Source organism: Manacus vitellinus, unplaced genomic scaffold, assembly GCF_001715985.3.
Source record: "Manacus vitellinus isolate BGI_N305 unplaced genomic scaffold, ASM171598v3 scaffold_4_pilon, whole genome shotgun sequence".
Classification (NCBI taxonomy): Eukaryota; Metazoa; Chordata; class Aves; order Passeriformes; family Pipridae; genus Manacus; species Manacus vitellinus.
Genome location: NW_021940604.1, coordinates 35,159,920 through 35,224,449, shown reverse-complemented (window position 1 = coordinate 35,224,449; position 64,530 = coordinate 35,159,920). Strand labels below are relative to the sequence as shown.

At 40.3% G+C, this 64,530-nt stretch overlaps 1 protein-coding gene across 1 annotated transcript; it reads left to right on the top strand.

Annotated features, from left to right (window-relative positions):
• Window positions 1–4,074: 4,074 nt before the first annotated feature.
• TTK (TTK protein kinase) lies at window positions 4,075–46,709 on the top strand. Its single transcript, XM_029962859.1, has 24 exons — window positions 4,075–4,094; window positions 4,447–4,538; window positions 5,815–5,893; window positions 18,778–18,922; window positions 19,158–19,383; window positions 24,089–24,195; window positions 27,827–27,970; window positions 29,392–29,497; window positions 29,621–29,696; window positions 29,778–29,878; window positions 30,382–30,481; window positions 31,194–31,317; window positions 34,060–34,223; window positions 34,322–34,458; window positions 35,967–36,093; window positions 37,210–37,302; window positions 39,060–39,217; window positions 39,308–39,459; window positions 40,667–40,791; window positions 41,109–41,189; window positions 43,122–43,298; window positions 43,861–43,951; window positions 44,167–44,264; window positions 44,742–46,709. Exons 4-24 carry the CDS (start codon window positions 18,778–18,780, stop codon window positions 44,829–44,831), a joined length of 2,622 nt encoding a protein of 873 aa, XP_029818719.1. The 5' UTR covers window positions 4,075–4,094; window positions 4,447–4,538; window positions 5,815–5,893; the 3' UTR covers window positions 44,832–46,709.
• The last annotated feature ends 17,821 nt before the right edge of the window (window positions 46,710–64,530 follow it).

Sequence of the window (64,530 nt, the reverse complement as noted above, 5' to 3'; positions counted from 1 at the left end):
TCCTGTCACTCCAGAAATAGAAACAGTCTCGGTACTCTTATGCTCCGAAGGCATTAAAGTACACTGGGCTCCAGTATCTATCAAGGCCTGGTATCTCTGAGGATCCGATGTGCCAGGCCATCGAACCCACACAGCCCAGTAAACTTGGTTATCTTCTTCATCCCTTTCCTTCTCCTGGCAGAAGGCAGGGCCCCTCTATTGGTCTTGATCAGAGCATTCGTCGTCAGAGTCTGACTTTGACTTAGACTTTTTGCCGTTGTTGAAGTGGACCTCCATCTCCTTGTGCCTCGACGATCGCAGTTTCTCTTCTAAGAAGTCTCCATCTACTACATAGACAACTTTCTTGTCAGTGTCCTTTCGCTTCAGCTCCCTCACTCTGGCTTCAAGCTTAGAAGTGGGTTCACCATCCCACTTCTTCATGTTTTCTCCTTTACTACGAAGGTATGCCCATAGTTGGTTACGTGACCGACACTTAGAGTTCTCTTTCCTTCGACGTGTGAATGATAGGGATTGTGAGCAAGATCGAGACCAGGATTGAGGTCTAGGCTGAGGTCGTCTTTGTCGATCCCGCCGTGATCTTCCCATTGGCCTTTCTTGGTAATCTCTATACCTTCTGTCCTCTCTGTCTCTAAGGTCATCTTCATATCTGGAATATTCATAATCTCTCTCCATTCTTTCCCTATCGTAGGTGCGTCGGTACAGGGGATCGAAGGAGTCTTCCATATTTTCCTCTATGGTTCTTATCCAAGCACACATGGTGTCCACGCTTGGTTCCTCCATCTTTGGATTATATACGGGTATCAAGCAGGAAATATATGGTTTAGGGGCACCTTGAATTACCTTTTTCCACATTGGTTGCGTGCAGGGAACATTCTCAGGAACTTGGATGTCATAATAATCTGGATCAGAATAGATGATCTCCAGCATGGCCAATTCCCGTAGGTATTGGATGCCTTCTTCCGCAGTCCTCCACCTTCTTGAAGAACTCTTCAGGGACTCCTTAAATGGGTATTTCATTCTCACCACGTGGAGGATTCGGTGCCAAAGACTGGACGCCATTTTCTCCCTTCCCATTTCTTGCTCTATCACAGGGTCTCGAGCAATGGATCCCAATTGTCGTGCTTCATCACCTTCAGTTATATGACTATCAGCTCCCTTGTCCCAGCATCGCACCAGCCAGGTGAGGACTTCTTCACCAGGCAAGCGCATATAATCTCTCCGTAAATCTCAAAGCTCTCTTGTGGTCAGTGATTGTGTAATTTCACTTTCTCGCATTATTTCTTGTCCATCTCTCCCACGTAGAATCTTTTCCACCTCTCTCTTCACTCTTCCGCTCCTACGTGGGCCTGCTCCCACCTCCTCCCTATATCTCTCACGTGGAGGTGGGGACTGGGCATGCCATGGGGATAAGCTTCTATATCGTTCATGGCGTGGCGATGGACTTCTACGCCATTCACACCGTGGAGTTGGACTTCTACGCTGTTCATACCGTGGGGATGGACTCCTACGCCGTTCGCGATACCCAGCGGGTGGAGGTAGTGAGTAATCTTTTGTGTGCTGAGATAAGGGCCTCCTCCTCCAATCATTCACACCTCCAGGAGAAGGTTGGGTCTGGAGGGGTAGGAATAATTCTCCCTCCGATTGAGGGGGATACTTTGGCTCCTTCTTTGCATCTTTTGTAACACTGAATGTGTAGTCAGGATATAAATCATCAAGCGACAATATACCACCGACCGTTTGTACTGTTACTTTCTTTTCTCTTGATACTGCTCTATATTCCTTTGGGTGTGCCCCTAGTTCTTTTGGACGTGCTCCTTCCCGTGTAACCGTTTCTTCCTCTCTGGCACCTGCTTCTTCTCCTCCAATCGCTCCTTCCTCAGTCACAGCCACTTCTTCCTCTCTCGCCGTCGCGCCTTCATCTCTTGCTGTTGCTCCTTCTCCCATTGCTGCCGCTCCTTCGTCCATTGCGTCTTGTGTGGATTGGATAGGTTCTTCTGTTCCTTTTTCTTCTTCTTCTTCTCTTTCTTCTGTGCGTTCTGGTTGCGGAGATGGGTCCGTAAGTTCCTTGATCTCCCTTACCCACGTCTTCTTCTTCTTAATAGGGGCAANTACTAATTTTTTTTAAATCGATGGTGTTTTCTCTTAGCATTGGGTGGTTTTGTTTTCCTTTTAAGAAAATCCTTATTTAGGACTTGCAAACAAAATCAAAGATAGACTATATACTTGTGTAGGTTTTTTTTTTTAAAGCCTGAGTAGATGCTTCAGAAACACCACGATTCTGTGTATTTTGGGAAATAGTTGCTGAATTAAGGAGAGGCTTCTTGTAGTGGTTGCAGTAGAAGTGAGTTATCAACGCTATCTAGGTGGGGAGCTAATTAATACCTTGTAGAATCCAGTCTTGGGATCAGGGTGGTATGTGGGATCATGGTATATATGTGGTATGAGGGAAGTTGAAGTTGGAGAGGATTTGGAGGGCTTTTCTGCTCATTTGAAGTCATGTTTTGGTGACTGCTTATGGAAGAATTTAGCTTGTCTCTTTCTTATAACCAGTTTTTAACATCTGTCTGAAGCAAGGAAAAGTTGAAGGATTTCTTTCATATGCTTACCATTTTAATTTGCTCTTTAGAATTTAGCCTAAAAGCTTGTATGGTTTAACAAGGTCTTCTGCTTTCGTGGCTCCCATGGGTTTTTTAAAGACATTCAGCAGTGTAAAGACTGCTCCTTCACATCATTAATAAATACTAGCTTCTGATGTAATATCCACAGAACACTATTTGATAACTGGATGGATGCTGTGTGTTTCTGGAGATGGTTGTATGTTGTTCTAGCATGTTCCCATTCTTGCTTTGAACCAAGGTGATAAGATCCTGGAGGCAGGAACTTCTAAACACTGAAATGTCCATATAATAGACCCTGATGTTCAGGAAGGGTCCTTGATAATACTGTAGTGTATTTATGTGATGTTGTTGTAACTGCACTTGGAGATAGTTCTGCTTCCTGTAACAGACAGGATTTCCTGTACTACATGCAGGAATATGTACCTTTGCTTAAGTGATGAGCACTAGTAAATGATTACTGGAATATGCAAACAGAATAATGGAAATACTGTAGAAAAAGGTGGCCACGGTGAGTTTTCTCTTGTTTGTTTGTGATAGGAAGGGAAGGATAGTGGGGGGGGGAGAGGGTGTCAGAAAACATATGCATGGCTAAAGTTCCTGATTTTGAGGAAAAGGTGTCATTTCACCTCCTCTACATAGAGGACTTAAGTCCTTGAAGTTCTTCATCATGTAGTATCTTGACAATAGTAGATGTTTTAATCAGGCCATATGAACAAAGCTAAAGAAATACTTAAGGTAATGGTGTAGCTACAATGCTGTGAACATATAAAGAAAATATAAGTAATAGGATAATGTTAATTTCTTTTACTAGGCTGATCAGTTCACTTGGAGGATAAAAGCCAGGTAAATAAACTCTTGGACACTTGGTTAAAATTCTTACTGCCCTCTATACTTCCTTGGATAGACAAATGCAAAATATCAGTGGATTCCAGGGGTAAGAACAGTGTACCTTTTTGTTCAATAACTAAAAAGTGTTTTTGTACTTTCTTAAAATTTGCATTTGGTGAGAAACTGCATCTGGCTTCATTTGGAAACTGAGCAAATAGTGAAACTGTTTCAAGACTGGATGCTATTACTTCTTTTTTTTACTCAATAAATATTTTTGAGTGTGTTACACATGAAATCATATGACTAACCCGTACTGCCACTTCATCCATTTGCAATGTATATGGCTTTTTAGTATGTCCTTTGGCTCCTTGTTTACTGGGTCTGTGTGAGGGGTTGAAACTACTACACTGTATTTAGAGGTAGTTCTGTATCTTCCTGATCTTTACATACATATTCTCCATTTCTTGGTTCCCTGTCCCTAACTTTGTCTCTGGATCTTGGGTGTGCTGCAGTGTAGTTGTTGCAGTTGGAAGCTCAGTTCCTGTTGAGTGTGTGTGTAACAACCTGTGGCTGTTTTTAGGTCTTTGCTGTCTTTCAGATTTTGAACACACAGCCCAGTGAAATTGATGGCAAATGCTTTCTTTAAAGGTAGTTGTGCAACAGATTAAGAAAAAAAGGAAACTGAATACTTGCTTGTGGTTGAACTTTGGCATGAGTAGAAAGACTACTGGCAAATCATGACAATACACAGGCAAATATGCCATTAGTGTATTTTTTTAATCTCCAAACATCATAACAAGCTGATACATTTAGAAGTGCTTGCCCTCATTCACAAAGTAATCTTCAAGCTTTTTTGTTCTGTTTTTATTGCTATATAGGAATATTTTTACTGATTTAATGAAAACTCTGTTTCTGGGATGTCATAAGCATGAGGCAAGATTACAGGGTGTACTGATTCATTTACTTTTCAATGTCTAACTATTCAATTTCTGAAACACAGGCACTTCTTCAGGATTGGAGAGCTGCCTTTCTTGGGTCTCATGGGATCATCTGAGGTAGTCTGACCCTCATCCACCTTACCTTTTTGACAAGGTGTCATGGTTTGAGATAGCCCCGAAATCCAATTCCCTAGCTCTATTCCCCCTCCCACATCTCAACCTAATGTGAGATGGGTTTTTCCAGACAAAAAGTGGGGGAAAGGGAATATATTACAATGACTGTACAAATAAATACCATATCCCATAATACACACAATCACAACTATCTCTACCATGACATATGTATTTACAATGGATCAGATCTCTTCTCTCCTCCAAATAAAAGTCCAGGAGGGAAAGAAGGACAGATCCCTTCCAGTCCTTAAGCAGCAGCATCTTCTAAGGCAGCGATCTGTCTGTCCTCTCCACATGCAGCAGCTGATAGCTGGATTTCTGCCAGCACTCATGAGGGAGGTATCCAAGCTCCCTCGGCCCCCTTGACACAGGCAAAGGGGTCTTCCGTGGGCTTCGTAACCCCAGACAAGGTCGTTTCACCACGTCATATCACAAAGACACAAGAGGGGGGTCTTCGTGACGGTCTGGTATCTCCAGGAGATTCAAACTTGCAGGGCCTCTGTGCCCTGTCTCTCAGGCTGCCACCGTGGCAGCAGTGCGAGGGTGGGGGGAGCCAAGGTCAACTCCCCCTGCATTCCATCTGGCCATCCCGGTCCAGCTCCAGGATGTCTTTTGAGCTTCTTAGCTCCTCTCTCTCTCTCTCTCTCCGGTGCTGCATGTCTAAAACTCTTCTCCTTAATAGGAGTCCATCTCCCTCTTCTCCAAGAGGGTCTCCAAGGGAGTTTTGGGGAATCTGGTATCAGTCTTACCCCCAGAACTCTGTCTCTCAGCTGCTGGCTCTCTTTCTCCTCGGCTCTCCTTCCAGGAGTCTTCTCTGTGGTGCTGCATGTTGTTCCTGCTGCTCCTCTGGTTCAGGTTCTTATCTGTCCTGGCTCTTAGCCAGTCTCTGGACGCTGCATCTCTGCTTTCTGCTCTGTCTCCACTGCCCAGGGTGGAGAGAAACATCTCCCAACAAACTACAAACACTTAGCCCAGTCTAACACTGTTCCAAGTCTCTGCAGTCCCCCCATCTGGGGCTGGGGGGGGGCCCAGAGGGCCCAAGGGGCTCAGAGCCCCTACCTCGTGGCTCTACAACATGGCCACCTCTCCAACAACCAAACTACAACTCATCTCTTCTGGTGAGCTTGTGATATGTTTACATTTTTGCAGGAGTGCCCATTGGACAGAACTTCAAAACTTCCAGGGGTTTCCACCCCTTGGGGTCTACCACTTTTCTTAGCCTCTGGGGGAAAACAAAGTCCAAACCACTACACAAGGCATATCCATTCTTCAGGAAAGATTTTCTCCATAGTAGTGCACATTGAACCTTGAGCAGTTAAGCAGCACACTGGAAATGTAAGTTTGATGCATACTGTTGCGACTTTAAATCAAATTTATGCGGAAATTTATTTTTCTTTTTGTCTACTGTATTTGGCAAGCTATAACTGCAGGAATAATGAACCTTTGACATTGGTGAGTGTGCAAGTTTCGAGCTGGCTTCCCACCAAACCCCCGAAACTCGACAACAGGGACCTGCTTCCCAGAGAGGGAAGAGAAAAGAAAACGACCCAAACAGCCAAAGCTATAGCAAAAATATATACATATATATATTTTACATATGAGACAGATACACACAACGAGAATACCACACACCACAATTCCAGAAATCCCAAACAGCTCCCCAAAAAGGGAAGAGGGGGAGGGAGAAGGGAGAAGGACAAAAAGGGGCAAAGACCGAGCAAGTCAACCAGCCAACTGAAGGCAAACTAGCAAAAATCTCACCACTTCCCTTCGAACAGGCAGGATGGCTGGACACGGCCCAGCGCTCTCCCGTCACGCGTGGCAGATAACAGCAGTCACTGTAGGCCTCAGCTCCAGATAAGCCAGACCGAGACAGGGACCCACCGTTCTCGAACCTCGCCGGAAAGGAAGAGAGCGAGATCCCTCCCGCTGGCTTTATTTATACCTCAAGTTACGTAAAGGAATAGCATGGAATACTTCCGTGATCACTTTTCTAGTTCCTTCCTGGTTATAAGCTGGTCTCCAGGAAGGCCTAGAGTGAAACCATCACATTCTCCACCCCTTATTCCATACTATTTCTTTACATAACACCTATGTCTCACGTTCGCCTACATCCCGCGCATATGTATACACATATGCATATATATATAGTTCTTGTTGGTCTCTCGGCACAGTTGTCTCGTCGTTGGAAAATCAATACCAATGTCAGTTCAGTCCAGATCTTTGGTCTCCTCAGTCACAATTACAGTTCTGATTTATGGCTGTTTCATCACTGGACTGTCTCATCACTGGATACCAGCATCAGCTTAGTTCAGGTCTCTCTCTCTCTCATCTGGTGACTGGCTTCCTGTAAAAACACAACTCAGGACATACAATTAGTTTTTCCCCAAGGCTAAATTTCCTTGAGGCACACACTGGATGACTCCATCCTTCCTCATTATCCACCACGTATTTCCTGGCCCTTGAGCAAAGACAATCCCACGAATGGGTTTGTCTTGGCCTGAGGCAGGGGTAACCCAAACAGCTTTCCCTAGCATTCCCCTCAAATGGATTGCTGGAACTTTATCTCCATCAACAATGTGAAGGGATTCTGCTTGTGCGGGGCCAGCTCGATTGACAGAACCCCTGGTGTTAACTAGCCAGGTAGCCTTGGCTAAGTTCTTGTCCCAGTTTTTATAAGTCCCCTCACCTAGTGACTTTAGAGTTGTCTTCAATAATCCGTTATATCTCTCAACCTTCCCAGCAGCTGGTGCATGATAAGGAATGTGGTACACCCATTCGATACCATGTTCTCTCGCCCAAGTGGTGACTAATTCATTTTTGAAATGAGTCCCATTGTCCGACTCAATACGTTCTGGGGTCCCGTGTCTCCACAGGACTTGCTTTTCAAGGCCCAGAATGGTATTCCGGGCCGTTGCGTGGGGCACTGAAAAAGTCTCTAACCATCCTGTTGCTGCTTCCACCATGGTAAGTACATAGCACTTACCTTGACGGGGTCTGTGGCAGTTTGATATAATCAACCTGCCATGCCTCTCCATACTTATACTTATCCCACCGTCCACCATACCGCAGGGGCTTCAGTCTTTTCACCTGCTTAATAGCGGCACAAGTCTCACAATCATGGATAACTTCAGAAATGATATCCATGGTTAAATCCACCCCTCGGTCTTGTGCCCATCTGTGGGTGGCATCTCGGCCCTGATGACCACAAGCATCATGGGCCCATCGAGCCAGAAACAGCTCTCCCTTCTGCTGCCAGTCTAGGTCTACTTGTGACACTCCTATCTGTGCAGCTCGGTCCGCTTCTCTGTTGTTATTGTGTTCTTCATTAACTCGCTTCTTGGACACATGGGCATCTACATGGTGGACTCTCACATTCAGACTCTTCACTCTGGCAGCAATGTCCTGCCACAAGTCAGCAGCCCAGATGGGTTTTCCTCCACACCTCCAGTTCATCTTCTTTCATTGGTCTAACCATCCCCATAGGGCATTGGCTATCATCCACGAGTCTGTGTAGAGGTAGAGTCTTGGCCATCCTTCTCGTTCGGCAATGTCCAGGACCAATTGGACGGCTTTGAGTTCTGCAAATTGACTCGACTCGCCTTGACCCTTGGTGGCTTCTGCCACTCATCGGGTGGGATTCCAAAGGCTGCTTTCCACTTCCGGTTCCTTCCTACAATACGGCAAGAACCATCAGTGAAAAGGGCATATCGCCTTTCTTCATCTGGCAGCTGATCAAATGGCGGAGCTTCTTCAGCTCGGCTCATTGGCTCTTCTTCTGCCAGACTGAAGTTCCCACCTTCAGGCCAATTGGTTATGATTTCCAAAATGCCAGGGCAATTCGAGTTCCCGATTCGGACACGTTGCGTAATCAAAGCGATCCACTTGCTCCACGTGGCATCGGTGGCGTGATGTGTAGGGGGCACCTTCCCTTTGAACATCCAGCTCAAGACGGGTAATCGGGGTGCCAGGAAGAGCTGTGCTTTGGTGCCAATTACCTCTGAAACTGCTCGTATACCTTCATATGCTGCTAAGATTTCCTTTTCCACAGGGGTGTAATTGACCTCAGAACCCCTGTAGCTTCGGCTCCAGAAACCCAGTGGTCGCCCTCGCATCTCGCCGGGCACCTTTTGCCAGAGGCTCCAGGAGGGACCTTTATCTCCAGCTGCAGTGTAGAGTACATTCTTTACATCTGGTCCCGTTCTGACTAGTCCAAGAGCCATGGCATGTGCAATTTCTTGCTTGATCTGCCTGAAAGCTTGTTGTTGCTCAGGACCCCACTAGAAATTGTTCTTTTTACGGGTCACAAAGTAAAGAGGGCTCACAATCTGACTGTATTCTGGGATATGCATCCTCCAGAAACCTGTTGCTCCCAGAAAAGCTTGGGTTTCTTTCTTGTTTGTGGGTGGAGCCATTGCTACAATCTTGTTGATTATGTCTGTTGGTATCTGGCGTCGTCCATCTTGCCATTTCACCCCTAGGAATTGGATCTCTCGGGCAGGTCCCTTGACTTTGCTCTTCTTGATAGCGAAACCGGCCTCGAGGAGAATCTGGATGATCGTCTGTCCTTTTTTGAAAACTTCTTCTGCTGTATCCCCCCATACAATGATGTCATCGATGTACTGGATGTGTTCGGGAGCCTTACCCTTCTCTAGTGTGACCTGGATCAGTCCATGACAGATGGTTGGACTGTGTTTCCACCCCTGGGGCAGTCGATTCCAGGTGTATTGAATGCCCCTCCAGGTGAAAGCAAACTGTGGCCTGCACTCTGCCGCTAAAGGAATGGAGAAAAACGCGTTGGCAATGTCGATGGTGGCGTACCACTTTGCTGTCTTGGACTCCAACTCGTACTGGAGCTCCAACATATCTGGCACGGCAGCACTCAACGGTGGCGTAACTTCATTTAAGCCACGATAGTCTACAGTCAGTCTCCACTCTCCATCGGACTTACGCACAGGCCAGATGGGGCTGTTGAAGGGTGAATGGGTTCTGCTGACCACCCCTTGGCTCTCCAACTTTCGGATCATTTTGTGGATAGGGATCACAGCATCTTGGTTTGTCCGATACTGTCGTCTGTGTACAGTTGTTGTGGCTATTGGCACTTCCTGATCTTTAACTCGCAGTAATCCTACAATGGAAGGGTCTTCTGAAAGGCCAGGAAGGGCAGACAATTGCTTGGACTCCTCTTCAATCACCGTGGCTATACCAAAAGCCCACCGGTACCCTTTCGGGTCCTTGAAGTATCCTCTTCTTAGGTAGTCCATACCAAGGATGCAAGGGGCTTCTGACCCCGTCACAATGGGATGCTTTTCCCATTGGTCTCCCGTCAAGCTCATGTCCGCCTCTACTACTGACAATTCTTGAGACCCTCCTGTCACTCCAGAAACAGAAACAGTCTCGGTACTCTTATGCTCCGAAGGCATTAAAGTACACTGGGCTCCAGTATCTATCAAGGCCTGGTATCTCTGAGGATCCAATGTGCCAGGCCATCGAACCCACACAGCCCAGTAAACTTGGTTATCTTCTTGGTCCCTTTCCTTCTCCTGGCAGAAGGCAGGGCCCCTCTATTGGTCTTGATCAGAGCATTCGTCGTCAGAGTCTGACTTTGACTTCTTAGACTTTTTGCCGTTGTCGAAGTGGACCTCCATCTCCTTGTGCCTCAGCGATCGCAGTTTCTCTTCTAAGAAGTCTCCATCTACTACATAGACAACTTTCTTGTCAGTGTCCTTTCGCTTCAACTCCCTCACTCTGGCTTCAAGCTTAGAAGTGGGTTCACCATCCCACTTCTTCATGTTTTGTCCTTTACTACGAAGGTATGCCCATAGTTGGTTACGTGACCGACGCTTAGAGTTCTCTTTCCTTCGACGTGTGACAGGGATCGTGAGCGAGATCGAGACCAGGATTGAGGTCTAAGCCGAGGTCGTCTTTGTCGATCCCGCCGTGATCTTCCCATTGGCCTTTCTCTGTAATCTCTATACCTTCTGTCCTCTCTGTCTCTAAGGTCGTCTTCATATCTGGAATATTCATAATCTCCCTCCATTCTTTCCCTATCGTAGGTGCGTCGGTACAGGGGATCGAAGGAGTCTTCCATATTTTCCTCTATGGTTCTTATCCAAGCACACATAGTGTCCACGCTTGGTTCCTCCATCTTTGGATTATATACGGGTATCAAGCAGGAAATATATGGTTTAGGGGCACCTTGAATTACCTTTTTCCACATTGGTTGCGTGCAGGGAACATTCTCAGGAACTTGGATGTCATAATAATCTGGATCAGAATAGATGATCTCCAGCATGGCCAATTCCCGTAGGTATTGGATACCTTCTTCTTCAGTCCTCCACCTTCTTGAAGAACTCTTCAGGGACTCCTTAAATGGGTATTTCACTCTCATCGTGTGGAGGATTCGGAGCCAAAGACTGGACGCCATTTTCTCCCTTCCCATTTCTTGCTCTATCACAGGGTCTCGAGCAATGGATCCCAATTGTTGTGCTTCATCACCTTCAATTATATGACTATCAGCTCCCTTGTCCCAACATCGCACCAGCCAGGTGAGGACTTCTTCACCAGGCAAACGCATATAATCTCTCCGTAAATCTCGAAGCTCTCTTGTGGTCAGTGATTGTGTAATTTCACTTTCTTGCATTATTTCTTGTCCATCTCTCCCACGTAGAATCTTTTCCACCTCTCTCTTTACTCTTCCGCTCCTACGTGGGACTGCTCCCACCTCCTCCCTATATCTCTCATGTGGAGGTGGGGACTGGGCATGCCGTGGGGATAAGCTTCTATATCGTTCGTGGCATGGAGATGGACTTCTACGCCATTCACGCCGCGGAGTTGGACTTCTACACTGTTCATACCGTGGGGATGGACTCCTACGCCGTTCGTGATACCCAGCGGGTGGAGGTAGTGAGTAATCTTTCGTGTGCTGAGATAAGGGCTTCCTCCTCCAATCATTCACACCTCCAGGAGAAGGTTGGGTCTGAAGGGGTAGGAATAATTCTCCCTCTGATTGAGGGGGATGCTTTGGCTCCTTCTTTGCGTCTTTTGTAACACTGAATGTGTAGTCAGGATATAAATCATCAAGCAACAATATACCACTGGCCGTTTGTACTGTTGCTTTCTTTTCTCTTGATACTGCTCTATATTCCTTTGGGCGTGCCCCTAGTTCTTTTGGACGTGCTCCTTCCCGTGTAACCGTTTCTTCCTCTCTGGCAGCTGCTTCTTCTCCTCCAATCTCTCCTTCCTCAGTCACAGCCACTTCTTCCTCTCTCGCAGTCGTGCCTTCATCTCTTGCTGTTGCTCCTTTGCCCATTGCTGCCGCTCCTTCGTCCATTGCGTCTTGTGTGGATTGGATAGGTTCTTCTGTTCCTTTTTCTTCTTCTTCTTCTCTTTCTTCTGTGCGTTCTGGTTGCGGAGATGGGTCCGTAAGTTCCTTGATCTCCCTTACCCACGTCTTCTTCTTCTTAATAGGGGCAACGATGACTTTCCGGTTCTTAGCTTGAGTCCCAGTTCTAGTGGATTTAGTAGAAACGGCATTGACTTCAAGTTGTGTTTGGACCCCAACTTCTGTGGACCTAATAGGGACATCACTGGTTTCAAGTGGCGTGGTTTGGGTTTCTGTGTCGACCTTAACCTTTTGAAGGTGGTCTATGGCAGCTCGATAAGCATTAGCCAGGCCCCAGCACAAAGCGGAGAATTGCATATTCGGATCTTTGTAGGAAAAACACCCTTCTGCCAAACAGTGGGCCATCTCACCAGAATCAAACATTTGTTCTGGTGTGAACTCCCAATTAATGGGGGGTGACACATGTCCTACTAATCTACCGAAATCTCCCCAATCTCCATGCCACCCGGGGACTGGCCTGTCTGCAGCCCTTTCCAAAGTTCCAGCGAGTCCCTTTGAGGCGTGATCTTTCCTACAAGAGGGAAAGCAATACAACACCATTCTTCCAAGTTTAAGGAGCACTTCCAGTACCTTTATCAATGACAGTACTGTTGCAACAAAATTTATATAGTAATTAGAGCCGATTCTAACCATGGGGATCCCCTTTACCAAACCTTTGATGTCAAAATTAAAGAATGGAAGCAATTCGTTCCATCCATCCTCAAGGTCTGGACGTCTCCCTATAGGGTAGCCTAAAACAGGTATAAAGATGGCTAGAATAATAAGACAAATTAATGAAACAGCCATTGTTTTTGTTATTATTTCTTCTTGATCCCAAAATAACCCTTTGTTTATATAAACAAAGTTTTCTTGGCTGCTTTCCCAGACTCTGGCAGTGTTCCCAGACCTGTTCCCAAAACAATAGATTGGTTTGCAACACAACACCGAACTTGGCTGTCTTCCCGGAAAATGTTTATCAAAACAAGCCAAACTTGACCAAAATATCCCACTTCTGACACCAAAAATGTTGTGCAAGTTTCGAGCTGGCTTCCTGCCAAGCCCCCTGAAACTGGACAATAGGGACCTGCTTCCCAGAGAGGGAAGAGAAAAGAAAACGACCCAAGCAGCCAAAGCTATAGCAAAAATATATACATATATATATTTTACATATGAGACAGATATACACAACGAGAATACCACACACCACAACTCCAGAAATCCCAAACAGCTCCCCAAAAAGGGAAGAGGGGGAGGGAGAAGGGAGAAGGACAAAAAGGGGCAAAGACCGAGCAAGTCAACCAACCAGCTGAAGGCAAACTAGCAAAAATCTCACCACTTCCCTTCGAACAGGCAGGATGGCTGGACACAGCCCAGCGCTCTCCCCTCACGCGTGGCAGATAACAGCAGTCACTGCAGGCCTCAGCTCCAGATAAGCCAGACCGAGACAGGGACCCACGGTTCTCAAACCTCGCCGGAAAGGAAGAGAGCGAGATCCCTCCCGCTGGCTTTATTTATACCTCAAGTTACGTAAAGGAATAGCATGGAATACTTCCGTGATCACTTTCCTAGTTCCTTCCTGGTTATAAGCTGGTCTCCAGGAAGGCCTAGAGTGAAACCATCACAGTGAGGAAAATATAGTCTGTTTAAAAAAACAAAATCCATCTGGGTATTGTTAGCAATTACAGTTGTAATGAGAGGTTGAGGTATTACTGAACATGAAGTAACTTTCTTTTGGTTATCTTGGTGCTTCAGGTTATGGAGAATCTGACTTCACCTATACTTGGAGGGAATGGGTAGTGTTCAAGGACAGATCTCTAAGGATATTCTCACCCACAAAGAGGAGATTGGAGTATCTGATTCCCCGTAGTCCTTTCTACTGTATTTTCAAAAGGCAAAACTGCAGTGTGTGCCAAAATTTTCCTTATGAAATGAATAATTGTCATCTTTAGAATGGCACGTGGACAGTCTTTGCTATAGTAATCACGTACATAATTTTTAGCAGCATGATCTCCAGAAGATGGGGCAGTCTACAGACCCACTCTCAGAACAGCCTAAGTTGACTCTTAGGGAGAAACAGATATTAAAGGAAGTTCCAAACAAGTATTGAAAATTACATTGAATAATTAATAATGAATTAATAATTTCTTTTTGAAGATAAATGAGGAGAGCTTTTTTTTTGTCTCAGCTCAGAGAAATAAAAATTGTATTTCAGATACTACTATTTAGCATATAGTCTCTAGCTTTCATAATTATTTTTTTCTGTACAGGTCTTACTTGCAGCTATATTTGGGGGTATGCTTGCTTCTGCTTTACTTAGACCACTGAAAATATTTCATTTTGTAAAGGAAGGGACCATTTTCAGAACTTAGTGCATTTTTTACTTTTCTGCAAAAATATTCAAGTTAGGTCTTAAATGTCTCTCCAGACTCTTAAGGTGCTAAGACATCTTCATAGATCGTGCTTTTGCCAGATTAAGTCTTGGAGTTCACACAAAGAAACTGTACTTTGAACCTGCAAAACTTCTATATAGACAAGAGCAGGCTTAATATTCTTGGTGTGCCATTTCTAGTACAGGATGAACATGAAATATGGCTACTATTGCTAGATAAGCAAGCTCTATAAGCACAATAATCTTTCTGATTTATGATCTCTGCTTGTGGAAAGCTGAGTGGTGCTCTTAAAATAATGCCATCTTGTAGTGACTAATGCTCTAAAAATTAATTGTCAGAATTCCTGAGAGTGGTGCCTGGTTTCTTTTTTAAATAGTGGGGTCAGAGGTGAATGAACTTAATTTATCCCATTCAATTCTTTCTCTATCAATAATTCGTCTAAAAGTAGATCTAATGTTTCTGAGCCTTCCGGCAACTTTTCGTCGACCTTTTATACCCGAGTACCAAAGGAACAATGACCAACAATTCACTGTAAAACTAAACTTACTCTTTCTTTGAACCTATTTAATTTGTCCCAAGTGCATTACCTTCCCTGTTTCTGGGCCCAGCTTCCCAGTAATCAGAAAGTCAAATCCCCTGGATATGCACTTCATTCACCAGTTTTTAATATTACAGTTCTCGTGATCATTAGGGGCATGGAATGTTGATGTTGGAAAAGCTGTGATCAGTGTAAAAAATTTTGATTGTAACCAAAAAGGGAAGTAACTGCATCTCTGTAATAGATTGCCAGATGTGCATAGATGGTAAGGAATATAGAAACTTATGTTAATGGTTTTTAGAATATAAATATATTATTGTGACTGGAAGGGGATGTAAACTGGGAAGGTGTTTAAATTATGAAAAAGCTTGATTGTGCTGCATCTGTTTAAATTACTGAATTTTTTTTTTCCTTTCACTAGCTGTGCAGAAAAAAACCTGCAAACTTTCCATGTATCCCCAACAGGTGTTTTACTGTAACAGTGGTTTTCAGCATTTATTGATTGGTGGAGCTCTCAAGTCTTCTAATGTAGTGTTGGACAATTATAATTTCAGTATAGTTTAATTTGCTGTGTCTTTGCTAGTCCGTGTTGATCTGAATCTGTCACCCTTATAGTCAACAGATCCCTCTTGAGTACCACTGCACTATGATATATTAATTGAGACTTGAGAGTGAGGAGCATAACACTTCTTACATTTTAGACATGTTACAAACTGCAAATCTAGATTTAAATTACCATATGATAGCTAAGTTACTCTTTCAAAAGACTCAGAAAAAATCTTCTAATTTTTCCAAAATACCAAGTTCAATGATACTCACTGTTACCTTAACTTTGTTTTTTCATCTTTTTGCCAACATTCTTTCTTTTTCAATGCGCCACAAGAAACCTGTGTGCATCCCACCCTGTTTTGTAATTAGGTAGGAACTTCTAAGCTCTTACCTAGTTAGTTTGTTCTTTAGAAAGAATCCTGTGTCTGGCAGACTTTCCTTTTTTGTCGTAATATCTTTTCACACTTCTGTTACACTTTCAAGATCGTGACTCTCCATCCTTGTGGTGAGACAATCCCTAGGTCCTCTTACTGTCACAAACTGTGCAAACTAAGGCTGTAGATGAACAGTGTATCTTTCAAGGTATGTATTTGTTTTCTTACTGATAAAATTTATTTATCCTGAAATGTCTTCAAGCAGAGATGTGTAGTTCATCCCTGTCTCATCACAACCTTAATGAATAATTCTGGGTAAGCCTAAGCAGAATCGTTTCCTTTACTTCATATGTAAAAGCAGTGGTAACTTTCAAATATTTGTCTGTCTTCACTGCTAACCATGAGAGCAGAGGTTTGGAGTTGAGTATTCATCTTTGACTTTGCCCATTCCCAGCCAATTTTGTTCACACTGCTCCAACACAATTTTAACTGCACTGAAGCTTTCTAAGTTAGTGTTCAGATTAATTATAGTGAACAAATTTGGGAGTCAAAAGTAGGCATACAGAGAGGTTTGTACAGCATACCTATGAGTGAGGAAAACTATCTTTTTTTGTTAGCAAGCTGCCACCCATGTCAACAATGCTATTGTGACTTTTGAAAACGTAATATAACTTATTCTTTTGGAAATATGCACAAGAGTGCTCTTCCTGAACAGAGACACTATAGGAAAGTTAACCATACATAGTTTTGTCTTAATGTTCCTAATATTTCCTTTTGTAAGCCTCAAATTATTCCAATTACGTGTACACACTTTATACTAGTTGACAAAGTTCATGTTTGCCTTAGAGTTCTCCCAGCCTGCACATATATCTATCTGCACAGGCTTTTCACAGGCTTTTTATATCTTTGTTTCATAGAATCATAGAATGGTTTGAGTTGGAAGGGGGGATGCTATGGGTAGGGACACCTTCCACTAGACCAGGTTGCTCAGAGCCAAATTTCACCTGGTCTTGAACACTTCCAGGGATGGGGCATCCACAACATGTGGATGAGCAACATGTTCTAGTATCTCACCACTCTCATAGTAAAGAATTTCTTCCTAATATCTAATCTAAACTACCATCTCTCTTTGAAGCCGTTCCCCTTTATCCTGCCACTACAGGCTCTTGTAAAAGGTCCTTCTCCAGCTTTCTTGTAGGCCCTTTTAGATACTGGAAAACTGCAATAAGGTCTCTCCAGAGACTTCTGTTCTTCAGGCTGAACAACCCAGCTCTTTCCTACTGTTTTCATAGCAGAGGTGTTCCAGACCTCTGATCATAGTGCATTCTGATCAAAGGTATTCTGAGATCATAGTGTGACCTGGGAAGGGGGATGCACCACCACATCATCTTCAGTGCCCTCCTCTGGATCTGCTCCAGTAAGTTTATGTCCTTCTTATGTTGGGGTCCCAGAGCTGCTGGCCACAGTATTTCAGGTGGGGGTCTCATGAGAGCAGAGTAGAGGGAGAGAATCATCTTCCTCAGCCTGCCAACCAAACTTCTTGTGATGCAGCCCAGCATACAGTTGACTTTCTGGGCTGCAAGTGCACCCTGCTGGGTCACATTGAGCTTCTTGTCCACCAACACCCCCAAGTCCTTTTTTTCAGGGCTGATCTCAACCCATTCTCCACCCAACTTTTCTCATCTTCTGATTACTGTCTTCTGGCTAGCTCTCCCCTCCATCATCAGTTTTAGTTTCTGAGTGAATTATATTTCTTAATATAAAGCAGACATTTCAGCTGTCTGTCAGAATTAATAAAAAAGTTGAATATTATTTATTACAAGCAATGTGGTATAGTAATTTGTTATATATCCCTACTGGTTCACTTGTTTTCAGCGATTTGTCTTTATTTGTGTAATCTCTTAGAATGAATCATTTTGGATAGACATCTAGGTGGTAAAATTTTGCAACAGCAAAAGAGAACTAGGACAAGGAACGATTTAAAAATGCTTGATTTAGGAGCTAAGTGGCATAAATAAGTGTACCACACGTCAATAAGTGCTGCTTCAGAGATGGATAATGTTAAAATTGAGACATAACAAGAATGAACTGATATTCTTTATATCAGTTATACATTTATTATGCTAAATAAAAAATATCATGTCTGTTACTGAGCGAAAGTAATACTAAAATGAGTGATAAGTATCTCTTATGTCTTAAAAGTTATTTCTACATAAGTTATATCTGTAAGTTTAACAATATTAAAAATAATATTGTTAAAATTTCAATTTTATAGTGTTGAATTTTCTTTCCCTATGAAAAATGCTTCTTTAAGGGAGGTGTGTGTGTGAGAGGTGACACATCTAAGGTACTCTAACCCAGCCTTATGGATGCCATCAAATGAAAGTCTGTCCTTGTCTTTCCTTCCCCTTGTCCATATGCTGACACAGTTGAGAAAGCAGAAGAAACATCAAGCAAAATGGTAAAAGCTCTTCCCGCTTTTTATGTAGTTTTCTGTTGGGATTTGTCCCTGAGCCAGGTCACTATGAAGTCTGAAGTGCTCATTCTATTGCAGTTTATTCAAGTGAGGTAGTAAGAGTGTGTAGCTGGGAGGAGGACTGTCTCTTAGCCAGCCTAATCTACACGTTCAGGATGTAGTTTAATGCAATAGACTCAAAGCTATTTCAGGCAATCCATCCTACCCCCCATTTTGTTGAAACACTGAATGTACCTTACTGGTAAGGGCTACTGTGTAACATGGACTAGGATTTGGGTGGATCAGTTAAGAACCAATTCTTTTTGTTCATCAAAGTTGTCTTCTGTGAAGAGGTTTACTCTTAAAACTACCATGACAAAAGGGTTAATAGAATATTTGTGACATAATGTACTTGAGTCTCAAGCTGCAAATTATACAGGAGAGGCTTTCCCATGGTAATTCCAGTGAAGGTGAGCTACAGTAGGGTTCTCTAATAACTTCCCTGTTTTTTTTAACCTTGTGTCTGCAGATGGAGGAGGCGGACCTAAGTGAAAGAGGATTGCCGCAAATCGCATCAATCATGAATAGAGTTAGAAACTTGAAAAACAAATACAGAAATGAAGACAATATCACAGATGAACTTAACTGTACTAAAATCTCAGCTGATACAACAGGTATTTGGTTTTGTTATTCTTTTGTCATTCTGGCAACAGATCTTAACTTTAGACTGAGTGAAAAGATATAGCATTCAGTATTAAGGACCACAGAGTAAATTTTGTTCCTCTTTGTTTCTTAACTGCGTTGCTCTAATCTTGTTTAAAAAATAAAATCAGTAATTGTCTTGTGGGATAGTATTTTCTTTCATTCATATTTGCCTTTTTAATCAATCATTTTTTGTTTTTATGTCAGATAACTCTGGAACTGTTAATCAAATAATGATGACAGCAAATAATCCAGAAGATTGGCTGTGTTTTTTGCTTAGACTAGAGAAAAAGGGTGTTCCTCAGATGGATGTTAGCCTACTGAATAGACTCATTGGTCGTTACAGTCAAGCGGTGACTGCATTGCCTGCAGAAAAGTACAGTGAAGATGAGAGCTATGCTCGCATCCTTGTGAGATTTGCTGAGTTGAAAGCGTAAGTATAAATTTTCAATATAAGAACTCATCGTTCTGTGCTTGAACTATGACAAAAATACCTTCTTTTGTAAGTGGTTTCTGCAACAAATTATCATTGAGTGTGTATGTCTTCTTATTGGCTGTTTGAAACTGAGCAGCTTTGGTGAGTCAGCTTATCAGTTGTCTCCACAGTGCTTGCATTTTTTGTATATGCTAATAAGCATATACAAAGATTGTTTGGAACTGTTTGATTTAGAGGTGTTAACACTTTCTTTTTTCTTGGTTCTATATGTAAGGTGCATGGGCAAAAGCAGGAGACTATATTTTTTCAGTTTTATACTACTATGCTTTCTCCCTTGCTAGTACTCCGCGCAGTTAAATTAAATTAACTAGGTTAGGATAGGAAGAATGTCTCAGAACATTGTTCTGTACTTCCATACTTGGAAAATTAATTTTGATTGTAGTAATTTATTGCTTTATTCAGTCCAGACTTGAACAGTGTGGTTGTTCAGATGTGTTCAGACGTAATTTAGGGCAGGGTTATAATGTGATTTTTTTCCATAAGGGGTTCTTCTGAAATATCTTGAAACATCATTACAGCAAATGTTTTGATGAAGAACTGTAGTTGAATATTGCAGCAATATAACAATTATTGCTGAGCAGGTAGTCTTCCAGTGAACATGGCTAGTCTTTTTCTTGTATGTCCTTCCTCTATTTGACTTTTTGGCATGTGGCTTTGTCTTCCTGTATAATTGTCTACTCTTTGTACTGTCATTTACATGGGTCTTGCTACATCACTGTTTACTAAAAGCGTACAGTGGAAGTAATCTGTTGAATCCCCTGTTGAGAAACAAACAGAACTGAATAGTGGCCTTCTTGTGAAACCTTAGTATCTTGAAGAAGTAAGGTGTTTATGTGTAATTGGAATAAAGAATCTCTTCCAGAAAGACTCCAAAGATACTGAGAGATAGCATTCTTGTTTAAATGTTAATTACTTTTCCTCAGAACAGAAACTGTGTAACATAGGCTTCTGGATCATACTTTGTGGAATTTCTTTTCCAGAATAGAAATTGGAAGCTCTTATCCAGTCACATCTTTTATCTCGTTATAGGAGAGTTTAAGTTCAGAAAGATTATTTCCCTAGTCACTTGGATCTATTTCCACTTGATCCTTAGAACATGGCTGAAAAGCAAATACTTCTAAGGTGTACATAAGAGTTCAGTATTCTGTGTGTTGTATTGCAGAAAGTAAAACTGAAGGTGCTGTCAGATAATATGTCCAGTTAATATGTATGTTAATGTGTCAGTTTGTCTAGCACTATGTATTTTGTCTGTGCTTGGTTTTAGCTCCTGTCAAAGAAAATCCTGTCATCTCATGACTTCCTAGAGTGCTTCTGGTTTATTTTTTTAGCTATTGCAAATAAAGCAACACTAATAGGTGCTCTGATGATGCTGCCTTTGGTGGGAGAAGAAATATGCTTTTCAATAGAGTTCTGCTTGCCGTTCTCCCACATGTTCCATCTAAACAAGGTGGAAAAGAAAGTCAGCATCACAAACTTCAGCACCAGTGGCAGTAGTTTGAGATTTTGGTGTCTATTGCCATCAACATTTTCTTCTGATCATAGAATCATAGAATGTTAAGGGTTGGAAGGGATGTTAAAGATCACTTAGTTCCAACCCCTTCTGTCATGGGCAGGGACGCCTCCCACTAGACCATGTTGCTCAAGGCGTCATTCGACCTGGCTTTGAACACTTCCAGGGTTGGGGCATCCACAACCTCCTTGGGCAACCTGTTCCAGTATCTTACCCACCCTCATAGTACAGAATTTCTTCCCAATATGTAGCCTAAATTTCCCCTCTTTCAGTTTGTACCCATTATTCCTTGTGCTATCACTACAGTTCCTGGTGAAGTGCCCCTCTTCGACTGCTCTATAGCCCCCCTCCAGATACTGAAAGGTTGCTATGAGGTCTCCATGCAACCTTCTCTTCTCCAGGCTGAACAGCCCCGATGTTCTCAGCCTCTCTTGAGAGGAGAGGTGCTCCAGCTGTCTAATTGTCTTTCTGGCCTTCTGGATCCCTTTCCCCACCCACGACGTGGGGGAGCCCAGTTCTAGTTCCATCTCCATCTGAAGAACCATTCTGACGTCTTGAGGGATGGGGAAAGGGAACTCCAGCGCCAGGGGTTTCTCAGGCCCCAAGCCTGGAGGGGAGAGGTGCCCTCTCCTCCCCCCAGCACCCACGTAGTTCCATGGCAGGCACAGAGACAGCACACCGGCATGGAGAGGAGGCAAGAGAGAGTTTATTGTTGGGGATGTTACATTTATAGGGTTTAGGAGGATTCACAAAGTAACCAATTAGAAGTTTCAAGGGGTTTACAGAAACACCCAATCACAGGAAGGGGTTAACAAGGTCCAATGGGAAACACCTTAGGACACCTTCCCAGGACATTCCTGCATGGGAGATAACAGTTGCTGTGGGGGGTGTTGGGAAGAAGAAACACGTGTTTGCAAAGAGACTACCAAAAGCCATTTTAAGACATGTTTAAACAAGTTTCTCATCAGATTTAGTGCTGCACTGACCCTTGTCTGGACTCTTGCCAACAGATCCATATCCTTATGCTGGGGGTCCCGAAGCTGAACACATTGTTTAAGGTGGGGTCTCACAAGAGTGGAGTAGATGGGGAGAATCACCTCTTTTGACCTGCTGGCCACACTGCTTTTGATGTAGCCCAGGATACATTTGGCTTTCTAGGCTGTGAGTGAACGTTGCCAGCTCATGCTGAGTTTTTCATCAACCATCACCCCCAAGTCTTTCTCCACCCAATGAGTAGGTGTGAAATTGGATTATTCCATTCTTGGCACTGGACCTTTATTGTCCTGGTATCTTCTCTAGCTGCAGTCTGCTTTGCCAGTACCTTTTGACCAATTATGATAGTAAGGTTGTCTGAAGAACCTTTGAATGTACTCTGAAATAGTCAAAGGCAAACAGTGCATCTGTGTCTCATCTGTATTGTACATTAATCATGCCAGGCCTGCTCTCACATAATGCTTCTGACTATAGCACAGTGCCACCAAGTGTGTGGCACTTGATGCCTATTGCTAGTGCATTGGGTCTTGTTCTTTGTATTGCTATCCAAACTGTTACTGCTTTCTATTGGAACTTAAATTTTAACATAATCTTGGAAAGTGAATGTAATTCATGTTACAGCCTTATTTCTTTGGCTCAGACTGCCTGTAGATGGGTTGTTCCATGCCTGTCTTATTGCTTTGGGTGATCAGAGATGAGTTCACTAAACTTACTGGAGTCTGGTAACATGCCTAAACTATGATAGATTATCTCATTCTTAATTCCACAGAATTCTGCTGAAAATACGTTCTCTTTTGTTTTTCATGTTGTATTTTTCTGTACTTTTATTTTGAATCATTATCATAAATCTTTTCCTCTTCCCACTTTTAAGTGGTACCTTTGCTTACCTGTTGAGGCAGGTGGAATTTTGAAAAGAATTCCTTTATCTCTTGATTATGGATGTTGCTAGTAAAAGTGTTATGCTCTTTTTTTTAATAATATTAAAAAGGGAGAGTGAGTTTGTTGAAACATAAGGTTAATTTGTTATTTCATAGTGAGGTAGGTTTAGGCCTTTTGTATCTTGATTAGTATTAACGTAGGCTGTAGTTCTTCTAGAATATTTAAATGTTGGTGTACTGTGTGTGAGCACTATCCTACTTAGCAATCTATAGCTGAATGTAAAACTAGGATTAAAATTTGGTGAAAATGAACAAACTATGCAGTGTGAAATATCTTATCTGGACTTTGTGGCTTAGTCTCTACATTTTGAAGTATACCATGCTTGCCACTGCTTCTTCTGGCATGTCTGCAGAAAATAGACTTAATCCACATTGTGCTACCGAATTTCACTGATGAGACTGTGTTGTCTAGGAGTAGGGGGAAAACTGAGTTACCTACATCTGGTAAGGAGTTGGTGTTCCCACAGAACCCTTAATAGAGGTGGTTATTGGATAAATGCTCTCATTGTGTCCTGGTTTTCTGGTCCTATGGTATTTTAGATGTACCTGCAGAAATAACTTCTTTCAATGACCTACATCTCTGCTAAGGGAATCTGACTGTTTGGGTACAGTTGCAGAGGCTCTTCATTGTAGAACAGCTCAACCTCTAGCAGAAGTTTGTAGTTCAATATTGATTTTATGTAAGGAATTGCTGCAGGCTATAACTAGTAGTGTATATAATGTTTCTTCTGACTTGATTAATATGATACATTTTTGCATTCTTGGTATTCCTAAAGCAATCTCCTTGTCCTCTGCCTTGCAACCTCCTTGTATAGGAGTAGTTGTGTCTACAAGAATGGTGATGTTTCTCTGGAAGGGCTACAGGTGGGTGTTCTGTACTGGTTAGTGGGTGCTCCAAGGGAAAATATCAGCATATTTTGAGGCATTATATAAGCAGTAACAAGGAATGAGTCCTTCAGCTTTCTCTTCTGGGTTTGAACATTTTCTGGATTTTTTGAAAGGTTCAGCTTTATGTATTTCAATTATTAGCTTTCTAAGGTTTGTTGCGTATTTGTAGTACGCTGATTGTTCTAAAGGAGAGGAAAATCTTTAGCTATAGATGGTTTGTTTTTCCAGAGTTATCTAAAGCCATTATTCAGCACATGGAACTTGTTTCTCAAGCTCTTCACCTTTTATAACTATTAATATGCTGTCTTTACAGTCTTCAGGATCCAGAGGAGGCACGGGACCAATTTCATCTGGCCAGACTGAACTGCAAGAAATTTGCTTTTGTGCACGTGGCTTTTGCACAGTTTGAGCTATCACAAGGTGTGTAAAAAAACTTGTTTGGTGTTGCTGTTCTGTGTTATTCTAGGTTTTGTTGTCATCAACTTCTTCTCTGTTACATTATTTGCAAGGAAACTGGTAAGTATTAAATCAGAAAGGAAAAAAAGTTGGATTTTCTTTTTTTGAATGAAATTTATTGAGAATGTGGGTTCATTTTTGAATGAAAATATGCACACTGTTCATGATAGTGTTTTCTCCTTTTTAGAAATAACTTTCAAACAAGACGAAAACTGTCAGTATTTTCTCTTTTTTTAGCTTAGATCTTGCAGTGGAAGGTTTTTGAATAAGGCTGTTGCTGCATTGAAGAGCGATGCTCAAATTTGGGTGATGATTTCCCTTTAGATACTTTGTTTGCTTATGGAACAAATTCTGTCTTCTTCCAAACAGCAACTGTAGATTCTTGATATGTTTTTTATTAAACCAGAATACACTATCAATGTGCAGTTTGGTTGCCTGGTACTTGGTAGCAAGGCTGTGTTGCCTGCCGGTAGGGTATTTTTGGGTTTCTTTTCCTTCCATGGGTGATTTGAACAGTGATCTCTGTCACCCTGTTTATTTCTTCCTTTAACATCTTGCTCTATACAGAAAGACAAGCACATCCCATTAAAACTGTTTTCTTATTTGAAAAGAAAAGGCTTGGTGGATATATCTTAATTTTTTTTTTGTGATTTGTTTTTCTTTGTTTGTTTGGTTTTTTTTTTGTTTTTTTTTTTTTTGTATCATGCAAGCTGTTGTATACTGCCTAGTATGAGAACTCCCCAAACTTAGCTACAATAAATAATTAAATGAAATTAATCTGCCTATTCTACACACTGGATTCTGAATACATTTTACATTTTTATTTCTCTTCATTTACTTCTGTTTATTTTCCACTGGTAGTGGTTTTCTCTATAAATTTTTCACTCCAGTACTATTTTTTAACTGTATTTTAGGATACAATTTAGATGTTCAAAGGTGTCCCATGACACAGAGCCATTTTGTTAAAATCAATAATAGATACTCATTTATCCTCTCACATCTTCCAGTTTTTCTTAACTGATAAGTTTATTTGTAATGGAGCAGGACAGTCTGTGGAAACCCTCCTCAAATACATGCTATGTAAAATAATTGATGGAGGAAGTTTACTGAATATGACTCTACAGGATGGGGAGAAGACAAAAATTTGCATATTGTGACTTGAAATTACAGTCTCTCTGTTTCACATAAATCAGTTATCTGACCAGTCTTGTTCTAATATAATCTTGTGGTATTGAACTTCTAAACAGTATTAAATAAGCTAATTGTTGCTTAGTGTAGCTAATAATTTGCTTAGTGAGCACTGTATGTTTATTTAAACAGATAATAAGACACTAATACTGCAATAATAAAGATATTGTTAAATAAGTGTAATAAAACCTATTGTGTAATTTAAGTGTAGAAATATTGCTACAGGTTACCAGTGACTAAATTCATCCTGTAGCTGTGGGATGTTTTCATGCAATAGTTTATCTTACTTTGACAGCAAGTAGTTAACGTAAAATGAAGTCCTAATCCCAAAGGAAATAAGCCAGTTATGATTGGCTTTGTATCTCCAGTGTGCTCTCTGATTTGTATCTGTTACCCTTGAGCTGATCTAGGTGTCACTTGGAAATGTGTATGAGGCTGTAGTGTCCCTGCTGGGTGCTTCAAAGAGGATTAACGGAACATGTGATTTGTACAGTGTTACTTAAGAGGGCCCTTCCTTTTTCACTGAGTGTGTCCAGCTTAGGCCAGAGGGAAAGGAGGAGAGTAGTGCTTTGTTGCCTCCTCATCCCAGTCATTTCAGCAGTGCTTTGGCACACCTGTCAGTATTTCCCTTTGCATTAAGAATGCAAAGTTAGTTGTACATTCACTTCCTTGGCTCACAGTTTTGCTCCAGATAAAGCTCAAGTTGAAGTTATGAAATTAGAGTTGGCAAATTGATGTCGATTTCTTAATAATTGAATATTGATGGTCTGAAAATGGAGTGCCATTTTGCTTTTTTTTACTTAAATACTAACTACCATTTCGTTTAAATAGGTCAGATGAGGATCTGTCTTGTCCTTACTTGGGTGACTTGGGTAGTATACTTGAAGCAAAATTTGCTGTGAATTGGTCAGAACTCGTAACCGTAGATAAAACTCTGCTTTTGGCTATGTAAAATGTTATGCTAAGGTGGATGAATCAGGCTTTTGGTATGTGGCAAAGTGGACTGATTGAAACTCAGAAATACTTCTGACTTTACTTTTGTGCTTTGGATCCTCATCTGTTAAGGGGGATGAAGCAGTTAATTTTTCACACGGGTGTTGGTGTCACGCTCTTTCTTACTCAATGAGACATATAATAATAGGAGGAATTACTTTCGAGTAGCAGGTCTTGTTGAAGCAATGTGTGGTTACTAAATATAGCCAAAGGTAGAACCACAGAATGCTGGTTAAGGATTCTTAAAGCCCATGCACTTGCTAATGATTTGCGAGAAAAAACAGTGTTTGACTATATGGTTAAAAACCAAGTTACAACAAATAAGCACAAAATAGATTTAAATGAAAGCATAGCCAATCTAATTTTGGTGTTTCCTTGTTTTGGTGTCTGACATCACCCATTTAGTATTCTTAAAATAGGTTACTTAAAGCATGAGTTCTTAATATGTACACTGCAGTCCCCCCAACCTGAACTGCAGGCAGCATTGACATCTAACTTGAGTTACTGGTGGGGTTTTGAGTGCTGGAAACATGGTGCTCTTAAATATGCTGCTATATAATATTAGAAATAATTAAGTATAAATGTATGTGGTACCGGTAAGAACAAAGTGGCTGATGTTCTGCTGCTTTGAAATTGAGGAAGAACAGCATTTGAGATTTCAGGGGCATTGACAACTGTAACAAAATATTGCATCATTTTGCACTGATGCTCTTTAAACCAGGGAACATATTATGGTTGCAGTACTCTTCTTTCCTTATTTGACTTTTACTTTTTTTAATGGTTGTATGCGTGCGTGTAAATTGACGGCTTCTGATATGTTTTGTTAAAACACTCCCTTTTCCCTCCCAGCTCTCTTCAATATTATCTGCTTATGGCATTTAGTAATGTCTAAAATTGTAATGAAACCATATCTTTGCTTTTCACTCCTCTTTTCTTAACTGTAGTGCTGCCTGGAGTAGTGATGTTTTATTTAATAGCTGCTTTTAAATTTGGTTTCTATTAAGTGCACTAAAGATGTTTTATATATGTAATAAAATTTTTGTGTGGTCAGATCTAAATGGGAGTTCATAAAAGTTGTATTTCCTTGCCGATACTACAGAAAAAGTGGATTTTAGAATATTTTGTACTTCCTTACAGTTCCTGTAACACTAAAAAGTACTGAAAATGCATATTTTGTGACGTGGTGTTCAACTTAATGTGAAAAATTGACTTACATGATTCACTTTTAACTTGTTCCAGGCAGTATCCTTAAAGTGAATATGTAAGGGGAGAAGTGCCTCATGAACAATGGCTTCATAGAATGATGTATATATAAGATAGCATGAATATAACCAGCTCATTAAAAAACAACATTGCCCTGGTGTAATTGTTTTTCACTTACTTGATTTCTAACTCTGTGTTTCTTACTACTTAGAAAATGAGAAGAAGTGTAAGCAGATCCTTCAGAAAGCTGTGGAGTACTCTGCTGTTCCACTAGAAATGTTGGAAACCGCTCTGCAAAACTTTCATTTGAAAAAAAAGCAGTTACTTTCAGATGAGGACAAGGAGAATTTAGCAGGTAACTGCAGTTTCTTAAAATATTAGTTGAGTTTATACCTATTGTAATATTAGATTGGAAAAAAATCTGTAGTGTTTTTCCCTTCCAGATAAGAACTCAGAATCTGCTATTGTCTAATAAACAGATATATTTATTTATCTTATCAATCTTACTCCATCAGTACTCTTTTTTATCTTCAGTGCAGTGATAGTAGTTCCCAGTGGCCATGGGATAGTGGGTTCTGTAATTCTGCAGAGGGTGTTCCTCTGACTGTCATTACATATTTGTAGTTTGTAATAGAGGCTTACAGCTGGAAGTGTGAAATAAGAGCTGCTCTTGGTAGAGAAGAAATAGAACTGAAGCATACAGACTAAACCATACAGATAGATTACTTGGAGGTGTATCTTCTGACACACTGAGGAAGTGCTGGTGGTCATTTCAGTGAAGTCAAATCTGGGAAAAATAATCCATTTCAACTTTATTTTACATATGGACAAAACCTATGTGTTTATCAGTACTAAAGTGCTTGGCTATATCGTAAAACATAACTGATCCTGATTGCTGGGTATATAATTCAATAAGGGAATAGTTATCTATTGAAGTTTTCAGGAGATAAATTTGTTTGGAGTGGAATTGAGCAAAACACGTGGTTTGACTTAAATACTGAAGTGTGTGTAGCTAACTCTTCCAAGAGTGTTGTCAAACACTTCCATGTTTTCGCATTGTATAAGGACAGAATGTAATTTCCTTAGGGATATATTTTCACAAGTGTGGTTTGAGATTTGCCTGTCTCCTATTGAACCAACCTCTGAGTGAAATGCTAGTTGGGCACAGGGAGAAACTCAAACATTTAGGAACAGTTGTAATATTCAGATATAGTATTAGTTTTTAATCAATTTTATTTTCTGTCCTGTTCCATTTTAGCTGAGGGAATGCCTCTGAGAGAACACATGGCAAAACCCTGTGTGCCAATTAGGAAGCAGTGAACTTTGGGGCAAGTGTAGGCTTATTTAGTTTTTCACCTACATGAGCTTGTAACATTAGGTACTTTTGTAAAATGCTAAATCGTAGCTGAGTTATTTAGAGATAAAAATTCAATATATGTTTTATTTTCACAAAACTCATTATTAATGTAAACAGGAGTTGAATTGACACTTCATTATAAGATTAATGTGCAACTTCATATAACTTTTGCCAGAACTTCAATAACCAAGCAAGATTTTCTACTGGATTAACATGGGCTGTTGAATGAGCTGAATGCTTGATATTCCCTGACCTCACACAGCTCATAAGACCACTCTCAAATTTGCTATCAATGAAATCAACTGATTTAATTTAACCCAAATAATTGCTTAGAACAATTCAGTTGAATTTACCTGATATGAATTAGGGATTATTCTGAAGTGTCCTAATCTGAATGATTCTAACTATTTTCCTTACAGTATCAAGCACACAGGAGTCTGGACTTCAGAACATAGTTGGAAATCACAGAAGCATAAAAAGAAATGATTCTGGTGAAAATTCTACTCTTAACAAACTTTTTTCTGGGTAATGTCTTGATTTCTTATTTAATTTCTTAAAACATAATTTAAACCAAAACCAAACATGCACACTACAGTGTTGCTTGTTTGGTTTTGAGTTTATTTTGTGTGATTTTTTTTTTTTCTTCAGGGAAGAAAAGTCCCAGGAACTTGGTGCTCTAGTTAATTATCACAATCCATTGAGACCACTAAACAAATCTAACCAGGTAGAACATGTAATGTTTTCTAAAAAATCTTCAACTCTTCATTCTACTTTACACACCTGATAGCATTCCATTTGCTCTTAGACTTGCCCATTTGGGAGGGTGCCTGTTCAACTGCTGTGTGATGATGGTGATGATGTGGAGAATTCAGATGTCATCCCACTTACAGCTAGTGTTATGAAGAGGTATGGTTGTTTGGTTTACTACAGCACGACAGATTTTAATACTCCTTATCAAGATTGGTTTATTGGTTAATGGAAATGTCAAATGAAAGAAGGTTAAAATTGACCTGAAGATACTAGTCAAATAGTCATTATAGTTGCAAGAGATATGGCAGTATAACCTACTTCTGATCTTACTACTCAGATTCCTTGTATGAAATCATACAAAGATAAATTACTTGTTCCAACTAATCAGCAGGGTCAAAAGAAATGGAGATTCAGGCAAAAATAAATTTTGTTCAAAATATCTTCATCTTTGCATATTCCAGTTTTTAAAATTAGATAAAAGATAGTCTTGTAACTTTCAAAATATTTTTAAATCCTCATTTTTAACAGACTTCTTTGTATTGTTTCTCACTTCTGTATTAGAGTAGACCTGCTTTTCTGTATATTTGAAGCTTGTAGCCAAAAGTCTTCACACAACTTCCTTTTTCATCTAGTTGTAATTAACAATGTTACTTCAATAGGCAGACATCCAGCTCCAAATGTACCGCTTTTGTTGCTCCTCTTCCACCATCGGAACCAAAATCTGATGGGTGTGATTCATATGACCTGGGAGACTTACAGGTAACTTAAATATCTTTAAAATATATATAAGGAACTTGTTCTGGCTATCCTATGGTATTAGAAAGAAAGATACAACAACACCTTTTTCAATTCAAGAAAGAAAGAAGGTGTAACTTCCCTTTGTTGAGTAATCAGTAGTAGATAGAAACCTTCATTGTGGCTTTTAAATTTGAAAACTATTATGCCTAATCAGGCATTAAGAAAGAGCTTTCTCTAAACAGTACCTCTGATGGGATAGTGTTAGAAATCATTATATGATTTGTGAAGAGGGGATAAGCAGATTTTAACTTGACTATGGGAGCTCTTTCAGATGTTGTCACAAGTTTTAGCATGAGAAGTACTCCATGTAATGAATTCCATTTAACTGAGTTTTTAAATGCTTTATGGAGCTGTAAATTATGGCTTTTGATAGAGGTTAGTTTTCAACTATAACCTTGCATTTTCATGTCCCATATCCTTATTTCCCAGAAGAAAATTCCAGAATAGAAAGCATTTGGGCCTTTATTACAGAAACTGGATTGTGGAAATTCAGAGGGTTGATGTATTTCAAAGTAGCATCAGTAATACTTGTCTGTGTAACCTGCACTGTTTTCTGAAGCATATTTGAAGATGCTTTGTGACGCATCTCTCATTTAATTACCATAAGAAAACGTCTTTTGGATACTACTCTTGAGTTCTTTGATGCTTTTAAGATGCTTTTTATGTTCTTCAGTCCTTACAAGAAAAAGCTTCCTTACAGTTGCAGCTGTTGAATGAGGACAGCTTAGAAACTGCCAGCAATTCAACTGTAACTCTCAAACCCGAAGTGGATACCAGTCTTGTGAGGAAAAGAGAAGGTAACTATTAATGAGATGTGTGAGTAGTTTGAAATAGAAGAAGCATTGAGAATATGCTGTCCTGTATTTTTTAAAAAAATTCTAAATAAAATTAATAAATAAGTTGCTAAATAAAATGTTTTTCAAAAAGCAGAAGTTGATCTGATTGGAATTGGATTATTTAATTAAATGTTTTTCAAAAAGCAGAAGTTGATCTGATTGGAATTGGATTATTTAATTAAAATTTGGCTTTTGCATGGTATCTGTGATAGTTTTGGGAAAAATATAACCCCAAAACCCACAAAAATCCCAGCTGTGACACTGTCTAAAACTGCAGTGCTGGGCTTCATGTAAAATGCCAATGTATAGTGCTAATTCACTATTTCCTTACCTCTTGCAATACATATAAGAAATAGGCATCAAAATAGCAACACTGCAAGCTTAAGATTTGCCAACCTGAGAGTGGTGTCAGGAGTGTCAAATTACAGTGCTAATTTATACTACAAAGAAAAAAGTTAGAAAAATTCAAATGAAGGACTATAAAATCCTTGAAAGGTCTGTTTAGTTTTTAATTTTGGTGGGTTTTTTTGGAGACAGGTTTGCTTTTCCTATGACTTTTCTTGTGTATGCTCCTAGTTTACCCTATAGATGCTATAGATCTAACTTGGTTTGTTGAAGCTTAATCTTGAGATGGTTTTGGCTAAAGTAAGCTTAAAAAGGTGAGACGTTGTCTTTCACTTAAGAAGGTGCAAAACTCCTACAATTCTCTATGAATGCAGAATATCTGCACTATCTGTTGTTTTCAGCACTCTTCTTTCTGTCCTGTTTACCCATTAGACTGTGAAACTCTAGGTAGCTTTTTCTGCTGCTGTTTATGTATCGGAGACTATTTTCTTATTTTAGGATTGTTCATGTATTTGAGTTACTTATTTCTACTTTAGTCAGCCCTTTCTTGTGTTTTTCTTGGTTTCATCTGTTAAGTGTCTGTTGTCTTTGGTCAACTTCACTGCCCCATGCACATTTACTTATAAATTTTAAATTTATGTCACTTTGAGCATTAACTTGTGTAATACTGTGTTTTCCTCACCTGAGTTTTATCACAGCATAGGCATACATCTTAATCTTTGGGCTAAGTGTACATTAAATAATTTAATGTCATAGTTACTTTCTTATGAGGATTCTCAAAAGTATTAAAGCACTTTGTCAAAAGGCAAATTGCCCTTTTTTTCCTATATCCTGCAAAAAATCCTGAATTATTTTCACCTTTTTTTTTCCTATACTCAGTGCAATCCAGTTTGTTAAATTATATTGCAGGAGTCCATTTGTTTGAAAGAATGACACTTATACTAAAAAAATGTGTACTCTTTAGAGGCTTATTAAATTTCAGTGTCAATCAAATGTGCTATTAACATTTTTAATTACTGTAAATGCTTTTGCTTTAAACAGGTTGATTCAACCTTAACTGTACTATCATTTTTAGAATTTTAATCCTTTAAAGAAATCTAAGTTCTACTATCATTTGAATGACTGAGATATTTACTGCATTATTAACATACTTTTGGGGAATTCTTTTAAAGTTCTTTTAAAAAGAGGCAGTTTGGTTTATTGTGGAAATGAATACTTCAGTAGATATTGGGTTATCTAATGCATAGATTTGGATTATTGTGTGAAGTGACCTTATGACATACAAATACGGTTGGCAAAGAGACCACCTTACATTGTGATCTTTCTGGGAAATTTTATGACCAACTCAGATTTATAGCAAGTATTTCAGGGCTAGAAAAGTTCAGAAGGTTGCTGCTAATGATTTTCCACCAGCACCATGCAATATGGAATGCTTGTACTGATCTTTTACAGTTACTTGCTACTTCAGTGTTTCATCAGAAATCTAGTTCCCTAAAGTGGCTTTCTGATCCTGCTGAAGAAATTAGGTGAAAATGTCTAATGTTGTAAGAGTTGGATTTAGGATTATGTATATGTACATATGTATTGTAGGAAAAAAAAAGATTTCATTTGAAAAATGGTGATCTTCAACTTCAGTGTCCCCTCAACCTCCCATTGAAATATTTCTAACTGACTTGGATTGGGAACAGTTTGAGGGTCAGGTCATACTTTCTCTGTGCTTCATTCAAGCTTCCAGCTGAAGTGCACTCAACTGCTCATCATGGGGTGCTGTTTTCTAGTAATTTGAAAATAAAACTGAACAAGCCTGTGAAGGGACACGCTTAGGCTGTGCTGTTTGCAGCTTGCCCTGTAATCTCCCACCAATGCAATGTCCTGTTACCTCTGCAAAAGGAATCATGAGGTGGAGCATGCCACGTCCCTTTAGGCTTCTGGCTTCAGTCATTGCACTGTGTTATAGGCTGCCTATTGTCACAAGTAACAGACTTCTAACTGGAAATGTTGCAATAAGCTTATCTTCAGTGCTTTATAAACCTACTCAGTGCTCCAGGATGTTGTGGTACAAATTGTTAACATAATCATATTCTGTGTGTTGGTGAAGGAAACAGTGGTATCTGTTACTGTCACAGTAGTATCCTAAGGTTTTGAAGAAAGTTGTCAGGTTTGTACACTGAACTGAATATGAATCCTGAAGATTATAATAATATTTTTTAATGTCTGATTCCAGTAAATCACCTGTTTATTCTGATCTAGAAAATGGGGTAAAATTGTTCTAGAAACTGTTGGATAAATCTGTTAGAATCTGTTTCAAGTATGAAATATCTAGTCTTTTTAATAATCTATTGTGGGTTTTTTTTCCAGAAAATAAAGTTCAGTGTCAGGAGCAGAAAATACTAGAGTCCAAGAGACTGGAAAATCAACAGCAAGAATCTAGAAAGCAGTTAGATCAGATTAAACTAAACTGTGTTAGCACCAGAAAAAAATGGCCAGTTCAAGAAGCATCACAGAAAAGCTGCTATAGAGAGGTAAAGTAACAGGAATATGTTGTGCATGTAGCACCAGCCTTCACGTGTTGAAGAAATTAAAGAAATAAGAAATTAAAAGCTTGCTTTGTCCTTTGTAGAGAAAACCAATGAACCTTGAACAGTCTGGTCATCCCATTTCAAAAGGATTATCACCACCAGATCCTGTTTCTAAGAGAAGTGATCCATCACATGTTCGGGGAACACCAAGCACCACGTCTCATGACTATATGGCCTGGTAAGCCATGTCTCTGAGCTCCATGCTCATGAAGGGTAGGTGGTCTCTCGAAAGACTTAAGCAGGTTTTAATGGGGTTTCTTAAGTTTTTCTGTTCAGATAGCAAACATTCCATGTGCTTCTGTGAAGTGCCTGACTTTGAGATTCAGGTCGTATTTAGGGACCTTTGCCTTCTCTGTCAGCTTCTCAGTATTTGTATGTACACCATCACATCTGTGAGTAGAGCATTTACCTTTCTCTGACCCCTGCTATGTAATGCTTTCTTTTAGATGACTTTTTTTTTGACTGACAAGCCTTCTAGCTTGATAGCTCTGTATCAGTCTAGTTCCCATGATGCAAGTGTCTGAGGGTTTTTAAAAATACTGTAAGGAATCTAGAGGCTTGCAGAATTAAGCACTTAAACAAATGCTAGTATTTCCTAACTTATCTATGTGATCTTAAATTGTGCATAAACCCCTATGCCTATGTTGGCAAATCTTTATAATTATATGATTACTTACTATTTTCATAAGTCTCTGGGATGAATCATTTAGGTCAAAGTTGTATGCTGAGTAAGCACTGTTCTTGTTGGTAGGACCTGTCTCTGTAGCTGTAGAATTTAGAATATATGTAGGGAATGAAGTACATCATCTCATGAAGGAACTTGATAAAAGTAGCCCTTGAATAGTTTGGTTTTGCTTCTTTCAAACTTTGATAATACAGAAATTTTAAAAATTCTCATTACATGCAGTATGTATACACATGGTAAATATGCAGAATGGCTGAGTGCTTCTGTGTTCAATGAGAACCATCCTTTTGACTGGTTTTGTCCTTTTTTTTATTTTAACTTTTGGGATTTTACTCTACAAAAAAATTCTAGGCATATATATTCTTTTCCAGTTCTGTTCTTGGCATCACTTTCAGTAAATACTGTGGGGAAAAATAAAGTATATTTGGTAATATAAGTAAATAGATGTCAGACACATTGAGGGAACAAATGAAAAACCCATAGGATTTCTTTTGATCTTTCATTTTCTTAAATACATAATCTTTCTGCTCACATGCAGTATGAGCTAAAGTTCTTAAGGAAATCATGTGAGGATTTTTGAAGTTGTCTGTCTCAATATGCTTACCTAAAAAAAAGGTAATCTAAAAAGGTTTTAAATAAAAAACAATATGCTGGAGAGAACTAAGTGTGGCTCAAACTGTCTTGTGGTCAGCTCTTCTAGCCTTAGAGTGCTTTCATGTTTCAGTTGCTGGGAAGTGCCAGCTAGTGTCTGAAGATGGGGATTTAGTTAGTGTTTTAAAAAGTATTTTCTAAGTGTGTTATAGTTTCAGTTTACTTCTAAAGAACTTCTTGATTTGAAGGTGATGTGGTCTTAATGCTAATTATTGTATGTAGTGGAGGCTTGTGCTCTTGCTAGTCAATAGGGTTTAACTTGCAAGAAGCACTGAAGATTTCAACTTCGTTGTTAAAATAATCTTTAAAAAATAAAACTAAGTGCAGATATTGTTCATAATTTTCTTTAGTTTCAGCACACCAGTTGTAAAGAACAATTTTCTACCAGGAAGTCAAATTTCTACTCCCTACAGCCAGTTTCCTTATTATCTACCACATACTCCATCAACTCCGTTTCAAAATCAAACTGGCTTGCAGGTAACAATTTTAGGCTGTCTTCTGTCTTTTTTAAATACGTATTTTGATTGGGGACTACTTTAGGTAAAATGTATGTATATATTTTTTTAATCTAAAATTACTACTCATCTTTCTGGATGTGTAATGGAAAGTAATCTGTATTACTTATTCTCAAAATAACTTTCTTCATGTGTATGTCTGAATCTAGATGAAATAAGTCAGCTCTTGAAAAATCAGTTCAGTTGTGTCAAAATCCTGAAGCCTTTATGTCTGCAACCTAAGCCTTTTCAGATCCTACTTAATGACAGAGACAAGAACTAGAGTCTCTATTTTTGTTCTGCTTTTGTAGTGCTACTACCCACTACAGTGCAGTACCAATAAAGAGAAGCAATGTGTGTTGAAAACCATGAGTCTGAGGGAGGTAAAAAACCCAAAGACGTGCATGTCTCCTCCATTTTGTTAGATTTCATGAATTTGGATGCATTTGTTGTGGCCTGAGATCATGTAAAAATGGGTTACCTTACATGTGCTGCACATTCAGGTAGGAATCTTCCCAGCTGTAGATAAAACTAGGGGATAGGTTTAAGCTTCCTACTGGAGGATAAGTATTAATAAATTAATAAACAAAACTTGAGACCTTTCTATGGCTTGGTATAGCAGATATGGGCAAGACAGGCTGTTTCAGCTTCACAACACTGAAATCTCCTGGCTAGTAGTTACTTTAAAATAAAATAGTAGATGGTTTGAGTACAGCTCTCAATTGCATGCAGGAACTGAAAGTCTCTTAGATAATCTAGTTTCTGACAATATATGTGAAGAGGGAGGTGTTTCTAATGGTCTGGGAAGCCTTGTTAAAGAACATCCTTTCCTTGATTTCTGTTGTGAAGAGCATTGGTATCTTTTGCAAGAGTTCAGTGGTGTTATGTTCCAAGTGATGATCATTATATAAATACTTTTGTTTTAGGGATCTTTTAGCTTTCATTTAAAGTTTAGCTTTACTGCTTGCAAGCAGTTTTATCCTGTTCAGAAAGACCAAGACAACTTAAAGCATTTTAACTTAATAAACAATAGAACCTCTACTAAGTTCTGTTGCATGTACACCAGTAGTTATTTCTAACCTTTTCTGTATGTACACAGGTTCCAGCTTCTTTACCTTCACACGAATGTCTTGCCATCAAAGGAAAAGTTTATACAGTGTTAAAGCAAATAGGTAGTGGAGGCTCAAGTAAGGTAAGATGCTCCTTTATCCTTTTAGGCAATCACTTGTTGACACAGTAGTAGTTGTATTGTAAACTCACATGATGAGTGCATGGTACTAACATGTACAAAGTGTTTGACCCAGAGAGTCTAGAAATTTGCTGTTTTATTTAGACTTTTTGCTTTTGAAGATAATTTCTATGGTAGAGTGAGCATTAAAATTCCTAATAAAATCAGCTCTTCTGTTGTAAGATGTGCTGTAAGATTATGTATGTCCTAATGTGAGGGGCTGTAATTAAGGGCAATGTATTAACATGGTTGAGAAATGAGTGACTTGTAAGGTTGATTGAGAGTTCCTGAAGTGAAAAGATCATCTCTCACTATTTGTGTAACTTGTGTGAGGAGCAGAGTTGTAGCTATGTCTGAAGTGGTGAGTGAGCAGCTTTTTATAAGGAAATCTGGGCTCATGGGAGCTTGGGAAATAATTTTGCCAAAATCTCTTGGTTTTGTTACAATTCTTTATTTTCTTAACAACATAAGCAGTTTTGCTGTGGAGGACTGTGTCCAAGGCTTTACAGAAGTCCAGATAGATGACATCTGTAGCTCTTCCCGAGTCCACTGATGTAGTCCTTCTGTTACAGAAGACCACTGAGTTGGTCAGGCAGGACTTGCCCTTGGTAAAGCTGTACTGCCTCTTTCAAATCACCTCCCTGTCCTCCATGTGCCTTTGCAGAGCTTCTGGGAAGATCTGTTCCAAAGGCATCAAATTAGTTAGAGATCTTTCCCTTTGTGAACCCATGTTAACTGTGCCTGATCATTGCATTGTCCTTTAAATGCCTTTAAGAAGTACCCAGGATGAAATTCTCTGTAACTTTTCTGGAAACTGAAGTTAGGCTAGCAGGTCTGTAGTTTCCTGGGTCTTCCCTCATGCCCTTCTTGTAAACTGGAATACTATTAGCCAGCTTCCAGTCAGCAGAGACCTCTAGAAAGAAGAGCTTTCTGTGTTGGCAGTGTACAGTTGTAGAATGGGGTAGCCTGGCAGGGGCCTCTGCGTGTCACTTTGTCTAATAGTCTGCTTAAAGCAAGGCCAAAATAGAGCAGGCTGCTCATCTCACAACCTTTGTTGGACCTCATGGTTTTTTGCATTTAAGTCTTGAGTATTGCTTAGGATGAAAATTTCACAACTTTTCTGGACAAGCTGTTTTCCTGTTGGACTACATGGCGGTGAAAAAATGTCCAGATATTTAACTGTAATTTTTCTTGTTAGCTGTGTCTGTTGCATCTCGTACTTCAGTGATTCCTGAGGAGTCTTTTTCATACCTTCCCTTTAAATACCTGAAGACAACAGTAAGATTCCTTGTACCCTTCTCATTCTAAGACTGAACAGATTTGGTGCTTGCAGCCTCTTATGTACCATGTGGTCTAACCTCTAAATGATCTTGGTATGACAAAATGAATGTGCACTGGCAGATCAAACCTGTATCTCTGGGAAGTGTAATTTTGTAATCTTCATGTTAGGAACACTTCAGACTTGTGATGTACTACATCTAGTGAAATACAATGTGGCACCAAGATGGTTTCTGGTAGAGGATTGTTTCTTTTGTAAGTGGTGCCTTCTTTATTGATTTTTTTTTCCTTCTTCCTGCTGACTTGTGTGAACTGCTTTGCATTGCTTCTTCCTTTTGAAAAGGTACACTTTTTCTTTTGATATTCTGACTGTGCTGAGATCAAGGACCATAGTAAATCAGAACTAGGAATGTATGAAGTTATTAACTGATGCTGTTTTGCAGGTGTTTCAAGTACTGAATGACAAGAAGCAGCTGTATGCTGTCAAATATGTGAATTTAGAGGAAGCTGATCAACAGACTGTTCAGAGCTATAAGAATGAAATTGCTCATTTGAGTAAACTGCAGCAACATAGTGATAAGATCATTCGCCTTTATGGCTAGTGAGTAAACACTAGTTTTGTTTAGCCAGTGTCTTTCTATAAAAAGATATTTCCTTAACTTTTAACATAAGTATATATATTTTTTTTTAGTGAAATTACTGATCAACATATCTACATGGTAATGGAGTGTGGAAATATCGATCTCAATAGCTGGCTTAAGAAGAAAAAAAACATTGATCCATTGGAACGAAAGAGCTATTGGAAAAATATGCTGGAAGCTGTTCACACAATCCATGAATATGGTATTCTTAAATAATTCTCGGTATCTGTATAGCTTATGTGGCCGAAAATATGAATGTGTTCTAATTTTGGAGGTGGTATTGTTCTTAATATTGGTATAAAGTTAGTGATGTTCAAAGATGGGTATTTACTGTATTGTGGAAAAAAAAAATCAGTGAAACAAAAGACAAAGGTAAATCTTGATGCCAGGCAGACTTCGCTAACTCAAGGGGGATCTACAAATAACACCATTTGTGTAATGCTTTTTGTTTCCTTACAACAACCAGAAAATATTTTCTGTATTGTACTACAGTGTATACTCCAAATTCTACTTGTTCTCCATTAGATTCAAATTCTAGCCACTCATTCTATCCAAAAGAAGCTTTGACATTAATGGCAGCTAATACGCAGCATTGTCATCTTTACTTTGACAATGTGTCAGCTTCTTCTTAGTTTTTCAGTCCTTCCTTTCATCTTTACCTACGTCATTGAAGTGTATACATCCGTATTCTGTTTGGCTGAATAACATAAAGGAGAGGGCAGATTTGGATCCTTTTCCTATTTAAGAAAAGAGTGAAGACTAGTGCATATAGCAGAGATCATCGCTTCTTTTCAGCACTAGAACATTCAGTGATGTGGCAAACAGCAAAACCTACTAAAATTCAGGCTACATACATACATGTGATGTCTTTGAAACAAACCGTTTTGTAAAATATCAAGATGGATTGGTTAATTATGTAGATAATAACCAAAATTCTTAAGTTATATAAGTCAGTCATTTGAGAAGTCAGTCACGTGTACTCCTCAGTGAATGGTTAGACTAAGCAATAATATTCTTTTATTTAGAGTACCTGCTTAGCTAATTATTTGAGAGAAAGCTACAGGCCACTGAATTGCTCCAGAGCAGAATTTTGGTGCAGCAGCGTGCACACAGAGCTGGAGGGCCTGTCCTGAACTGAAGGGAACTGCAACTCAAATCTCTTGGAGCAGTTTTGGAGTTCCTGCAGATTTGAATAAGTAATAATTAAAAGTGTAAACTCACAGAAGTTGTAACTGTTTAAAAAGAAATGGAAGCATTTTAAGGAATCTGCAGAGAATAATTTGGTTTTGGCTGGTTAAAGCTGATCTGCACCTTCTCTCTGTGCAAGAGTTATGGGAATTCAGAATAGAAAACGCCATTATATATCTTGGATTGACTAAACCTGGATTTACTTTAAATTTTTTTTACAGGCATTATTCACAGTGATCTGAAACCAGCAAACTTTCTGATAGTTGATGGAATGTTAAAACTAATTGACTTTGGCATTGCCAACCAAATGCAACCAGATGTGACAAGCATCATTAAAGATTCTCAGGTGAAATACTTTTGGAAAATCCACATGCACTTTTCTGTAAAGTGCTATAGTACCTGCTGATAATTTTGATTATTGTAATAACTTCAATTAATATTGAAATTTTATGCTGAATGGTTTTATATGTGTATATAAATATTCATGTATATGGATTTTTACATGTTTTTATTGAACAGAATAACAATGGCCTTCAGCTGTAATAGAAACAAATTTTTAATATGCTCTTCAGTGTTTTGGGACAAAAATCTAAGTTTTTATTAAGTGAGTTCAGTTTAATGCATGCTTCACTTAAAGGAATGGTTTTACCTTTTTATGACTAGGTTGGGACAATGAATTACATGCCACCTGAAGCAATAAAAGATATGTCTTCCTATGGAGAAAATGGGAAGTCTCGTTCTAAGGTAACATGGTCTTTTTTATCCTATTCCCTCCATGTCAAGAAGAAAGTAATTCAGTAATGTATCTTAACACTTAGTTTTCTCAAATCTTCCACTGAAACTTGAACACAAGAAAATTCTTTGTGCTGTGATGATGGTGGGCAGAGATTGAAGGCTAAAGTTAATCTCCCTAACTACTTTACATTTTGCAGATAGAGTTTAGAAAAATATAAGTACTCAATGAATAAGTAAAATTGAAAGTAAAACAGATGCATTAGAGTAAAACAGTCTTGGGCATTAGAGGAGCTAATAATAAAATGATAATATCTAAACTGATAATAAACACAAATATTTTAAAATCAATTTTTATGGAGAAATATAAGAGTTCCACTATGTTATCAGTGTGAATAGCATCAAACAGTAATATACAGTGAAATACTTGAGCCTTTCACGTACCAGAGGTTGTACTGATGACTTATGTTAGAAATGTTTTTTGAGCATCTTAAGAGCCCACCATGCTGTGCACCTCTGAAATCACTCCAGGCTAGAGTTTTCAGGGTGTGTTTCTGGGAGGATCTTCCATGGAGTCACATGAGAGAATCAGTCCTCAATTACTTCTTGGTTCCCTGTTGTGCTGCTTATGTCCTTTTGTTTTAGCTTTATTCTGCCAAGAATTGTGAAGCTCTTATGGTACTGTTCACTGCTACACAGCTGCATTTCAGCATTCTGCATCAATAACCTTGGCTTAGAAAATTCTTTCTGAAAGCAAGAAAATTTACTTTCTGATACAGACCATTGTTAGTATGTTTGCTTAAAACAAGTTATGATGATGCTTGTGTCATCGTCATATTTTTTAGTTCTTTTGAGCGAGGGGCAGGTCTTGCAAGTAGTGAATAATACCTAATAAAGTCTTTCAAAAGATGATACAATGAAGTCTAGTATTTTAGGGCCACACGTACAAGTTCTGTGTATCCTATGAATTTTTCTATGCTACAGAATACTGTGAATTGTAGAAATTTTTATAACATGACCAGGGCAATGGAATGTGAATGATGAGGAAAGTACTAAAGGGAAGCATTTTTACACTGGCAGTCAAACTTCAGTTAAGGGGTACACAGTTAAGTGAAAAAGTATTTGAAAAAAAGAAATCCATATGTACGTGCATGTACACAAAGACTAACTTTTTTTAACAGTTGAATGGAAGTTGTATTACATAGTGAAATGCAATCTTGTCTTTCTAAACACAGGATAGAATATCTTATAAGTGGATTTTGTTTAAGAATGATACTTTTTACCTTCTTTACCCTTTTAAAAATTGCATGCAAAGTGCAGGAACTCAGCTCATCTAAGCAAAAATGTAACCACTGTACTGGGAGTCAGGTTCTCTGTGGTTTCCCCATGTCCTTCCTCTCCCCCACTCTGTGTGCTTTTCTTAAAGTACTTCAGCTTCAACAGGAGAAGTGGAGAGTCGTCCTGCAAAGAACATCCGGGGTGTGGTGGTTGAAATATGGATCTGAATCCTTGAAACCCCAAGGAACTGAACTGTGGCTTTCAACTTTAGGGACATAGCTGTGGTGTCTCACTGTTTTCTGGATTGAATTAATTTAGTATGCTTTTACTTGTGTTTATTTATAAATCTAAAATTAGAATTCTGCTGCTCAGCTTGTTAAGGACTAACTTTAATTTTATTTTAAGTTAGTTCTTCAAGTAAGTTGATTTTCAAAAATAATAAGAATAGCTTTCTTATGGAATATCAGTGAATGATGCCACATCACTGTCTTAGTAGATAATGGCATGCTGCCTTGGCGATTTTGTGTGATAGTTACTAAGATGTGTTATCCAATGGAAAGTGGATATGCTGTTAAATGAAATGACTGTACAATTACATGATAAATTGACTGAAAGGAGCAGTTTCTTAAGTGAGAAGTAATCTTTAATTTTTTTTTTTAATATTAGATAAGTCCCAAAAGTGATGTGTGGTCATTGGGATGTATTTTGTACTGCATGACATATGGAAGGACTCCGTTTCAACACATAACAAGTCCAATAAATAAACTACATGCTATTGTTGATCCCAGTTATGAAATAGAATTCCCAGATATTCCTGAGAAGGATCTTCAAGATGTGCTGAAGGTAACTTTCCCTTAAGGTTAATTTTAATTTAAATAATGGCAATTTCTTTATTTAAAGCGTATTTTCTAAAACTAAATGAGTTGTACTTGAGAGACTTTTTTCACAAATAAATGCTCACTGCTACTTGTAGTAACAGATCTTATTCCAAAAGAAGATTTAATGAAGCTAGAGTTACTTCATCTACTTTCCATATTAAAGTCTATTTTCAGCTTAATACCAAATAAATAAATACTTAAAGTGGTCTGACTTAACTCCTTTGGCTCCAAGTAAATACAGTCGTTTTTGTACTTGCCATCCCTTTCCCTCACCCTGCATATTTGCCTGCTTTTTGCATACTTGTTTGTGCTTTTACTCGCCCTATTTGTGTTGCTCAGCAGGTAACAAACTGAAATCCAGAAACACTTATCCCCTTAACTTTCAAATTTCATTGTCATTTTGTGTAGTTTGGCAGTAAGAAGTTTTGACATGCATCTATGGGGTCTTTTAAATGTCCTGACTGTTAATTTGTAGGAAAATTCATAATTTATAGGTAAAGCATTCTTCCTCTTTTTTTCATTTCCAGCGCTGTTTAATAAGAAATCCTAAACAAAGAATATCTGTTTCGGAGTTGTTGGTGCATCCCTATGTTCAAATTCAAAGTCATTGTCAAACAGGTACATTTATTTGAAAATGCATTTTATTGAATAATATTTATATCTGCTTAAAAAAGGCTTTACTTGTATATGTACTTTACACTTGTTGTCATAACTCAGTTTTATGTGGTGCCTATGTCTGCTTCAGAAAAGACTTCAGTATATTAGTTCTTAAACCTCTTAAAAAGTGCACTGGTAACGTATACAACTTCAACATAATTATAAATTAACTGCAGATGTCCCGAGTGCAAAAGGAACAACAGAGGAAATGAAACGCATCCTTGGCCAGCTTGTTGGCTTGAATTCTCCCAACTCTATTTCTAGAGCTGCAAGGGTAAGTAAATTTTCTATTTTTTTTTTTTTTTTAATATGAGGGTGAACAAATAATTATCCTTTTAACAATATCATGATGTTTGTAACCACTGATTTTCATATCATATAAAGCCTGCCCACCCTGAGTAGACAAATACCTCTCTCCTTCCATGCTGGTGTTTCCATATCAAAGACAAGTAATGGAGTAAACTTGATTTTAAATCTCTGCAACTGGTTGGTTCCCTACTGACTTGTGAAGCTCTATAACTTTGCTCGCACTGCTAATTCAGCACATCTGTCTTCTCTTAGGCACTCTTTTGCATTACAACTGGTACAACTGAGCTGTCTTAAAACTGTATTTTTATTTTCTGGAGAAATTCTGGTGTGGAATACCTTAGTATGTGATTCATATCAAGTGGCAATGTTTGTTATGTGGTTTAAATCCATGTGCAATGCAACTGCGTTCACCTGAATAATTTGTGTGTTTGTTGACTTTCAGACTTTATATGAACAGTGCAACAGTGGTAAAAGTCTTGATGTATCAGCATTTGCGGAACTTGGCAGCCAAAAAACACGGACGACAAAATGATGTACTACAGTTCAGGATGCAACACGTTTGGTCTGTTTGATAAGTATTTTGTGCTGCTGGCTTTTAAAGGACACTCAGCATGAAGTTTGCATTTTTATATGTTCCTTGTGTTCTTTTGATAATGCTTGCAGGTCATTAAAAAGAATTTAATTGAATGATTTTCACCATGGACTCTTTCACTCCTTGAATACTACTTGGGTTGAACAAAGACAATGGCTACTTGGTGATTATAGTCTGTTACTTACAAAGCACTACAGTGTCTGGAGTACAAAAACTTGTATAAGAATCTGAGTTCTCTTATCCCTCTGAAGCTAAAATTAAAAAAATTCCAAAAATACCAATTGATGTACACAAAAACCATGTAAATATCTCTTGAGATCTCCTATGGCATAAACAGAGTGTTATGCTTTTCTGTCCTTTGCCAGGAAATACCTTGTGTCCAGTTTTGACTATAACTAAGGGAATAAGCACTCTGTATAAGCCATCAGTTATAATACTGAGAGAGGCATTAATGATAGATATAAATGTCACCCAGTTTTTGAGCTGTTCCTGTGGTTAAGTGGTATGATGGAAGCATCAGTGCTGTTATGAATTTATATGAATAAAATGGCTTTTGTTCTATTAAAAATGCTACTATAAATCTACTATGCTTTTCCAATTCCAAAATAATAGAAAACCCTTCAAGATTCATGATGGTCAGAAATCACTAATTTGGATTTTTAAAAGCTTTAATACTAACCACACTCTAAATTGCACTGAATGTAGCAGAACTGTTTTTTACTGTGATTCTTATTGGATTCTTTGAGGTTTGTTTTAACTCGTTTACAGCTGATGAAAATGTATGAATTTTAGATTTATTTAGATAATTGAAAGATGTTAAAATAATGACCAATAATTTTAAATTGGAACAATAACTTCAGTTTCATGACAGTTGCCATGTTGTCTCAAACACTGGAGTGCAAGTCAAGTACCTGGAGATTCTTTCTGACTCTGTGGTGGAGGTGGATGTTCATAGTAGTTCCACCATCCATAGGCTGCCTGGCAGGTCAGTTGTCTGGGGCTGGGAGAGAATCCATTCTTGCTGCCGGAATTTTACTTTAGCCAACACATCTTGCTCCCTTGGGAAGATATGGCTGGAGTTCAGAGAATTCTAATAATCTACTTTGAGCACTGTAAAATACTGAGTGGTAGTTTGATATTCTAAGGATATGGGTATTGTTCTTGAGAACTTTTGGGTTGACCCTATAAAAGGGGAACTGCTACAGCCATTGCCATGTGTATTAGCAGGGCTGAGAACTTTGTTCTCTTTGTCTAGGTAAGATTATCTTATAGGAATAGGCATATTTTGCTGTGTGCTCTCTTCTGCTTGCCATTAGTGTTTATGGAGAATCACTGTTGTCAACATCTGTTAAATGAAATGCATTACTTTTTATACTGGAATGCAGCTCTTTCTGCAGTAGTCCCGATACAGAATGGCAGCTGTGCTTTGCATGATTCTTCAGCTCACAGCATAACCATTTTCCATGCTTGCATACTGAGCAGTAATAGTTTATTAGTATCACTCAGAGCCCTATCACAATGTCTAGGTCTGGAGTTAAAGAAATTTATAGATCTGGAGCAAAGAACAGAGATATTTACAATTCACTACCTGGACAGCAATACTGGAGGAAAGACTTTATTTCAGTGTGTTCTTGCTATCTTTCCTGCCACTGATTTAACACTGTTGGATGATTTTATGGCCTGTAAGAACTGAAGAATGAAAGAGAAGAACATGAGAGAGAGCACAACATGGAACTCATAAGAATTGTATTTTTTCCCCCAAACTTTAGTAGCTTTGCTTTTCAAATGAGGTTTTCAGAGCTTGCTAATATAATAAAAGCACTGCTTGATAGAAGGGAAACTTTGTTCTTAATTATTTCATATTAAAAACAGCACAACTATTTGAAGAAGTAGCTTTTAAAAAAGTCTTTAATGAAGAATTGTATATCTGTAATTTTATCAGACCTCAGCTTAACGTCTGTGTTTCAAAACTCTGTGCCCTCACCTTTATAGGCCAGTTAGGCCTATCCTCCTATGATGGAGCAAATGCTTGTAAAAGAGCTTTATTCTTTGTTCCTGTGTCTGTTCAGCACCTGCCCTCCCTTGTTTCAGGTTAAGAGAGATTTTCCACTTTACACAGAGAATATGATAAGGGGTGGGAATTATTCCTGGTAGCAGGCTGGTCTGGGAGGAGGGCTGAAGCAGGGGACACAGAGAATGTGTGGTCACCCCAGCGTTGGAGCACAGGCAGGAACAGCACATCTCCCTTGTAAGGGCAAACTTGGAATGATAAACTTAACTTTGTTGTTGATCTCATTGTCATTATATGAAACAGAGTGTGGAATCTCAAGTAGTCATCTGTTGGGGTAGAAGGTAATTATCCCATATTTCTAAGGAAAAAGAATTTTTCCCTTTAATGGTCTTGTTCTTTCTGAATTTTTTTTTTATCCCAGACTTTAATACATAATGAATACAAATGCTAGTGGTACTCCAGTTGTCTGTTTAGTATTTATATAAGTTCTCAAGCTTACAACTAATGAGGAAAAATGTTATTGTTCTACACATTTCATATTCTAAACTGTTTGGGAGACTACTTACGGTATGGGAACTGAAACACAATTTCTGGCATTCTCAGGAGAGGGAGGAGAGTATCAGTCTCTTCAGGGAAAACCTTGTGAAGAAAATCTTTACAGAAACATCTTTTCAAGTAGTTGTTATTGAAATGTTTCCCAACTACTTGTCTAGATTACAGATCTTGAAAAATTTCTGCATAATTATTCTAATGTTGTAATTGTTATCTTTTGCCGGTTTTGCTTCTCTAGTTTGTGTTGAATATTGAGAAGCAGTGCTGCATGCCTTATTTTTCTGTTGTACTGTATGGTTTATCAAACCTTTCTTTTATTGCATGACTGCTAAAGAACCCACAGGAAATATAACTGGTGTGAGAAGGAGCTTATGAAAGAGGCCTCGGGCTGATGAGAGGCAGTGGGTTGTTATCAGTCATCCCTTTTAAATAAGTTTCTTCCATTGCAAATGAGTAATTGATTTATAGTTCTTCCCCACATCAGTGATATGCTACAAGATGTCTGTCTACGTTGGCAGCTGCCACTTACCAGTCTTCAATCTATTCCAGGGTTTTTTTCTGCTTTACAAATGTCCATCTCCCTTCTCAGATTCTCCTGGATCTGAAAAGTGTACAGAATAGCTATGTGTGATTAGCTTTAAAGAACAGAAAATACCAGAACTACCATCTTAAATGTCAAGTAACAGGTAGCTATCTGAAGCTTTCTCAAGGTTACAAAATGCCCATTGTGTATTACTGTCACCCTCAAGGCCATGTTTCAGGACATTTTGTGTGTATAAAATGGGAGGGAAGATGGCTGACTAAACTAGAGTATATATCTCTCTCTCTAAAATACTGTATCAGCTAATATTGAGTTACCACAGCTACATGAAGAGTAGAAAAGTAAATTCAGCTGACACTAAAAAAACCTAACTGCAGAAGGGTGACTTGCTTTTTTATTTATGGGTGGGTATAGCATAACTCAGTCTCTAGCTTCCTCATGAAGGGAAGAGGAGGCTGGAGGGGAAGGCACTGATCCCTTCTCTCTCGTGACCAGTGACAGGACCTGAGGACATAGCCTCAAGCTGGGTCAGGGGAGGTTTAGGTTGGATATTAGGATAAGGTTCTTCACCCAGAGGGTGGTTGAGCGCTGGAACAGGCTCCCCAGGGAAGCAATCATGGCACCGAGCCTGAGTTCAGGTTGCATCTGGGCAAAGTTCTCAGGCACATGGTGATTCTTGGAGTGGTCTGTGCAGGGCCAGGAGTTGGATTTTGATCCTTGTTGGTCCCTTCCAACACAGGACATTTTATGATTCCATGATTCTATGATTCAGCCTGACCAGCTGTATGATTAGTTGGAATTCAAACACTAAATGGAGTTCAAGTTTTGAAGGCTCTGCTCTTGTAGTCTGTCTTGGTGTGGCAACACCTAGAATTGAGTCCTTGACAAATATAAGAAAAGGAGGCTGCTTGCTTGCTGCCTCTCCCAGGACACATGACCAAGGAGCAAGACAAATCTATGCACAAATCTATCCTCATGGTGCTGGAGGAGTCAAGACTCCTGCTTATCTAGCCTTGGGGAAGGAACTCTAAGGTCCTACTGCTGAACATGTGGCTAGGAAATGGTTAAATCCCAAACAATCGAAAGTGCAGAGCAGTGTATGAGTTAGTCTGAGGGAAAGTGGTCAAATTGTTGCTCTGCTTTAGTCACTCCTGTGTGTTTCTGTTCTTTCTTTAAGCCCCTGATGTTGGTTTCATGCTAAACAGTTAGCTGATTCTGGGAATGGTGATAAGTATCAAGTTGAAGTAAACTTGAGTTCTAGTACACCCCTAGAAGTCTAACTTACTCCTGAACTCCTCAGCAAGGGTCACTGGCCAATCCTGGCAGATGCCAGTTATGGCAACTAAGTACTAAAAACTGCTTGCTTCTCCCTTCTGGTTGTCTATGTTCTTATTGCCTTGCTGGTCCCTCAGTTTTGTGTGAGTTCTGAGCAGCAAGGCTAAAACAAATACTACTTTATCATATTTCTCTCTTTGACACTCTTATGGTTAAGACACATCCTGTTTCAGCTAATAGAGAAGTATTTTCTCTTCTTGCTGGATGCGTGTATCTCCTCCCAGTTTGGTTATCTGTGCCCACCTGCCAAGAACATGAAGCTTTGTCAGGGAGCTGGTATAGTGTGCCCTTGTTTGCTTGCTGCTTCACATAAAGTAATTAAGAGAGAAATCTTGCAAGATAAAGGCCATAAAGAATGGAGCAGGCAATGCAGTATGATTTACTCATAGGAGATAGAGGTGTACACCTGTATGGGCACAGAAGGAGTCTTTGTACAGCCTACCCATACACTTTCATGGGAGTTGCTGAAATGAAACCTGAGATAAAAATCTGACTTCTCACCTCAATTCCTCCCCTTGGCAAGTAGAATATCCACAGCTAAACGTGATGCAATTCCAACATGCTGGCTCTAATCAGATGAGTTGCTAAAATCCAGGCAGCTTTTGCAATGAAAGATATGACTAATTTAATGTGGAATAGTGGTACTACTATTCTGAACCCTGAATAAACACAAGGAATAGGTCAGTTATTACACAGTCTCAGTCCATTAGTCTTAACTCTTACAGTATTGTAAGGATCTCTGCCTTGTCTCTATACCCACTTAATATGCAAATTATGTTATAAGTGCAGGTAAGCTTTGAATAGCTGATTGTTACATGCTCTATCTATGTCTCAGGTTTTTTCTCTATCTTATATAGCTGTTGAAAACCAATTAAAAATACAATGAAGTAACTATATTTAAGGAGTTAGGTTGATTCTTGCTTCCTTTTTAATCTTGGATAGAATCATTTAGGACCTTTAAGATCAAGTCTAACTGAACCTAGCTCTGCCAAATCATGGCTAAAATATTTCTGTGAGTCTTATCTCTTTACATTTCTTGTCTCATCTGTTCAGAGTTTGGCAGAAAGCTGTTCAGTGCCATGAACCCGTACAGCGCTGCTTGTGTTCAGTGACTTGGCGGGGGATAAAGCTCTTGATGCTGCTATTGCAGAGAGGCATCGTACTTCGAAATATTCTTAACAGGCATAAAATTTGTCATCCACATGGTGTTTGGATGTTCATGCAATGGGCATGATATGCAGACACGCAGTTCTGTGCAGCAGAAGGCAGTGAAGTCTCCTCCATGGTGGCTGAGGAACACTGGGCACTGCAGCAGCTGCTGTGCGATGGAGGGAATCCTGAGCCATCCACTAGGAAGCACTGACCAAAATTTCAGTAAGGGACCTCAGTAATGAGACAAGCAGGAGTCTTACCTCTTCAGCAGGACTTGGGTACCTGACTCAAAGGTGAGTGGTTGCCTGAATCTTTTAGTCTAATCTTGGGACTTAGCAGAGGTCCAGCAATGCAAATGTAAAGACATTTCCTAACTGGTGTGGGGGGGGCAATGCAAATGTGAACAAAGAATTGGTTTTAGGGAGATCAGATGAATATCCAGAGAAATCCTGGCTTTTGTCATGTATTTTGCCTTGAGTTAGAGGATGCTTCTGTTGCTGCTCTAGCTTCTTCTCTGGGAAGAGAAGATTGACAGAAAAACCAAGTCGCCTGCATCAACGTTCAGAGCTGAGGAACTCAGAAATTTTTGTGTAAGAGCCATGCTCTGTTAAAGGTAAGTCCAAGGAACAATTTGAAATTGATGTGCAGCTTTTTAGGACAGTTGATAAAGCTCTCTGGGCCCAGGTGGTATTGACTGCAGAAGTCTAAAGGAGTTTCCAATAGATGTTCTAGAGGTCCTGTGGGATTTTTAAATTAGCCTTAGGAACCCAGAAATGGAAGGTAGTAAATGTGATACTGGTCTTCAAGCATGTTGGAGCTTGTAAATTAGACTACTAAATATGCCTTCCATAGTAAGTAAAGCCTATGTTGCCAGAACATGAAGAAATTCACATGGGAGGAATGTATCTTAATATACATCTAACACAAGGGGCTTTGGAGTGGTATTTGGGGAAGGTTCTTCTGCATTATGCATAGTTCCCTGAAAATGTCTGCCAAACCCTTGTACCGAAGGACCTAATTAGGCTATTAATTAATGGGAAAGGAAGAGAACACAACAAATTATTGGTGTACTGCTACATAAATGCATTTGGTTTGAATGCTGTCTGCACTCCCTGAAAAGGATCTAATAAAGCTAGAGAATATAGAGAGAAACAGTGAAAGGGTCCAAAGAGATGGAAATTACTTCCATACAAGACTAAAGGCTGTATGACTTCCTTAGGAAAATGTTACTCTGGCCGAGGTGGTATAGGATAGGATAGGAGGAATCAGCATTGCGTAGGGATAGGACCTGATGAAATGATCAGTCAGACTTTTAGAAATGGATGAAAGGAAGATACCAGAGTTCAGTATGCAAAATGTAAGTGCATCTGGAATTAGACTAGTGGGGGATATTGAGGAAGCCAAAAGTATCAACGTGTTCAAAAAGAGATTGAATACATTCAGGGAGGTTAGGATGATCCTTGGCACTGGATGCAAGTGGTGAGATGTAATCTCTGGCTTGGGAATTCCTCCTAAACCTCTGATCTCAAGCACCTGGGATGTTTTGCCAGAAATGGAATTGCTTACCTTCCTGAAAGGATTCATGTTGGAAAAGGATATCAGACCACACCGCCTTGTGCTCTGACCCACTGTGACAACAGATTCCTTAATTGGAGCGCTATGGTTGGGTTTCTTTGGATACCAGATACTTGATTTCAATCTCCGTGCCTGTCAACATGACAATTTTCGCAAGCAGCATTCAAATGTATTTGAATAGATACATCAGTGTCAACTGAAAAGCAGTCATGTTTTAGCAGGCATCTTGTGCACTGGCAACGGCCATATCTGTACAGCATTATCTTGCTTCCCACTCCCCTTCTTCCTGAGCCACTGCCTCAAGTAGTCATGCAGGTTTTGTAACTTTGCTGTAACTTCCTTGCTGAGATTGCATGCCATACCTCAGACGGGCACCTGGAAGCTAGGATCATGGCAAAGGCTTTTGTCTGGCTGTCAGCTTGGAGCAAAGCTACAGGAAAACAAGTAGCAGGATGGTCAACTACAGTACTTTGTAGTAGGAACAGGGCTCAGGTCTGCTTGTCAGAGATTTTGTCTTCAGGTTTTGTCCTGCAGATGCACTTATAGGTTCTGTGTACACCCTATGGCTTTCTCTACTTGTAGCCCGTACTGACCTAGTTGGCACTAAGTCACACTTCACACGCTGCCTGCTGATAATGCTGGCAGCAATTCCTGCCGGCAGCTTAGGTCGATGCAGGTCGTGATGTTTCAATAGCCACTTTGGCACTCTGGTGGGTTTTTTGGTACATGGGTGGGTCTACAACCAGTCCTGCAAAACTTGTTTAACTAGCCCTTCCTTTGTACAGTTCCCTGTGTGCTCAGTCTTCCCACACCACCTTGCCTCACACTTTGCTATATGCATGTCCTTACACCCTGTTTCAGGGCAATAGCTGGATGCTTTCCAGTGGTGCTTTCATGGGGAAATCCCAATTCAAGGAGTTCACGGTGTTTCTTTCAAATTCTTCTGGGTTTCACTTTAGAGTGGTGCCTGGTATCATTTGGGTAGACTCTTGCCATAATTCCAAACATAAGGCCTCTATGTCCTGGAGTTTAGGTCCTTTCAGGATCTGGAGTAAGCCTGCTGAAAAATAAGGAGCCCAGAGCATTTGCTGTTCACTTTGTGGCCTGTCATTATATTGGGGCGTTAAATCTTGTCCCTTCAAACACTGGTCAAGGATGTGTTTGAATTCAGAGAGGTTCTAGTTCATGGAATACTAGTGAAAAAATAAACTTTCCTGTATATCGGACATCCTGTTTTTGATTGTTTGCAAACCTGTATGTTCCCAGAAGGGATGTGCATAAAGACTGGCTTGTAATGAGTCAGTCCATAAACATTACTAATGCATGAGTTGTGCATCCAAAGTTGGTGCGTCCAAGCACATTTTCCATAAAAGCTTATTCATCTTACCTCCTTACGGTAAACAGGAGTCACTACAAGTGCAGGCTTGCTTATTTTATTTACTGAAATATACCTCTCTTAATTTTGTTATTATAATAATAACTTGAAGTTTATATTAAGATAAGGTATCACAGAAGTTCACTGATTTTCATCCTAAGCATCTCTTAGGACATCACAGCCTAATAATGAAGAATTTCCCTAAGACAGGCAAAGCATAAAAGAAAGATGATGGTAATGAATGCAGGACTAGATGAAGCATTCACTTTCTTCTAAAGCAAAACTATGTTCTAGTTCCTGGTATGAATGGATCCAATCAAAAAAAACCCCTAAAAAACCTGAGCACAGAACAAAGCAAAAAAGCCTAACCAGAAACAGGGAGGTGCTGCATCCCCACTTGTCTGTCTGCTTAGCTGTTATGAGCCTCTGGGAGGGTGCCTGTCCGTTCTCCAGCTTTTCCCCAGCCTTCCTTCTTGGCTAAGTGAGTCAGCCTTTTCTGTAGAGCATTTTTCTGACCCAGCTACTAACCTGTCTTTTCCCTTTTGCACATCCTGATTGAACACGTTCAAAGAAGATGAATTGAAAATTGAATTATTTCAGAAGTCTCACCAGGTACCTTTTTAGAGGGAAATATTAACACTACTTTATCTTTTTAGGAAATATTTATCTGAGTACAATCCCTAGGGTGCATCTTTTTTATTGTCTCAAGCATAATTGTTGTCTCATTAGTTATGATTCATAACTAATAAAAAAAAATTACTAATGAATAACTCCTCTTCCACCCTCCCTTTTTTGCTTCCAGCTGCTAAGCTCACAGCACATAGGTGAAATGCTTTGCTTTTGTTTCTAGATGCTTGACCTGATCTTTGTGTGATTGAGTTTACTGCAACCTATTTTTACCTCTACCCATGAAGATCACCACCTAGACCTGAATTACTGATCCTAAATTGAGGATGATAAAGGTAGAGAGAATGATAAATTTATTTAGAATACTGGTTTTGTCATTAATGAAAATATTGTCTGCGATCCTTAAGCTTGAAGGAGCCCCATGAGCCTCTTTTCAGCCTACTGGATCTGGTCTTGCTTTGCACTGAACTCCTCAGGCTTCTGATTTCTTTCTGACCAGCATGATAACATCCAAATTCACATGACTAGCAAGAACGTTAGCACTGTATATTGTTGTCTGTCTTAATGGTTCACTTTTTCCCCATTGTAACCAGTAAGAAGTTGTTTTGCCAGAAGATGCATATGAAGAGATATCCAATGCCTCCTGATCTGCTGACTGTCATGAGGAAAGACTCTTTAGTAGGGTCTGATTTACCATTTAATAAACCCAAGCTGTATTTTGGGTAACTTTCTACATTATTACCATTATGTGCTTTTAAATTTCGACATACATTTGAGATCAGGCTAGTTAGTCTGGCATAAATCATTTTTATTAGTCTCGGTGATCTTCAAAGATGTTACATGCACTGTAAAATGAGTCCACCTAACCTTATATGCCAATCCTTTCAAAGTTACTGAAGAGCAGCTTATTGGGGCCAGAATTAAGGTCCCTATTGCCTGATACCTTGTCTCTGGCCAGTACTGGATGCTAAGGAAAGAGAGGCCTGGGGCAGTTGTGCAGTGATACTTCCGAGCTGGTGATCAGCATCTTCCCTTGGGTGCAAACACAGTTGCCCTTCCAGTTAAAAAATGGAGCTGTGCAACACCGTGCTTCATTTCAGTGGCCATTCTACCTTTGCTCCATGAAGACTTGATGGTTCTCACTGAAAACTGATGCAGAGAATTGGCTGATTTTGGGGTTATATGTAAATTTAGTTATCTGTATATTGCCTCATTTTTCCTTGTTGCCTTTTAGGTATGAGAATATCCTGTTTGACCTTGCAAAGGTTATCAAAACAAGATGGTGGAAAGCACTGCCATGGAAAGGGACTTGTGGGTCTTGGTCTATGGCAAGTTGAATATTAGTCAGCAGTGCCCTGGCAGCCAGGAGGGCCAACTGTGTCCTGGGGGGCATCAGGCAAAGCATCACCAGCCGAGCGAGGGAGGGGATTGTCCCGCTCTGCTCTGCACTGGTGCAGCCTCACCTTGAATATTGTGTGCAGTTTGGGCACCGCAATGTAAGAAAGATATTAAGCTCTTGGAGAGCATCCAAAGGAGGGCAACGAAGATGGTGAAGAGCCTGAAGGGGAAGTTGTATGAGGAGTGGCTGAGGTCTCTTGATCTGTTCAGTCTGGAGAAGAGGACACTGAGGGGAGACCTCATTGCAGTTACAACTTCCTTGTGAGGTAAAGAGAAGGGACAGGCTCTGATCTCTTCTCTGTGGTGACCAGTGACAGGACCTGAGGAAATGGCCTGAAGTTGTATCAGGGGAGGTTTAGATTGGATATTAGAAAAAGGTTCTTCACCCAGAAGGTGATCGGGTACGGGAACAGGCTCCCCAGGAAAGTAGTCACAGCACCAAGTCTGACAGAGTTCAAGAAGTGTTTGGATGATACAGTCAGGCACATGGTGTGACTCTTGGGGATAGTCCTGTGCAGGGCTAGGAGTTGGACTTGATAATCCTTGTGGGTCACTTTGAACTCTGCATATTCCATGAGTCTGTAATCTTGCCTTACCTTTTGGATTAAAAAAAATTTTTTGAAAAGTTTTTACCCTTTTTTTTTAAATAAAGTTGTCAAATTTTGTGTCTGAAATTTATGCTTTTTCAGTTTTTAAAAATCAAAAGCTGTATTCCTAGATCTGCATTTGGGTTTTTGTCCTGCCACTTTATTTGACTCTGTGATCACTTATTATTTCTAAAAGAGACTCTTGCAATCCTTAGATCCTCTTTGCTTAACAAAATGAAACCAACTGGCTTTTGGTCTTAAAGATTTAGGAGCTACTTGGTAAAGAGAAATGTCCCTCCCTAGGTTGTGTCTTGAATGCTTGTCTCTTTTTTTGAAGCTGCCAACGTCCCAAAGGGTGGCGATATGTAGTCTCTGTTTTAGCCCCTGTGTCTCTGAACAGCAACCCTTCCCTGTAGGCAGTGCTGCTGCCCAGGGTGGCGGAGGTGGATGTCACCTGCTGATCAAAATGGTCAGAAAGGAATCACAAACCTGAGGAGCTTGGTCTGAGACAAGGCCATAAACCAGTACCGTCCTCATGCTGCTGGTATGGTGCGGCCACAGATCTGCCCTGGGAAGTTCATTTCAAGTCAGGCCGAGACTGGTGCTTGTTGAGCACTAAGGACTAGAAGAGACTTACTCAGCAGAAGGATGTTCTGCTGCATCTTCTACACTCCAAGCTCAACTACTTGCCCTGATCATAACATTGCCTTTAATTGCTTAATATTGCATTTCTGCTGTAACTGCTGCTTCCGGTTGCCCTTGTATTAATGACGGCCAGCTTTTAATGTGAATTGTGACTGTATTTAAATCAGATCTGTACCAGAGGCAGCCAGAATGCAGCTTTGCTTTCTTCAGCTTTCTTTGCAACGTCATGGTCAGAACAGTGCTGATGTGTGGGATGGGTTTCTTTTCATGCTGTTGTCGGTGCTGTCCTGAGATGTTACCAGTGATGATGTTTCAGAGGAATATGTCACTGTCCAGTCAATGTCAAACTGATACTGCCTTTGGCATAAGAGCGGGTATGGTAACGTCAGCAGTCCCTTCTGTTCTCTGTCTGGGCCTGTATTTTTGGCATAGAACTGGTAGGTGTTGAGTGTCCTCAGTCCACCTATTAATTTCAAGCTAATATGAAATGTTTTTTAACCTTCTTGAATCTCTCTCTCTAAAAAAAAATATTAGTCAGAGTCTAGATGCCTTTAAGCAGGTTTCTACCTGTACTGAGAATTTCCTCATATGTCGGTAAGAGATTATGAACAATCTTTTGTATTCATAGCTCTACTTTTTTTGGTAGGGCTTTGATTTCCAGGTCTTGTAATTGTTGTCTGAGTTGTACAATACTGACACACCACTGGCTCCGGACTATATTTTAGCTCAGTTCTGATGGATCCGCTGGGAAAAATTTCTGTATTCACCAACTCTCTCCCAGGTTGGCATTTGCTTTGTAGATTACGTATGTTGACTTCAAGCACACAGAGCTTTTGGGCAATGTCTGAAAGGTGTGTTTCTTGAGGCTGTTAATGGCAAATGCTTTTTGTCCACTCAGACAGCACTGGTCTGTCAGTAGTGGGTCTAAAATTTGCTGTGACTATAGACTTTCAGCAAACCTGCTGTTTTAAGGAGGTTTGTATTCCTTCCTGCTCTTCTGGACAGCTGCTTCTGTTTGACACTGGTTGACCATGATTTCTCTATACACCTAGGAATGCTCTTTCTAATCAATATGGTTGCTGTAGCTTCAGTCTTGTATTGCCACTTCTTTCCACAGCTGCTCAGAAGATTAAGTCATGCTTGCCTAATCTGATTGCCTTCTGTGATGAAATGACTGGATCTGGGGATGAGGGGTGAGCAAGGGATGATATTTCCCTTACTTTAGCAAGGCTTCCAACACTGCCTCCCGTAAGACTCTTGTATCCAAGACAGGATATTAGGGACTGGGTGAATGGGTGAATGGACAGCTAGAAGAGGGCTGAAACACTGGTTGGATGATTGGTTAGAGGGCAGCTGTATTTTATAGACCCCTGCAGTTCTCTACTTGTTGCTGGGGTGTGTCCTATTTGAGCATCATCAATGGCCTGCAGGAGGCAATGCAATGCCGTCGTCATCAAATTTGCAGGTGATTAACAATTGAGATGAAAGCTGCTTTTCCTGGGCAGGCTGGAGGAGTGGATCAACAAGAACCCCATAAATTCAGCAAGGACAAATGCCAAGCCTTGTTCTGGGCAGGAAGAGCCCTGGGCACCAGGACAGGCTGAGACTGCTGGGGAGTAGCTCTGCGGAAAGGGCGAAGACAGGCAGTGAGCTGAGCATGTGTGTGTGACTGTGGATCAGCACCTGCATTGCTGTTCTGAGTGAACCTTTACCCATGGTGTGTTTAGCTTAGGTCAGTTACCGAAGCACAGCTGTTAAGTTTTACGTCACCAACCACGATTCAAGTTCTCTTTAGCAGTAGCATGACATGCCCTGTGACCTCTGAGCAGTAAGCTCAACCAGGCTTGTTGTGTAGTCTCAAAAATTAGGGATTTTTTTAAATTATGTGAGGTGGGTGTCAAAATGTTTTTACTTCCACTCCAGCCTCTCAAAATCTTCCCTGTCTTCTTTCAGGGTGTCTGCTGGAGCCTGTCATGCCCCTACATCTTTCTGATATGACAAAAAGCACAGTACATGGAAACATGGGGAGGAGGAAGCCATATATGGGACCTGTGTTTTTTCGAGTATGCTGTTAATCTGTATGTCCAGTTCACTGCTGACTGTGGTAATATCTATGTTGCTGCTTTCTGTTCATCTTTTGCTGTGACAATGACAATACTGTGAAGAGCAGTAATTGGCATCTGTTTCCAGTTAGATGTTGCTGTGTCTTTTGATGACTAGCAGCACACTTGGCTCAGGACTCATGATGGTTTCACAGATTTGCTTTGGGCAGCGCCCAGACTGCACCTTCACCCTCATGTGACACAGACCTCCCAGAGGAGCATCCTTCCCTCTGCATCAGTGGTTGTGTCTGCTCTGGTAGATACACAAGGGCCTCTTCCCTGTTCCAGTTGTGTGGCTCACATCCATACACCTGAACTCACTTCTATCCCAGAGTATGGTCTTCTCACCCAAAATGCCTCTCCTGAGCTTGTGCCTGTCCCTTGACTCTTCTGGGAAGGAAACAGTTGGCTCCAGCAGAACTTCAGGTGGGTAGTTTGCCACCAATGAAGCATCAGGTGGCAAAATGGGGTATTTCACATCTGCTGGCAGTGGTGACTGGATGGCATCAGTGAGAGCTGGTGTCAGGCAATTCAACATCAGCTGCCGATTCTCAGAGGAAGGCCAACAATACTGCATCTGGCATTTGGTCTGTGGTCAGACCCAAAACTATTTCTATTTTCTGCTTACCCCTTGGAAATATCAGGAAAGTAGTGCTGCAACCAAGCTGCATTTTTTCCCCCCCAAATCAATTTCTTAAAAAAATAAATTTCTCTTAAATGAGAAACTTTTGGTCTGGCAATCTTAATGTCAAAGTGCATTTATTCCTCTGGCATTGCAAAGGGCTCTTGGGATGGGCAGGTGCTGTGTTTGTATCCTGGGGTAGCAAACCAGGGAGCAGGGACCACACTCGGATGCAATGTAGCACGTTTCTGAGTGTTTTGCATCCACTTGAGGGCACCACAGTATTGCTGGTAGCAGAGTTTTTGTTAACTGCATGGGGGAATGTACCCTGCACTTTAAAGGAATCTTTTAGGGGAAAAAAAGCAACTGCATAATTTATTTAAAACCACCAGCACCCTTTAAGAATGTGTATTTCTGCTCTGTTTTATCTTCCACCGGATTATGGGCATCTTGCCCTATCACACAAGACTCTCTGTGTTGGTATACATGTTATGCCGAGACCTTTCACTAGCTGCAAAGAGCGAGATGTGCTTTGTGGGTGAACAGATTGAAATGGAGAAAAAACATGGAATAATTTAGTTCTTAGCTCTTGTGAGATACTGTTTTTTCTGGGAGAGCCAGGGCAGTGACAAATCATTTAGTTGAGAAGGGCCTGTGAGCCAAAGGCAAACACTGTGAGCAGCATTAGAAGTGGGCTGGGCATGCAGCCCCCCCTGCACCATCACTCCAGCAGGCAAAGGCTCTGTCACTGAGATGATGAACCTCTCCTCCCTTCCTTTTTACATCCCATGTCTGCTTCCTATCCTTTCTTTCCCTTCAAGCACGGTTTTAATCTTAGCCTCTGACATTTCCATCCACAACCAGCCTAATCCAGTCATATTTCTTATTGCCCTCTGCACCATTCCTTGCAGGCACAGGAAAAGTCCAGGTTTGAGTGCAGCTGCATTCCCTCAGCAAAGTGAGTTGCTTTAAACAATAAGGTCACTTGCCTGTGACTGAGCAGGTCCCCCCCATATTGCACAGCTCCCCAGAGAAGCAGAGGCCGAACAAGCCCCAGGATAAAAGCAGCCTTGGGTCACCCTGCATCCCCTCAGAGGTATGTTATGTTGGCTCGGTTGCTTGAAGGAGTGCAATGCTGGCAGTGGCTGATGGATGGTTACTTGCTGGTTTTAGGGGGGTTTCTGAATTTTCATAGAATCATTAAAGTTGATAAAGACCTCTAAGATCATTGAGTCCAACTGTTAACCCAGTCTGCCACTAAAGTCTGCAAAGTCTGCCACTAAACCATGTCCCTGAGTGCCACATCTGCAGGCCTGTTGAACGCTTCCAGGGATAATGATTCTGCCACTTCCCTGGGCAGCCTATTCCAATGCCTGACCACTCTTTCAGTGAAGCACTTTTTCCTAATATCTAATCTAACTCCCTATCCCCAGCACAACTTAAAGCCATTTCCTCTCATCCTGTCACTTGTTACCTGGGAGAAGAGACCTGGCTACAACCTCCTTTCAGGTAACTGTAGAGAGTGATAAGGTCTCTTCCAACCCTCCTTTTCTCCAGGCTAAACAACCCCACCTCCCTCAGCCGCTCATTATAAAACTTGTGTTCCAGACCCTTCTTCACCTCTGTTGCCCTTTTCTGGACACACTCCAGCACCTCAATGTCTTTCTTGTGATGAGGGCCCCAGAACTGGACCCTGCACTCGAGGTGTGGCCTCACCAGTGCTGAGTACAGGGGGACGATCAGGGCCCTGGTCCTGCTGGCCACGCTATTGCTGACACAGGCCAGGATGCCATTGGCTTTCTTGGCCACCTAGGCACACTGCTGGCTCATATTCAGCTGCTGTTGACCAGCACTCCCAGGCCCTTTTCTGCTGGGCATCTTTCCAGTCACTTCCCCTGACCTGCAGCGCTGCATGGGGTTGTTGTGACCCAAGGTGTACTTGGCCTTGTTGAACCTCATACAGTTAGCCTTGGCCCATTGATCCAGCCTGTCTAGATCCCTCTGTAGAGCCCCTTTGGCAGAGAGGCTTGACTGAGGGTTAGACTGAACCAGAAAGAACAAATGGGTGGTCTGCTCCTGCTGGGACCAATTGCTAACTGGTCAGGAGTCCTTCAAACCACTGCAGAGAGATGCCTGGGTGAACCTCCCAAGGAGTACTTTGAATTCAAGCTTATTACCTCAGAGAAATAAAAAGGAGGAGGTGTGTGCTGCTCTGGGAAGTGCTGCAGGCCCTGGAGTTGTGCCCCAAAAGTGTTTCTGTTTTTCAGAGGTTGGGCCACTTCGGGCTTGTCAGCACAAGAATAGGCTCCCAAATGCATAAAGCTTCAGTAGGAGAGATCTGTCCTACTGAAAGAGAGTGAATAGATTTAATTTGGGGCTCAGCCCAGGACTCCAAAGGGCTCTGGCTGGCAGGGCACCAGGCAAAGAAACAGGAAAAATGGTTTTGAGTCTCAAATCTAGCACAAGGTTGTGTGAAAAACTTCACTAGCTGCACACTGCACTTCATTATGCTCACGTTCAGTGACCTAAAATGTAAGGGTGACACTGTTGTCTAGATTGGCTTTTGTTATTTATGGCCTCATTGAGAACCTTATCTTTCTCAGTGACTCATCTCTTCCAGAGCTGCTCTACAACAGATGAAATTTCACCCGATAAAAGGCTTTAGGCAGGCTCGTGTTGGTCCAAAGGATGGGAAAGATGAATGCCTCCTGTCCCTGGGTGAGCTGCTTCCTTGCCAACTATTATCTCTCTTAGCTTTGCTGAATGAGACTGGTGATCAGGCTGTGAGATTTGGGACTGCCAGTCATTCTGGTGATCTTGTGCCAGCCAGGGGTGAGGTGCAGCCTGCACTCCCCACAGAGGCTGAAAATCAGACACCACCTGATTTTTACGAACTGTTTGGAGAAGAAACACTGATAGAAATAAATCCCTGGCTTTCCACGGTAGGAAGCCAGAAGTCTCCCTGTCACAGAGTTGTCACACTGAGTGAGCTGCATGATGCCCTCCCACTGTCCTAGTCAGTTAATGGTGCTGGGTCTGTCTCTTGCTTCTCACACTTTTGAAAGTGGGGTCTGAAAGCCCAGGGATCAACCCCACAAGTCGCTGTGTCTCCTTCCTCTGTTAGACCAGCTAACCAACCAATTTTCTATAAAGAAGTCGGAATTGTGTTCTGTGAATGTTGATTCCAACAATGTTCCTGTCATCCTTTTTAAGCAGCTTGGTGTAGGTGTCAGAAGAGAATGGTTCCTAAGAGATGACTATTTAATAGGCAGCTGCATAGTTCAAAAGGGCACTGAGAATTAGGCTGGACTATATGCTTTTATGGGGTGTTTCCATCACCTTTGGAGGCTTGAGGGCTCTTCCTCTGGTTGTCTGTGAACTCTGTACTCTCCCTTTGAGGCACTGAGTTCAGCTCTGCTTCTCAGTCTTCAGTTCCTTTTCCTTCCTGCCCACATGCTGTGAGGAGTGGCTCCGTGCCAATCCCTCTTGCTCCTTGTTTTCTTTCATATAAATCCATTAGCTTGGCAGCTTTTAGTACCTTTTACACCTGCTCCAGTTTCACCCCAGTCAGCAGCCAAGCCCCTTGCAGCCGATTGCTCACTCCCCCACCAGTGGGATTGGGGAGAGAATTAGAAGGGTAAAAGCCAGAAAACTCATGGGTTGAGATAAAGACAGTTTAGTAGGAAAAACAAAAGCTGTGCACACAAACAAATCAAAACAAGGAATTAATTTGCTGCTTCCCGTGGTTAGGCAGGTGTTCTGCCATCCTCAAGGGCCCCATCACGCACAGTGGTGACTTGGGAAGACAAATGCCATCACTCTAAATGTCCCCCCTTTCCTCCTTCTCCCCTCTACTTTATGTACTGAGCATGATGTCATACGGTCTGGAATATCCCTTTGGTCAGTTGGGACCACCTTTTCCAGCTCCTCCCAAATGCCCTCAACCCCCTGGCCAGCATGGAAGTATGAAGAACAGAAAAGGCCTTGGCACTGTGTAAGCCCTGCTCAGCAATACCAGAAACATCTCTATATTATTGTATTGAGCACAAGTCCAAAACATATCCCCATACCTACCACTGTGGAAAAAATTAACTCTACCCCAGCCAAAACCAGCACAATATCACATCTTCTCCAGTGCATGTGTTTCTTTCAAGTTCTTACTTTATCGCAGGTGGTCTTCCTGGCCACAGGGTCTGATGCAGTGAGATAGAGATTCCACCTAAGTCTCCACAGAGCGATTATCACAAACCTGTTTTGTATTTCTAGGTCTGTCTTGAACTGCATCACTTCCCAAAATAAGCTTTACACCCCCTGTTTTTGTTTATGTGAAAATCCTGTTGATTCAAACTGACTGTTTGACTACAAGCAGTAGAATATAGGTCTGAAGGTGTGAAGGACTTTGTCAATAAATTTAAATGGGTTTGCAGAGCTTGCTTTTTTTTTTTTTTCCCTGTCCTGTTTCTCCTGTGAATATAAACTGGGAAATTAGCATTAGGATTATATACCACTGGAGAGAAGTACAACAAGAAAGGATCAGTTATGGGTGATGTTAACTGGGAAAAGCTTCCTCTGGGCTTTCTCCTGATTGGCTCCAAAACACAGAAAAGCATATGAAAAAACCTGATTAAAGAGGCCTGTTTGTGTTTAAATACATGTGTGTGTAAATGATTATTTAAAAAACCCTTTGCAAAATTGACATTAAAACACTGGTTTCACAGTGTAAAGTAAAGGCAAAACCAAAGCAGTCCTACTTGAAACCTGCTGTCAAATGGTACTCTCTGCACTATGGCTTTATAGCATAGACATTGTCATATTAGACCAGAGATTAACATTTTCCACTAATTTAACTTGTTGCATAAACAAGATGAGATTATGTGTATTTTTTGCTTTTGAAACAACATATTTAGCAAGTACATGCTGCTGCTGGATCCCCATTAAAGGTTAACTAAAGTGAGCTGTCATGTTGGTCTCTTATCAGTTGTTTTCTTCCTGTGAAGTCAACCTGCATATAATTCTCTGTCCTTGGATTTTGCAATTACATCTGGGTGGTTTCGGTTACCTTTAAGATGGTTGGAGTGAACGTAAATAATAAACTCATGAAGATGATTGTCAGATCA

Excerpts from the sequence above, each read along its gene's own strand:
- TTK (XM_029962859.1), top strand. The coding sequence starts at position 18,778 with ATGGAGGAGGCGGACCTAAGTGAAAGAGGATTGCCGCAAATCGCATCA. Across the intron at positions 39,218-39,307 it reads ATCATTCGCCTTTATGGCTA|TGAAATTACTGATCAACATA; the intron begins GTGAGTAAACAC and ends ATTTTTTTTTAG. Across the intron at positions 44,265-44,741 it reads CTATTTCTAGAGCTGCAAGG|ACTTTATATGAACAGTGCAA; the intron begins GTAAGTAAATTT and ends GTTGACTTTCAG.